The 72,089-nt window shown below is 35.2% G+C and overlaps 3 protein-coding genes across 3 annotated transcripts; 1 reads left to right on the forward strand and 2 right to left on the reverse strand.

The window, feature by feature from the left end:
- Window positions 1-8,750: 8,750 nt before the first annotated feature.
- LOC146738944 (carbohydrate sulfotransferase 8-like) lies at window positions 8,751-9,548 on the reverse strand. Its single transcript, XM_085503975.1, has one exon. The coding sequence runs from the start codon at window positions 9,546-9,548 to the stop codon at window positions 8,751-8,753; it is 798 nt and encodes a 265-aa protein (XP_085360101.1).
- A 10,487-nt stretch (window positions 9,549-20,035) lies between these two features.
- LOC144359636 (uncharacterized) lies at window positions 20,036-26,004 on the reverse strand. The gene is made up of 8 exons (XM_085503976.1): window positions 25,948-26,004; window positions 25,718-25,813; window positions 25,270-25,360; window positions 24,919-25,010; window positions 23,309-23,365; window positions 22,542-22,598; window positions 21,575-21,631; window positions 20,036-21,228 (listed from the first exon to the last, which is right to left on the reverse strand). The coding sequence occupies exons 3-8, from the start codon at window positions 25,352-25,354 to the stop codon at window positions 20,314-20,316; spliced, it is 1,263 nt and encodes a 420-aa protein (XP_085360102.1). The 5' UTR covers window positions 25,355-25,360; window positions 25,718-25,813; window positions 25,948-26,004; the 3' UTR covers window positions 20,036-20,313.
- Window positions 26,005-32,913: 6,909 nt separating this feature from the next.
- On the forward strand, window positions 32,914-34,077 carry LOC146738945 (uncharacterized). Its single transcript, XM_085503977.1, has one exon. It carries the CDS (start codon window positions 32,914-32,916, stop codon window positions 34,075-34,077), a length of 1,164 nt encoding a protein of 387 aa, XP_085360103.1.
- Window positions 34,078-72,089: the final 38,012 nt, after the last annotated feature.

The raw sequence follows: 72,089 nt of genomic DNA on the forward strand, positions 1-72,089 counted from the left end.
ATGTGAACAATGTACTGTTAACGGCGTCAACTATGTAAATATGATGTGAATTACAAGCTTTGATAACTTGTAACGCCGTTGCAAGTCTGACCTCATATATGCCATGGTTTCATATATGCCATGGCAATTATAATCACTAACGTTTCGCACATAGAGAACAAAGACAGAATTCCGGTATTATTTTAATTTTGAAATGACCGTAACTACATAATATTACATTCCAGCTGCAGCTGTTACCCTGTCTTTGTTGATCGATTCGTGCTCAGTGAATTTTTTTTAAATAACAAATGTGTGAAAGTAGAAAGATTAAAAAAAAAACTGTTTTATGAAGCCCTGGATTTTTGTATGTGTAATTTAAAGCTAGTTTATTTAACTAAATCAATATATGATATCGTTACTCCACCATTAGTGTCTATTTCACCGACAGGTACGGAGTAACGCGCAACCGGAACGTAATTTGAACAGTTCAATTTATTCATGCAAAAAATATCACTCGTCACAAATCTCTTCATTATTTCCTATTCCATACCCCGCCCTATCTCAGGGGAAAAATATGTTATGCATTGATGTGTATGTCAACTGCAATAACCAAAATCGCAATTGTTCACATTGAATATACGAAAACGTCACAAAACCCATCTCTCTACCTTAAATTCGCATAAATTTTGGTCAATTCTTAAGAATCTTACACAGCTGCAAACGTCAAAATGTACTGAACACATCTCTTGTTGTTTTAAAAATGTCCGGACCTGTTTTTCGAAGAAATTTCTAAAGAAGCGTGAAGTGCGCAGAATATCTGATGCTCGGTAAACTTCGACGGTGTCTGTGTCCAAACAACTGCACATGGCATATAGAATTGAGCCGGTTAACACCTAGCGTTGCCAGTCTGTTTATTAGTTATCTGAGTTGCGACGCAACGGCGGTTTACTTTTTGTCTCCGTTGCGACTCAACGGTGGTTTATTTTTAGCCCCGTTGCGCGGCAACGGGGGTTCACTTTTAAACAGCTTTTTCAAAAACTTATTTAAACAAGTAACCTGTAGAATGCTGTGTGGGTAATATTTTTATATTGATTTTTGTTGCATTTGCAGCAAATAGTAACCAAACAATGAGAAATCTATAGGATTGGATTTACCTCTCTGCTGGCTTCACATGCAAAGTTCAAGACAGTCTAACCGGTGATTACACAAGATTTTACCTAGACGGTCTGTGGTTACAGCTTCATGTTCCGGGTAATCACAAGAAATTGACATTACAATGCAAAATAAAAGACTGGCACCACCATGCAATTAATAGCAAGTGAAATTCCAGGGATTGAAACATAGATTTTGAAGTCACTGATGTAGGCATTGTATTACTTCAAGTTGGCATAAAGACGAGGTAGTTTATTACCAAACGCTGTAGCGTGGTATTAAGAGTTTGTTTTCAGGGGTGGGTGATACCAAGGTGGAAAATGGATGCACATATGGGGTTAATTCCTGGAATTGCAATATAGAGGGTTCAGGCTGAAATACAATATATAGTGTTTTCATGTTTCTTCTGATATTCCTTTGGTATTTTGCTGCTGTACATAATGCACGATTTGTTCAGAAATTCAGTGTGTTGTATGCATTCCAGGGTTATCCTGGAGTTATTGTGATATCGTCTGTTGCCTTTGCTTGCTCTGCTCGCGCAATCGCGAACTTGGCCTTCGGCCAACTTATTAGCCACCTCCCCTATTCCAGAATCCTAGATCCGCCCCTGGGACGAGTCACCTCCGATGGTTTCCATTTTGTATGACTTCTCGTCAGTGGGCGTGGTTTAGAGAAAATCCGGTTGGCGGGTTAACTTTTATTTTTCGCGCGTCAACCTTTTCACCTTGGCGAGTAGATGTTTTCACTTGACAAGTTGTTTGACGGCGCCTTTTTTATGACGTTTTGAACACTTAGTCAATTTGAGCAGTATTTTACCCTTTGGGTACATCCCGGTGGTACCTATGCTTGTTCCCCATTTTCAAAAATACCCCTTTTCTCTGATAATTTCTCATAAACACCCCTTATTTATACTAAATCTAAGAGAAATTTCAAGTAAAAAACACACCTTTTTTTCCAAAATCTGGGATCTTGTATTTATTTACCTCACACTATGTGTGCACATTTTAAGAGTCATAAAGAATAACTTTTCTTATCCTTCTAGACCGTGCTGTAGATGTTGCTCCACTGACAGAACATAGCGACTATCTAATGTCTGATTTTGATATTCCGTGAATGACGGGGTGACGGGGTCATGAACCCCTGGAACACAACCACAATAAACACATCGCAGGCTGTTTTCATTCACAAACTCACTGCATGTTTCACAATTTTCGCATCTGCCACGACGTACTCCACGACTGTCAAACACCATTTTCCTGGGGTGAACGATATTATCAACCCTCCCGATCACGAAGTTCACGCTGTTTAATATACTGTGGAATTCTTCTTAGTACGTACGCCGGGTCTGGGCGCCGGGTACGTACGCATTGCGTTGCCGGAGATCGTCAAACGCCACACCCCCTCCATTATTTTTTTAAAAGTACCCATTTTTTTACGATTTCACGGACCCTGGTATTCAACAAAAATAACTCCCTTTCTCCGAGAATATAGGAACGCGGATGCGTACCAGTTTTTTTCTGGAAGTGCCATGAATATACTTGCCGAGTAAAATGAAATTTGAACAACAGTACAACAGTAATGGAACTTCTAGGCAGTCACTTATTTTGACTAAAACTAATTTGAATATCACCAATGCAATAATGTTTTTGGTATTTTCACGGTCAATATGCAAATGAACATGGTATTGGCGATCCGCTTCACTACGATTGCCCTTAAAATCACCTTTGCGTGTCTGTGTGTGATTTCCAGTGTTTTCACATATAAATTCTATTGTGTTTTTTTTGGCTTGGCCGATTTCGCTCAAACTTAGCAGGTAAGTCACACATTCACCCTAGTTATTAGAAAAAATCTGAAAATAATTTCGCCCACCGTTGCCATAACAACAGTCTAAAAACTGATTTTTGGATAGCTTCTCACTAAATGTATCTCCTGTTACAAATTTAAGATACAACACCTCAGACCTAGCTAATTCTACTCAGCTTGAGTTACTAATTGTAAAAACGGAAAACAAATTCTGACTACCGTTTCCATGGCAACAACCAACAACTGATTTTTGGAATACCTTCACTCCAAATGTATCACACCCTATATTTCTATGATTGAAAAGCACGAACGTAGCTCATTCTACTCAGCTTGAATGTGGGCAACAATTTACTGTTTTTTATGTCTATTTTCATTACCGAGAAAATTGACCTCAACATTGGGGTAACTTTTCACCCAGCAACGGCTTTTAACTCCTCTGAGATTTTTTTTGGCTTGACTAATTTTGTTCATACTTGACAGGCAGGTCGCACCGTCACTAATTGGAAAAAACAATCCTACCAGTCTTGTAATGTTCAAATGATCAAGCCTTTTATTTTGGCTACGTTGTATACCGATAAGAGATCACCAGCGCCGACATTGTTACACTGCATCAAAGTAATCTCAATGCAACTTTGAATGGAACGTAAATGCTGTCTCCAATCTAGAAAATACTATCGCAAAACGGTTGGAAATAATAAATTTAATGGCAGAATACGTCCTAACAATAAAATAAAGTGACTTCTAAAAACTTCTAAATGTTTTTTGCGAACTTCGTATACGGTGCTCGGTTTTAGTTATAAACCAACGTTAGCTTTACGTTCTAGTCCTACATTGGCAACGGCCGATAACATCTAGCTTGTTTTTTGAGCGGAGGGATCGCCAACCAGCCTACCGGTTTATTTTCATTGGCAATCGAACTATTTTTAACACATTTTCGTCTGCTAATTTTATCCAGTTCAAATCGTTCAGCAACATTTTTGGCATATTAGATGTACATCACATGGATTACTACGATTGAGAGAACTTGATGTATGTTGACTGAGTTTTATAAACCCTGAAGGCCTCTATCCACCCGCAGTCAAATTAGCGATTACTATTGAGGCGCGACCATCAACATTAAAGTAATAATAATAATCTTTATTAACAAACGTATCCTTAATTGAGATATTGTTCGTGATACAATAAAGTTAAATGTTGTAAGTTAAAAATAGAAAAATAAAAAAAAATAAAGAAAAAACAAAACACAACAACAAAAACACAAAACAAAGCAAAAAACATTATTTTCATGAGGCAGATGGTAATTTAGATTTAATGTAGTTTTCTCTCATGAAGAAACCTTGGTATACGAATTTGGCTAAATTAATTAACATGTTTTTGTCTTTTCTTTTAAGTATATTTACTAGTTTTTTTTTTCTGGAAAGTGTGCTTAATTAGCTGTCATTCAAGCAACAATGCAGATTTCCCAGTGGGAGTGAAACTATTCGTCTCTGCCATTAAAAATAGGGGTGTTTTCAGCAAAAAACGAATAACCTTGAAATGCATACAACACACTGAATTACTGAACAAATCGTGCATTATGTACAGCAGCAGAATACCAAAGAAATATCAGACGAAACATGAAAACACTATATATTGTATTTCAGCCTGAACCCTCTATATTGCAATTCCAGGAATTAACCCCATATGTGCATCCATTTTCATCCTTGGTATCACCCACCCCTAAAAACAAACTCTTAATATCACGCTGAAGCGTTTGGTAATAAGCTGATACTATTCGTTTTCCTATTCTTTCTTTCTTTTAATTATTGTTTTTTTTCTATTTATTCTTTTTCGTTTTTATTTATCCTTTTGTTTGTTTATTTTTTATTTTATTTGTTTATCTATTCTTTTATTTATTCTTTTATTTATTGGTGTTTTTTGGTGCACACCATAATATTACACAACATCACTAACTATTCAGAAACTCACGCGTAACAAAAAAAGTTAACACACATCAACATCTAATAAACAATAATTTTACCCTTACTACAATTGTCCACTAAAAGTGGTCATGGCTTGAATGCAAATCACAATTATACATCACAGAAATCTATTAATGGAATATGGTAATTATTTATAATTGATCAGACACATTGAAATTATGCAAATAAGTTATATAATCATAAAATAAGTTGTATGAAAAGTTTTTTAATCCATGCTTTTATTTTATAATCTAGTAGGAAATGGCCGGACTAGCCTGTCCAGTGGCGCATATTAGATCTATGCGAACTACTGTTTTTCTCCACATTATTGTAAAATATACCCCTGCCCATTTAGTACAAATTATTATTTTAAAATAATGTATGTCATATAAAAGTTTTCACATGAATATTTACTCCAATCATCCCAAATGTAGATGATGGGTGTCTGTGATTGTATCAGTTATCTAACGACAGCAAAATATTTTCGCAGTAGTTCAAAACAAGCCATTAGTATTTATGTGTTTAATTACCAATTTCCCCACATTTTTCTGAAATGTGTCACGTGTACATTTTTAGCACCCTAAACTAAAAAGTACTTTGAGGATATGTCCACAAAAATAAATCTCGGACCTAATACAAGTACCATAGTTATCAAAATGAAACAACCCTAATATAGGGGCGTATTTATATGAAAAGCAACTGATTTGAGCTTTCTGTCATGCAAATTCGTAATGTGTACAAGCAATTGGTATCAATTTTCTTCCGAAATGAAGCAATTTTATTCAGCCGTGGCTCATGGACTAACAGGAAAAGAGTGTATGTGTGTTCATCAGCAATTACATCATTTTTTTATCTTAATATGTTTGTTTGCTTACTGGAATTTAATTTATTTAAAATATTACACAGTGCAAAACGTACTATTAATCATACTCTTCATCTCTTTGTGTTTGTCATAGTAATGTATGTTAAGCATGTTTCCTTGTATAAATATTCAATGATAAAACAAATACCCGGATTACTGTATTTCGCACATGCGCAATTGTGATTTTTTTGTGTTGTTATGAATAAAGCAGTTTTGAAAACAGTGTTTTAACAAGAACGAAATCGCCGTTTTTATTTCCGACATTTTGTACATTACTGCGCTCATTCGTGTATCTTTTGTTTTGCAAATTAGTCCAGGTTTTTTCCTTTTGACATTTTTTGTAGTATTGAAAGTTGGCAATATAATTGGATGTTGAAATATTTCTGTGGCTATGCATAAATCACTAGTGCTGTGCGCTGTCACGTGATAAATTCGTAGAAATGTATAGATGTAATGTTTCCATGACTTTTCTTCGACTTGCAATGTGATAACGTTCTCGTAATTTCTACCGACCCCTTTGTTTAGATGTGGCATCTGTCCGGTGTTTAAAAAACAACTCCGAGATGCTTTGCAAAGTGTCTAAAATGGTTTTCCTGAAACGAGTATCGAGTATTTGCGTTGAGGTAGGTTGTAATATCAACAACAACAAATCTGGAAATATTGTCAGTTATTACAAGTAAATAATCAATACACCGCTAGAACAGAAATACATTGATACGTGCCATGCATAATCGAGTACTGACTTCATTTGTGGTTCGGGCCTATTCTGGGCAGTGACGGATTAACAAACAATGCAGATTTCATTTTCCACCAGCTTGTCAACGTTTGGAAAATAATGGTTCTCTTAGTATGTTGGTTCTTTTATTTTATCTCTTGCGATCAGTTGTCCGCATGAAAATCCGCGTAAAAATATAATTGTTTTGTTGACACCCAATGTTAGCGATTCGCTTTCTCTTCGCACTAATTTGAAAACGATTTGGTTGTTGTCTGTAGATTTCACATGAAAATGTGCAAATAACTTAAAATGCTCCCACTAACGATTTAATAAAATGAAATGGGATTTCGATTTTCACCAAAAAATTAATGTCGCAATTAAAAGTATTTGTTAATATAAAAAATGTACTCCTTGTGTTACAAGTTAAATGATCAAGATTGTCGAGAATTGTTTTCATATACCGAAAATGAATGTTAAAACATGCTGCAATATATTTTGGCATGGTGAGTCATTCTATTAATCAATACTATATTTTGAAACTGGGAATTCTTTGGTAGACAGACATAAAATGTTTGCCTTCACCGTATAACGTATTGCACTCAGTTGACACTATAATGACCTGACCATTGCAATAACGTAGATACATGTGAAAGATGATCTGAACGAACTGTAATATCATTTGGAGGCCACCCAGTGTGTATATAGTTGTGTGCAGAACCAAGTCCCGGGCTAGTGGGTGTTTTGTGGCTGGTGAAATGTTCACGCAGTTTGAAATCATTGTAATTCATACAATATTACATCGGGTCCGACCATGTCACCAGTATATGCTTACATGAATTCACAATGGTGAATCATTGTTAGACGGCAGAACACACTGTAACACAACGTTGCACACCAACACAAACACCCCAATATTTCCTAGTTCAGGATGGGTGTTTATCGTAACACATATTATTGGTGTTGGAGGATGTTAACTCATCATTTTTGTTATGTATATTTATTTCATTATGCTGTCAGCCAACAATTATGTTAGTTGTTTAACGCTCGGTTGATTTTATGTGTGCATACGTTGCGCATAATAAATATAATTTATTCAAATGTATTTCTTGAATCTTTGTATGAACTGGTCTATTCAATATTCACTTGTTTTGTCTCATGCTCACATGTCACGGGGTAACACAAACGTACACAAGAGGGTGAAAGTACTTTGGAACCTTTTGACAAAGATTACGAGTGTGAATATGTTGAAGATTTTCCCCTACATGTCTATTCAAAACACTCCCTATTTGACATAACTATGGGAATGACGATGCTTAAAAGTTACCTCCCCCTGAAAGGGTTCTCGTAAAATATTCTTTTTCATTGTTCCTTTTAACTTAGATTATCATATAACAGATAAACTGAGTTCATATGAAATTAAAATCAGACCATTTGAACAGGACAATACAAACGTATGTGAGTGTCCAACTAGAGAATTCGACCACATAAGTAAATATTCAAATCGTGTTAATTAATGTGCTATGATCTGCTATTCCATAAGATATACAAGAAATACATTCACTAATTTCAAGGAAAATGTTTTACTATAAATGATGTTGCTTATGATAAACTTGAGGTGAATACAATCGCACATTATAAGGCCAAGAAATGTTTTGTTTCCCTCAGCGACCGACCGAAAAATATGAAATATCAGGTCAAGGTTTCTTTTTTCAATAGACCAAATATTAAAATATTATTATATCAGCAGTGAAAAAAGTGTTTCCTGTAAAAATTAACAATTCAGGACCGTTGTTTTATCTCCAGGCTCCCCGGGAGATAAGTTGATCTGTATTTAAATACAAAAGACTGAAAGAAACACTTTTTGATTTTTTGATATCTAGCATGCGTTAATTCCCATTTACCTCCGCTATTTACGATACCCTTAGTTTTCACAAATTCAAAAAAAAAAATCCGACCGACCGACCCAATTTACAATTTTCCGACTTGAGGGCAACATATTTTTTTTTGGCCTAATGGTTTGTAAGTCAATTACTGTCAGCACAACATGAATTTAATTTAATTTGATTTTAGAACATTTCCACTAACGGTTATGAAAGAACACACACAAAACCTTACCCCGGTAAGATAAATATACTAAAAGTTATAATATACAATATGGCTAAAGTTTTAAAGTGGTTTGTCTGTGTATGAGATAAATATGCCACAAAAGAAGCCCATGTAAACATTGTAATAAACACCGAGTACATCATAAAACAAACAGCTTGTACAAGCTACCGACCTACAATAGTTCTTGTGGAAATGAATATCCAAACAGTTCGAAGTCCATTCTATAAAATTCATATAGTTTAAGAATGTCTTCTCGTGGAACTTGCGAGAAGTATTTCAAATAAATGTTGTTTTCAGAGATGTTGGTAACATGGAAACTATATTCATGTTCCGGAAAAACGGTTGTATTAATCCCAAGTAAATGAAGAAGGTAGTTTGATTCTTCTACAATATTTTCAAAGTGACCAATAAAATCATACGATCGTTCACATACAGCACAACGTGTGTGCTGGAAATTCCAATGTGGATTCAAATTGCTTTTGAGATTTAACAAAAATTTCACAAATTCAGGGAATGACACATCAGTCCCACTGTTTTTGTCAGTCACAGAGGCATTTGCACGGTATATTGATACTATTTGCCGTGCTATTCTCTGAAAAGCCACGCTAACTGGTTCTAGAAATTTATCCCTGTATGCAGATAATATTCGTTTAAATGGATGGCGGACAAATAAAAATGAAGTGTAATTTTTCTTAGGTTCCATCAGAGAGATGGATGGATAATCAATATAATGCATTTTGTCCACGTCAAGTGCTGAATCTATGTTATCAATAACCCCTAACAGCACTAAAAGAACTCGTTTCCAACTAGTGCATCCTATTTTGGCAATTTCACAATACAGAAAATGGTATTTGTCAATGATGACTAACTTTGAGTTCTTATTCGGTTCATGATAGTATGTGGTATTCCATTTCATTTTAGCACATGTCTGCTGAATGACGTGCTTACGTCTTCTCTGGATTGCTACCATGTCACTAATCTGTGTAAAAAAGAACGAATGATTTTTCAATTAACATTCCTTTATTGAGTAGTCACAGTTGTGTTCGCCAAATCAAATATGATATATTCCAAAATCATTGTACAGGAAGTCACTCAGTTCAGATTATGGTATAGGCTACCATTCATGCTATATCAAAACATCTCTTGTAAATTAGTCATTTTATTCTGACAGCGTATATTCAGCGATAAACTGAATCACACAACACAAGGCATGATGCGAACAAGACAAGCATATCGTCTTTCAGCCACATCATCAAATGTCGGACCAAATCGTACACAACACATCACAACACAACACAGCCCTTCATTCAGTATGGGTCACATCCACCTTTACATAACTACATTGGTGTCATTGCCAAGGCACTAGGCATCTCATCTCGTAACATCACTTCACATGGAACTCACCGACTTCTGCTGAATAAAGTCCTGATGTTTTCCCTGTTTATTTTTGTGGTCACTGCATAAAAAACAAACATTCGGTAAGTATTATTGTAATGCACGCCCATAATACAACGACCAGTACCATTCTGAGTAAGATCACGACTCTTGTTTTGTAACACATGTCAAATGATCAGAAAATCTCTTCAAACCATGTCTTCAGGAATGACAATTTAAATAGGTTGATTATCTTTCAATATAAAGTTAGATATTGAACGTGAACATCTACACTGCCATGTTCGTTTATATGATATCCATCTACAATACGCCTTATTACCACAAAGTATTACCACTCTCTGTTCAAAGGTACTACCTTATTGATATATGTGAACTCAATATAGTGCAATACAGTATGTGTACAGGTTTACAGTATTATTAACACACAACAAATCTTACAGATTAGTCCGTGAATGAAACACAATTAATGAATATAGGAAGCCATATAAATTCAGTTAATATTATTGGATAAGCTATCTCTACGCTGTATCAAATTATATATTGTCACTTAATTAGTTATTTTTTTCTAGCAACATATAGTCATTAAATATTGCAATAAACTAAACTGAAAAAAAACTCCTTACACACCAGGGGGCATGGTCTTTACATGTTAAGCATATCGTCCTTCATCCACCTCATCAAATGTACAAATTATACACATCACAGCCACTCATTCAGTGTCGGCTTCATCCCCCATATCATTACTGAAGTTGCCATTGTCAAAGCACTGGGCATCCCTTCTCATAACACCACTTCATACAATGGAAAATAACTCACCGACTTCTGCTGAATATGATCCTGACGTTTTCTCTGAATTTCTAAAATATCACTATCACTATCACTAATCTATATTTCAATGACCAGTACTCTTGGTTTGTAATTCCCATTGCATTTTGTCTTCAAGAGTAGCAATTGGGTTCATAAGGCTATTTTTAATTGAAGTACACTTACATACAGTTAAGTATTAAATGTCCAGTCAAGGTTTAAAAGATTCTCAACCAACAACGATTTTCATAGATTATTCAACCGTGTAATTTTACTCAAACACATGTAAAAACATACCAAATACTGTCAAAGTTTTGTACGTCAACATAGGAGTGACAAGATTAGTTACACACGTGCAACAGTAATTAGAGAATCACATGAGCATTACATTACAGAAGCATTGTCGACACTGTAAAATGTCAAAGTGTTTAAACATGGAAAAATGTAGCAATAAGTCTCCTTCTTGGTAACTTTTCGACCAGCAAAGCGAATCAATGTGCACAACGTAAATCTAAGCCAGAGTTGACACAGATATACGGAATATGTATGAATATGAACATCAGAACAGAAGTTACTTTACCACGAACGATAATACTCAGTTTCAAGAAGCATAGGACACCAGTCAACCCAAATGCTATATCACCCGGGAAAATGAACTGCACACAAGTTATCACACAACACGAGGCATGGACATGTCAATCATATCGTCCTTCAGCTACGTCATCAAGTGTGGGTTCAACTCTACACAACTCATCACAATCACACAATTAATGTGAGCTTCATCCACTATGACATAACTACTGTGGTGTAATTGCCAAAGCACGATAAATCCCTTCTTATAACACAACTTTACACAATGAAATACACCTCACCGAAGCCTGCTGTTGTAAATTGTTCGTATTTGTTTACATAATAACAATAATATTAATTCCATACACTCAAGAAATTGTTTCCGCTGGTAGTCATAATTGCTACAATATAACTGATTAATAGTGAACCATTAAAACATGGCTTTATATGTGTAGCAATATGTTGTATGTAGATGTAGAGTCGAGTTTGGAATGTATATTTTCTTATAGTCAATATGGACCAGTGTAGATTTACCATCTTTAAATTGGTTGCGTGGTGAGTGAGTGGGTTCTCTCCTTATTGTGAATTGACATAAACTAACCAAACAAACACCAAATTCGTAATTTGTCATTGGCTATCAATCTTAGTGTCCATCATTATCATGAATTAATAAATTAACGAAAACATACTATCGTATTGCTCTTGAAACCTTTTAATTTGTTCATCACGAAGATAGGGGGACCTTGTGAATTATGCATCTGTATTGGCATTTTGTCCATAACTGTAAAACAGATAGGTAAAATGTCGTATCATTTTAAACATGAGAAAGTGGAAATAGATCAATATTCAAATTAATTAATACTGGGTGAAAGAAAAAAATCGAAGAACACTATTTACAAACAGATAACAGATGTATTGATAAATGCAATAAAAATGAGTAAGTGATGCAATGCCGATAGCCATTATTAGGCATTTCAAAACATTGTCATTTTTAATATGTTATTAGAAAGTACCAATCAAAGGTACGGTCAAATTACCTAAATATTGTACACCTATCACGGCACAAAAAAAACATATGAACTTGGTTACTGTCACACAATTTGTCAGATAACGTCTTTCCATTTTTGCCTGTAAAACAGTAACAAATCATTTGAATACAAATAAATAACAGTTATGATTGTTTGTTATTTGTTTTAAATGTCACAGGAATCATACTGTTCATACTTTGACAACGGCTTGTTCCATGACTGTCAACGAAAAGGGAGGTGAATCAAGTCTATGCATATAATTGATGTAATTTATGTGGTTTTCAGTTTCTGTCAAATATAACTCTACATCAGATTGGGAAGAATTACCATGTCACTGAATATTGTACACCTATCACGACACAAATAAAACATATGAACTTGGTTACTGTCACACAATTTGTCAGATAACTTCTTTTCATTTTTACCTGTTAAAACAGTAACAAATCATTTGAATACAAATACAAATACTGTACATACGTTGACAACAGCTGTTTTCACGACTGTCAGCTAAAGGGAAGGTGAATCAAGTCAATGCATATGATTTGATGCAATTTACGTGGTTTTCAGTGATGTCAGACAATTATAACTCTAAATTAGATGGGGAAAAATTATCATGTCACTGATTTAAATACTGGAGTTGGCTATAGTGTTGTTATTAATGACATGCTAGCAAACATTATTTAACGACTTCGGTGATAATTATATTTTGCATAATAAATATTGATATAAAATATCTACATTGTCTGTAAATGCCAATATGTAAAAAAGGAAGACGGGTATTCGCAGTAATTTTATAAATGCGATTAACAACGACCAACCACCTGGCACCATAATAATATGGACTAATTATATTGTTGAATCCTAGGTTATGGCACATGGGGAAAAATTATCATGTCACTGATTTAAACACTGGAGTTGGCTATATTGATGTTATTAATGACATGCTAGCAAACATTATTTAACGACTTCGGTGATAATTATATTTTGCATAAACTATTTAATATTTAACTATTTAAAACTATTTAATAATTTGCTTACCTGTGCTGATCTTATATTAACGTGATACGTGTTATCCTGCTGTTTAACATGCGGGACACTCAATATAGCTGACTACATGCAAATGTTAGCAGAGGGCGATATTCTTGTCTCCGTATTCTACTTTTACTCGATTATCTAAACACCTACATGTATTGTGTTGTCGCTCTGCCACTATGTGGAAAGTGAAAACGATATATTTTATCAATTTTAACTCATTTGTATGGAAATTCACTTCATGATTTGATAATTAGTAATAAACTCTGTCTATGTATTACAAATACAAAAACACATAAAATGACACAAATCCCGTCTTCTTCTATCAACAATATTTAGGTGATAATTTTGATAATTCCCATTCCGACGAAAAAAACACTTTGTAGAAAATGTGAACTAATTTGTGTGGGTAAACTTGCATAGACTGAATAGAGGCAGTTTTATACTTGTTTGGAGTTTACCCTTTGTTTTCTAGTAAGCAGACAATTGCATTCTTGCAGCTCATTTCCGGACTCATTCATAGTCAGCTTACATACGTGTTCAGTGGAGAAATTCGGGACGCTGACATGAATGTACACGGCAATTAAATATGCGTAGCATCAGATGTAGTTATTGTTTTTGTATTTTATTACGTTAAATGAAAACATGTACACACCTAGCTTTCTGAATGTTATCTCAAACATATTTTTTATTACGGATGTACTTTTTGCAACTTATATAACTGGTAGTATTTATTCAAGACATCCACATTTCTTCTCCTTAGGGCATTGATTTAACTGTTCGAGGGACAGACATTTGTATTAGAAACAGGGAAAGTGTTCGTTTACAGATATAAACCCACTGTTTTGGTCAAAGTCTAGAAAATAGAACAAGAGCGTCAATGTTTCGGACTTGTATCACATATAAAACGATTGGTTGTATTGGCAGTCAAGGAAAATCCTTCAAACGGCTACTTGGACGGTAACGAAAATTATATAATGGACTGTTTGGAGTCTCAGTTTTATTAATTATAATGACACCTGCCTATACGTATTCGAAATGGTCATTGCGCCACCATTATAACTTATCACTGAATTCATTCATTCGTATTCACCATGAGGGCGTTTATTTTTACTTTCATACGTCGCATGTCAATGTTTATTTCCTTACGTTTTTCACACGTAATCTTACAACTACATTATTAACTGAAGCCAGTGCATGATTCTTTCCTTATTATACTGTAAGCTTGATGACTCATCATATCTATCAATCACTTCACAAGTTATACATGGCTGAACGCCGGAGATTGATCTGTCCAATAATTAAATTGGCTATCTAGAACACAATTTGTTCAAGGTGCAGTGACATTTAAATTTTTCCAAAATTGTATGAAAGAGATGCTCGCCTCAAACAAACACAAACGACCGAATTTAATTTTAATTATTTTTGTTTTTTAAATGTTATGGGATAACTATGACATTACTTTAGATAGACAAGTCATATGATCCGTTTTCGAGATCCGGTGCAAGTTTAAAATGCTAGTTATGTCACTAAGCAGTCCTTGACTAAAATAGCGATCGGAATCACGTTATTGAGTTGGCAGTCATAAAAACTAGCAATACTAGAACATCAGCTTAATTAATTAGCAAGGTGATAGCAATATTGAATTGCACATGTGCAAACGACAAATCGTACAATACATCATGTATATATATAAATTAACATACGTTCAGCAATGCTCAGTGGCAATTCATGACATAATTCAGATACACCACACAAAAGTGTGTGTTTACAGATATAAACCCACAGTTTCAGCCAGAATCTAGTAAACTGCACTCGAGCTGACCCCCATGTGCAATTTACTAGATTTACTGTGGATTTATCACTTTGTTGTTTTGTTTCTCATACAAATGCCAGTCCCTCGATCAGATAAATAATGTCTTCCGTATTCAATAAATAACCTAAGCCCTAACTCTACCAGTTATTCACTTTACAAAATGTACGTAAATAATAAAAATATTTTGAAGTGACATTCCAAAAGCGATAGGTACATTTTTTAATTAATGTAATAAAATAACAACTACATTTGAATGTATGCTCCGAAACGTTTGTAGCGCCACCATCTAATTTATTATTCATTTTGAGGTTTATAAGATCACTCTCCTAGGTGGTCCAGTTCATTACAATGTTTAACCCGGAAATTTTACAATCCCATTATTAACTCGATTCATTTTCTGTGCCCTCTATATTTTGTATATGTCAATGGCTACTTGTTATCTGTGAGTATAACATCTTTTTCAGTATTATTATGTTAACAATTTACTGTTAACGTCGTCAACTATGTAAATAGGCTGTGAAATACAAGCTTTGATAACCTGTAATGCCGTTGCAAGTCTGACGTCATATATGCCATGACTTCTCCGGTGCCTGTTTTCCATTTACGCCGTCTATTCCTTGGGCAATTATAATCACTAACGTTTCGCACATAGAGAACAGAGACAGAATTCCGGTATTATTTTAATTTCAAAATGACTGTAGTAACATAATATTATATTTCAGCATCATATATTACAGCTGTTTCCCTGTCTTTGTTTATCGATTCGTGCTCAGTGTATTTTCTTTTTAAATAACAAATGTGTGAAAGTAGAAAGATTAAAACATACTGTTTTTATGAAGTCCTGTGTAAATTAAAGCTGTTTTATTCTAAGCGGGAGGGTCACCACCTGCGCACGTCCCAAGCAACACGCGCTAAAAACGGAAAGGCTTTAACTCCGCCGCTTTAACTAAACTATTTACTCGTTACTCCGCCATTAGTTTCTACTTCAGCGACACATACAGAGTAACAAGCAACCGGAACGGGATTTGAACAGTTAAATTCATTCATGTCAAAAAAAATAACACCCCTCACAAATCATTATTCCCTACTCAATACCCCGTTCTATCTCAGGGAAGAAATATTGTATGCATTGGTGTTTATGTTAACTACAATAACCAAAATCAAATTTTATCCTTTTTTTTCAGTGGGAAATGGAATGGAATTGTTTGACTGGGAAACGAACATTGTGCATCGTATTTATGTGTTTTATTCTAGTTATTTATCCTTGCATCAAAGATTTAAGTAACTTATACTTAAAACATCACCTAGTCAATACATTCCATGAAAGAACTAAACTAACTGTTGTGCATGATAATGTAACCGTGCGACATGATTCGGAAGCTGAGGACACCAGGTTGAATTCATCGTTTGGATGTATGCATTGCATGAGTATGACAATCGCATCTTCCTCTGTTGTGCATTGAGTTTATTCTTTCTTCTTGCTTTAATCGATTAATAATTAATACTAATTATACAATATGATCGATGTTGTAGTAATGAAATATGAGTCACATGAAAGTACCATTATAGCAGAAATAAAAAAAGAACATATATAGCAAACACGTATGAACCGCAAACGAATTTCCCGACTGACATTGAAGTGTCTTATTCCGGTTAACAGCAATTACACAAAAAGGCACTAGCAGCATTCATTTATTTGCAAGAGTTATATGGGGTTTTACGTTTGTAAACAGCAAATTACAAGCCTATATGTTAGTGTCGTCCACTTAAATTTATATTTTGCAGTTATTGAAAAACACCCGACAAAGGTTTATATTTCACAAAGTTCCATAATCAACATGAAAAAACAACTCAACAACTTTCAAGAATGCTGCAATGGTAAGACTTTTTTGTATTGTTCATCTTTTGTAAAATTAGCAACTGTCATGCAGTAAACTGCAAAAAGCTGTGCAGCCACTGAGTTACAACTTGATTACATTATCAATAAATCTGACCTATACTGCACCAAAGCTAAATTATTGAGAAATATGATTTCAGGCCAGTAACACACAAGACATCATCTTGACTCACTAGTAAACAATATGCAGCCGCCTGCACAGTCAATCAGCCAGTCAGTCAGTCTGTGTGTCTATTAGCAACTAAATTTTATCTCAAGTTATTTCACCTTTTGCACACCATACATACATAACTCTTAGAAGATATTATATCCATCGGTTTAATGAATTAATGTACAAATGCCAAAACAGGGGAAATAAAGTTGAAAATATTATCTCTAAATTTTATATCATGAAGTAGTAAAAATGATTGCATTTTTCATAGCACAACCATGTTACTGTTTACCCATTGAAAACCTTATCACAATCAGTTTTTCCGTCTACGATTTGTATCTACAGGTACACAAATATCAGGCTCGTAGTTGGCTATGTTACAAATCAGCACAATCAATACAACATTCGTATTTCCAAAACATTCATTCTATGTCATATCTGGTTATCTGGATATATTGTAAATCATTGAAATATGTACATAGGACGAATTATCAACATCACGACTTATCTTACAATTTCTTCTGTTTACACAGAACAGCAACATGAAAGCGATCCAGAGAAAACGCCAGGAGCTCATTCATAGGATTTGCGCAAATATGAGGAATACCACATACTATCACAGACCTAATAAGATGTCGAAATTGATCTTCAATGAACAATATCATTTACTATATTGTAGAATTGCCAAAATTGGTACCACTAGTTGGAAACTAATATTGTTAGTTCTGTCTCGGGAACTTAATAATACAAATGCAGATTATTCTTTCAGAAAACTGCATTATCGGAAATATCCAACCATTTCTTTAAGTTCAAATGATAAGCAAAACTACACTTCATTCTTATTTGTTCGCCATCCTTTCAAACGACTACTGTCTGCATATAGGGATAAATTTGAAACAACAGTTGAGCCGAGTTTTGGGAAGATAGAGCGACAGATAATATCGCAATGTCGTCCCAATGAATCAATATCTGGCAAGAACATGGTATCGAAGGTTTCTTTCCTTGAGTTTGTCAAATTTCTGTTGAATTCTAAAGTAAAATCCAATTTCAATGAGCCCTGGGATTTCCAGCACAAAGTATGTTCTCTATGTGACCGATCTTTCGATTTTATTGGTCACTTTGAAAATATGGAAAAGGAATCAAATTATCTCCTTAACTATATAGGGGCCACTGATGTATTTTTCCCGAAACACAAATACAGTTTCCATGTTACTAACAGCACTGACGAAAATATTTATTTGAAATACTTCTCACAAATCCCATCGAATGATATCATTAAACTATATGAATTATATAAAATGGACTTTGATCTGTTTGGGTATTCTTTTCCCGATGAACTATTTTAAGTAATTGGTTCGTACTAGCATTTTTTCATTAATGTGGTAATTTAATACTTGTTTTGTTTCTGATACCAACTCTTTATATTTTTTCCATAGCTTATTTGTTCTGTCCACAATCAAATGTTTCTTGTATTTTGAAGATATTTAGCATTACACATTATACTAGTGGGTACTTTGATATTTTAATAGTTATGTGGTCCTTTAGCCAATTATAAGTTGATACTTATTGGAGTTCTCGTATAATAATTCTGCGTCTTGTCATCGTGGCTTACAATATTATATTTTGAGGTACCACAGAAGGTTAATTGAAATTGACATTCCGAATGGAAGAGGTGCTTATTTTTAGTGATTTTGTTTGACCTCCAGTTTGTTTTCACAAGTATGTTATGGCTGAAATAAACACTACGTTAAATACTATGTTTGTTCCGATTACGGCCTAACAGAATATTCACATGGCCATGTTCAATGTTATTTTCAATTGTCAACATATTTTGTGTTCGATATAAAAGTTATGATAATATCCACATACAAAAAAAACGACTTTAAATTTTTTACCAGGGTAGCAAGCGTTTCACATACACTTTAATCTGGCAAGGTAGATTTACGTTTATAATATACTGTTAAAAGCGTTCTTCTCATTTTCATGGTGATTCAATTAGTTAAATTTCCCTTTAGGTGATATCACGACATATTGGTGCCAAGACCAGTATATCATTTAATTTTAATTTTTCCAAATTGCTATACTGAATGTGACGTTTGTTGGTTGGACCTGTCTGATTAGAACAGGTGTGGAAGATTATCACGAAGCAACGACAAATATAAAGCAAAAACATCCAATAATCACCTCGTGTGCGGGTTTATATGCAGTTTAATGTTACACAATAATTTAGATTGGTGGACGCCAATACCCTTATATGTATATATAAATATGTATAAGAATGCACAACAATCAACCAAACATGATCTAAGTGACACCACGGTTAGGTGGAACAAATAATATGCTTGATATACTTATCTCCAGTAATATCCTTTGCTCCTTAACGTGGCCTTCATTATGAACTGATACAGATAAGGATGATAACATCATGCACTGTACACACCATATAAATGTTGCTATTAATACAGCAAGAGGGTCAGTGAACATTCGATACTTTGCAAATATGTATATATATATATTTGTAAAATATGACTTAAATAAACTGGCCAGGAAAGTCCAGGACTAACCAGTGTGAGTGTATGAATGTTCGGTACCTGAATTTCCTGATGAATTTCATGACGCATGTTAGAACAATACTGCAACCAGCACAGATCATGAATTTAGCGTGTATTGATATCCCACTCTAATGTAGACTGTATATCTTGCTGTGACCATATACATAACAATAAACAGCGAAATAAAAAGAATGCTCTACATGAGACCCATATGTCGCACATGCGTGGGGCGACAACCACCACCCTTTAATATAACTTTTACGTAATATGCAATACAAAATATCAGAAATGTAACTACTATAATTTCTGTAATATGGATTCCTTACATATTTTGTGAATATACAAATGCCCCAGCTTGAATATTGATAATTATAATAACAATATGGCTATGGCAGCCATATGATTGTGTTCGTCCACAAAAATGTTGCAACCAGTGTGTCGAATGGGAGTCCTTTATATCTACTGTAGAATGTATAATTGTGTTTGTTATTCACATTGACATAGCAGGCGATCCATAGTAAATATATCGACAAATTTCTCCAAAAGCAGTGTTCAAATACCTTATGTTCTCAGCCGTGAAATCTTTTTTTCCCCGATAATATCGTATGTAAACATGAATAGTAAAGTGTCTATTTTGCCAGTGGTAATTATTGAGTAATACTGCCCGCCAATCTTTTGGTCCAATCAGACTACTTGGTTCAATGTGCAACATATCCACATAAGATTTTGCTAATTCATACTGTTTTACTACAGAACTACACCCCCAACATATACTGTTATATTTTCTATATGAATCGTAATAATAGTTCAAAAACCGGGAATGTTTTTCAGCAAAAATTATTCCATTGCTCAACACAGTTGGTTCCGCTAGTCCAACTACATAATCATAATGACGAAGTGGCTCTAACGGCGCCAAGACGATTACGTCTGTATCAAGATAAACACCACCCATCTCTTTTAGTATCTGTAGTCTGGCAACATCAGCAGAGTGCTCATGCCATTTCGGGTTAAGTGTTTGATTAAAGACAGCTGTCGGTTCAACTCGATTGACAACTTTTAATACTGGTATCAGCAATTTAGCTTGAATCCACAATTCATTGTCTGGTTCACAGTCAGTATGGAAGAGAATACTTTCAGCTTGCATAATTCTGTGAGCACTCAGTATACTAATCAGATTCACGAAGCGGAACTGGTGACAGGAGAACCAAATAAAATGCGCGATGTTTGGAACTACTATTTCATCATGTGGTTTCAAAAAGCCATACAGTGGTCCTTGTTTGTAAGAGTCGCCAGTTACATTGTGCCTTACAAGTGATACGTTACGGGCATTAAGGAACAAGGTGTCATTTAAAATCATGTCATGTTTAGTGATGATCTTATTCTGTCGCTGCTGAGAGTATTGAAACTGAAATTAAACAAAAGTATCAGTATTTTGTGACTTTTGTCGATACAAACTAAAATAATCCATCTCGCCAAAGCAGTAACAATGCGTTGACAATATTGTTGTGACAAATCCTTTTTACAGAGATAAGCTGGGTTGATTATCTTTCAATATAAAGTAAAATATTGAACATCAAGATCTACATTGCCATGTTCGTTTATATGATATCCATCTACAATACCCCTTATTATCACAAAGTATTACCACTCTTTGTTCAAAGGTATTAGCTTATTGATATGTGAACTCAATATGGTGCATCCCTAGGCATCTATTCTCATAACATCACTTCAGATAATGAAATAGAACTTACCGACTTCTGCTGAATAGGGCCTTGACGTTTCTTCTGAATTTCTGTCTTGTCACTGTTCTGTGTAAACAAAAATTTGAGTAGTTATACTGTAATCTATATTTCAATGACCAGTACATTTTGAGTAAGATCAAGAATGGCAATTGGGTTCATAGGGCTGTTTAAAACATTTTTCGTAGAATGTTTTCTTTAAAACGACAACAATTTTCATAGACTATTCTTTGGCTGAATCACAATTCAACCGCGTAATTTTACTCAAACACATGTATAAATAAATAAAAAGATTACTTCAATCACTGACAAATTAGTACAATTATGTTAACATCAAATTTTAATCTCAGCACATTCGGGGAAATCGTTTACGTCGTAATTCTCCTCAAATGAACAATTCAAATCCTTATCTTTAACAGAACACCACCATTCATATTTGCCCAAGACATGCCACGTTTTCCCTATAGTGTGAATATCCAATCACAACTTTAAAAACTATGATTCAGCATGACTGTGTATTAAGACAACCGACTTCAGTCATTCTTTATATTGGTGCAATCGCCGCCTATGCATTGTTCCTCATACCCGAGCATGTTAATTTGCACATAAAAAGTAACTTCAATCTTGCACATTACTAATCCATATGTGACTTGTTCACATATCTTGTTCAATTATCCCAATAATTGTCAATATTTAAGAATATGCTGATAACATCACAATTTATGCAGCAGCAGTAACAATCATACCAAAGTTGAAGAGTTGTATTGCATGACGTTCTTTAGACACAAACATTAATCATAGATACCAAAACAACAATAATTGTAGCCTATACCTAGTCTCACTCAATATCAACCTTCTATGATTTGCACACTACAACCATTGTTAGTAACAGCCTCATATAACAGTCAGTAACAGTAATTGCCAAAGCACCAAGCTTTCCTTCAGATAACATCACTTCATTCAATGTAACACAACTCACCGACGTCTGCTTAATGATGTTTTGTCGTTTTCTCTTGTTTTCTTTCTTGTCACTATTCTGTGTAAAAAATAGTCAATGATCAGTACATTTTTTGAGTAAAATCCAGACAGTCTTGGATTGTGACGAACGACAAATCACTCTGCACCCTGTCTTCAGGAGCGCCAACTGAATAGGTTTATAGGTGTATCTTTTAATTGTCATAGACTGACATACAGTTAGGTATTACATATCAGGATCTATACTGTCATCTCGTGTTTAGTCAGTGGTTAGATCATACCCATGTACGAAGCCTTATTATCACAAACTAGTAATACTCTCTGCTCTCTGACATGTGCTTACTAATATATAAGTGAACTCACCTCATGTCTAGCTTTACAGGATTGTTAACTCACAACAATTTGCATATTGTACAGGGGGTCATATAAACCTAGTTCAGATTATCTTATAAGCTATATCATACTATTTTATTTCAAAACATCTCTTGTAACTTAATTAGTTAATTTTTTGCTGATTGCATACAGTCATTTGAGATTGCGAAAAAATTAACTGCACACAAGTCATCACACAACACGAGGCATGGACCGAACATGTCAATCATATCGTCCTTCAGTTACGTCATCAAGTGTGGGTCCAACTCTACACAACACATCACAACCACACAATTAATGGGAGCTTCATCCACCATGACATAACTACTGAGGTGTAATTGCCAAAGCACGAAAAATCCCTTCTTATAACATAACTTTACACAATGAAATACACCTCACCGACTTCTGATGAATAAGATTTTGACGTTTATTCTGGATTTCTGTTTTGTGACTGTTCTGTGTAAAAACAAACAAACAAACAAACAAACAAATAGTAGAGCCGTTATACTGTTATATATGCCCATATTTTAATGACCGGTACATTTTGTGTAGTATCCAGACACCCTAGGTTTGTGACAAATGCTTGGTAAACTACTTTGCACCCTCCTTTCAAGAGTAACAATGTGAATGAGTCGATAGGACTAGCATACAGTTAGATATTAAATGTCAAGATCTATGCTGTCACGTCGCGTTTAGTTATTGGTTACACCATACCCATCTACAAAGCCTTATTGAAACACAATATTACCAATGTTATTAATATATTTGAACTCAATATAGTGCACTACAGTATGTGTCCAGATTTACAGCATTTTTAATCGACAATTATTATCAGAGAATATTCCGTGACTAACAACACTTGAACTGAGTAACGTTACTCAATGACTGTCAAAGTTCGAGTCGCCAATCAAATAAAACACAGGAGTGACGAGATTAGTTATATACATGCATCAATAATAAATTACAGAACCATTGTACAGGGAGTCATATAAACCAGACTATCGTATGAGCTATCATCCATGCTATGTCAATGCGTCTCTTATCATACACCTAATTAATTATTTTTTTTTCTGACAGCATACAGTCATTAAACGGAAAGACAGCAATTAGTCTCCTTGTGAACCAGATAAACAAATCCATGTTCGTAACATACGTGAAGTGAACACAAATAAGCGAATATTAATAAATTTGAACATAGTCGCTAAGTTGGTTCCCCACAAACAATAATACACAGTGCAACGTACATAGATGGAAAATCGATCATAATGACTTATTGTCTCTCTGGATGATATTTATAATTCAGGAACCATCCTTAATTATGGCACAGTTCTCGGTTCTCAATTGTTGAATTTGTTTCGGATATGTCGAGCCATCTTATAAACAGTTAATGACTTCTCTTAACCACCTCCTGTAACCTGGGTGAATTCACGTATCGTGTTCTAATTATGTTTCTGAACAATTTTAACCCACCATGACACACTTCTTGATTTAGGTCAAAAAACCATGCTACTGAGGTCATGTCTCAGGTAATTTGTATATTTTGACTTGTGTGCAATCTTGCACCTGCTTACACACATCATGTACAAGGTTGGATGTGGTATATTCATTATGAGGCTATTACTCTCATACGTATTCGCCCTTCCATTCAGATTTACTGATTCTCAACATAACATCTCTTATGCACTGGTCTTACGATTGCATGTTGTAAATTGTTCGTATTATTTTGCCTGACATAATAATAATAATAAGTTTACCCACTCAAGAAGTTGTCTCTCCTGGTAAACATAATTGCTTCAATATAACTGGAATGTTTGGAATGTATATTTTCTTGTAGTCAATATGGACCAGTGTAGATTTACCATCTTTAAATCGATTTCAGGGTGAGTGGGTTGCTTCTTTTCTTATTGTGAATAAACTAAACCAAACAAACACCAAATTCATAATTCGTCATTGGACATCTTTCTTATTATCCAACGTTATCGTAAATTAATAAATTAGCGAGAACATACTATAGTATTGCTCTTGAAATCTTTTGATTTGTTCATCACGAATATAGGGGGATCTTGTGAATTATGCATCTGTATTGGCATTTTGTCCATAACTGTAAAACAGATGGGTAAATTGTTGTATCATAGACATAAGAAAGTGGAAAAAAATCAATATCCAAAATAATTAATACTGAGTGAAAGAAAAAAACAACAAAAAACACTATTTCCAAACAGGTAACAGATGTATTGATAAACGCAATAAGAATGAGTAAGTAAGTGAAGCAATGCCAATAACCAATAATAGGTATTTCAAAACATTGTCATTTTTAATATGTTATTAGAAAGTACCAATCAAAGATACGGTCACATTACCGATATATTGTACACATATCACGACACAAATAAAACATATGAACTTGGTTACTGTCACACAATTTGTCAGATAACTTCTTTCCATTTTTGCCTGTAAAACAGTAACAAATCATTTGAATACAAATAAATAACAGTTATGATTTTGTTTGTTATTTTTTTTAAATGTCACAGGAATCATACTGTACATACGTTGACAACGGCTTGTTCCATGACTGTCAAGTAAAGGGGAGGTGAATCAAGTCTATGCATATAATTTGATGTAATTTATGTGGTTTTCAGTGTCATTCAAATATAACTCTACATCAGATTGGGAAGAATTATCATGTCACTGATTTAAATATTCAAGGCATATTGGAGTTACATATTGGTGTGATAATTATCTTATGATATTTTGCATAATAAATATTGATATAAAATATCTACATTGTCTGTAAATGTTTAGACCTACCAGACTTTCCTTTGTCAATATGTAAAAAGGAAGACGGGTATTCGCAATGATTTTATATATGCGATTAACGACGACCAACCACCTGGCACCACCTGACTATAATAATATGGACTGATTATATTGTTGAATCCTATGTTATGACAGTTTATTAACAATAACAAAAAGGCTATCAATTTTTAATACAGTAAAGTGATAAAAAAAAATTAAATACTACTTGATAATTTGCTTACCTGTGCTAATCTTATATTAACGTGATACGTGTCATCCTGCTGTTTAACATCCGGGACACTCAATATAGCAGAATACATACAAATGTTAGCAGAGGGCGATATTCTTTATCTCCGTATTCTACCTTCACTCGATTTTTTAAACACCTACATGTATTGTGCTATCGCTCTGTCACTATGTGGAAAAAGAAAACGATTTTTTGTATCAATTTTAACTAATTGTTATGGAAATTCACTTTATGTTTTGGCAATTAGTAATAAACTCTGTCTATGTATTACGAAAATAATACAAAAAACACATAAAATGACACAAATCCCGTCTGCTTCTATCAACAATAATTAGGTCATAATTGTTATTCCCATTCCGAAGAAAAAAAACACTTTGTAGAAACTGTGAACAAATTTGTGTGGGTAAACTGGCATAGACTGAATAGAGGCAGTTTTATACTTGTTTGGAGTTTACCCTTTGTTTTCTAGTAAGCAGACAATTGCATTCTTGCAGCTCATTTCCGGACTCATTCATGGTCAGCTTGCATACGTGATCAGTGGAGAAATTCGGGACGCTGTCATGAATGTACACGACAATTAAATATGCTAATTAGTCCATACACTTTATTTCTCTGAAAGTCTAAAACTAAAATATGATGTATGTTTGAACAATACATTTTCTGTAATTGTGTATTTTTGTTCTCGCTATGTGCATAGTTCTAATCCAGCAACCATCCATGAAACAAAGAATTTGTAATCACGTCAATCGCTTCGACCTGTAGGCAGATCTACAACAGTATACTGACTGAAGTTTGTGTAAATAATGCCAAATTCTTAGCAATGAGTATAAAGAAATTCGACATTGTTTATTATTGATTTTTGTGTACAATTTGAGAACCACTGTATTCTTCCCAGAAAATCGTCTGCATTGAATCCTGGCATAATGACACTTGGTACAATATTATTATATACCTACATTTACATACGAGTCTACTGATGACGACAAAATCAATTTGATGAAAATTGACAATCTGTTTATAATTGATTTTATATACTATTTGCGAATTACTGCATTCTTCCATGAAATAAATCTGCATTTGAATCTTAGCATATTGACACTTGATACAATATACTTACATTTACACACGAGTCTACTGACAATTTAGTATGACCGTTGTTACAGTGAAATATCCCCGTCAACTGTGCTGATTCTATCTTTCATATGGTATACAAACACTCAGTCATTTACAGGCGTGTGTATTATTGTAAAATTACAAAACCAGGAAATACATAGAAAGCTATGTATTTTTTTTCTATTCGGGGCAAACAAATTTCATCACCGTGTCAATAGGTCATTCACTGCATATGTTCGATAATATTGCTCAGCATGTAGGCTTTATTATGTTAAATAATATGTAGGTTCCATTATATTGCTTAGCGTGTGGAATTAATTATATTGTATAGCGTGTAAGTTCAATTGTATTATGGATGATGTCATTCTCTCCCGCCAGAGTATTTTTTCCGCACGGCTTCTTGGAGGCAACCATCAGTTGCCGAAAAAGGGCGTGGTTTGCGACGATTGGATGATGTATGCTCTATAATATTGCATAGCATATAGGCTCAATTCACCTTTCCACAACTGTTAATCTAATTGACTAAGTGACCAATATGAATGCAGCGCGTCCAATCCTCTGTTATTGGCGGCCATTTTGTCCGACAAGTTGCCATGTCGGAGGTTCGCCCATAGTTTGATAGATAGATAGATAGATAGATAGATAAATAAATAAATAAATAAATAAATAAATAAATAAATAAATAAATAAATAAATAAATAAATAAATAAATAAATAAATAATAGGTTTCTATCTCGAACAAGTAGAATACAAATTACTGGCACATAATTATGTAAACAATGTAAAACAGGCAAGGTTACTATCGTGGTCAAATAAGTACAGTCTAGGACAAGGCAAGTTTAATGTCATCAACAATTGAAAATAACGTTGAAAAAGACAATCTTGGACAGGAAACAACGTTTGCTTGTTATATTCTGTTGGGCCGTAATTGAAACATACATGGTATTTAACGTGTTTATTACATCCATAACACAGTTGTGAAAAAAGAACACGCATCCACGTAGCCGGAAATTCAGGGCGATGCATTTGAGATGTTACCACTTGTACTGGGACACTGACTGTTCATAAATGTGCATTTATTTCATATTTAATCGATCTTCAAATATTCTATTTCCAGGCCACAAAATCAGGGTTTTCATTTGCATACCAGTAAGATAGTTTCACAACTACGATTCTTAACGGTATTCAATACAAGACACTCGCATGCCCTCTCCTTTTTGTCTGACGTTTGGCGGCGCAGTTTTATTTTGCAAGAAGTAGGAAAGCCGAAAACAGTCGACTGCGGCAAGAAGGGGCGAAGGTAGAATACGAAAACTTTGTTCAATTTTACTCGAAGATGATTTTAAATATTCTACAATTGTACATTTCAGGGCAACAGAAACCCAAAACATAAATGTGTGTAGAATTAAATGTATTTCACTCGATCGATGTGATTTTGTTGTCCGGTGATACACCGTGCTCCGTCTGAATAGATGACTTGTTACTGTATATGACCTCTGTATATTTTGACTGGGTTGTGATTAACAAATATCTGTCACTGTCACTCTAATGACACTATTGTTTTGTTTCTCCGTCCAGACTGATTCTGAACTACTATGATAGGCTGCTCTCGAACAACTGCTTGTGACTCTTCATTGTGTAATACTGATTCTCTGTGACTGCCTCAACGGGTATTTATACAGTCGCTTGCCGAGAAAACTGTATAACATCATCTTAATATTTTAGACAGATCCGTACTGAGTACGTCATAGTGTGGACAAGAACATTCTGGTATACTATCACACATTATTTCTAGAATTTCTGCATTTCTAGAATACATTAAGTAATACCAGTGCTCATTGAAATTGGATTCGGTTTTGTAATTCAACAGAAATCTGACAAATTCAAGAAAAAAAAAACTGATCCATATATGCAGATAGTAGTCGTTTTAAAAAATGGCGAACACATAAAAACGAAGTGTAATTTAGCTTATAATTAAGGAAATCGATGGATATTTACGATCATTCAGTTGTCTGGAAAAAAAATTTGCATTTGTATTATTAAGATGCCATGATAGAACTAATAGTATTAGTTTCCAACAAGTGGTAGCGGGTTTAGGAATTCTATAGTAAATGCTATCTTTCATTGATGATCAACTTCGACATCTTATTAGATTCGTGATAGTATGTGGTATTCCTCATATTTGTGCAAATCCTATTAGTAAGCTCGTGACGTTTTCACTTGATTTCTTCCATGTCGCTGTACTATGTGAACAGAAGATGTTGTACATCAATTGATGTTGATAATTATATCAATGCACACATGATTTACAATATAACAATTGTCTTGATATATCCAGACAGCCATATATATGGAATGCATGATTTGGATATGGTAATGTTGCAAGGTCAGCTAAAGAAATATAAACATATATAAAGTGGTTGCATACACCTTGGCTCCCAGTGAGTCAAAATTATGTCTTTTGTGTTCCTGAGCTGGAATCCAATTTCTCAATTTTTGGATTTGATGAACATTCGATCAAATTTAGTGGTAATCTTATCAAGTGCATGTTGCACATGATTTACAAAACATGCAAATAAAGCTTGTTAGCATTACACCACTCTGTAAAGTTATTGAATTGTTTGTCACGCTGAAATTAGAACTTTGTAAATTATAGACCTTCTTCGGGTATTTGTCCATAGCTGCACATGAAAAAACAGACATGGCCAAGTCATTTGGTGTTTACAAACATAAAGAAATATCGTGCGAATACATGAATGTCGGTAGTTTTATTTCGTGTAATCGTTGTTAAAGGTAATCTTGACGCAGTCGACTTCAATGTCAGCCGGGAAAATAGTAAATAGTTTGCTATATCTTTTCGTTTTTTTATTTATGCTATAGTTTCATGACAGACATGTCATGTCATTAGGAATACAACTTCCGATAACGTTTGAGCACAGATAAATCCAATATCCAAATCAGCACACCCTCTCTACTTCAGCAGTGAAATTAACCTGCTTTAAATAAAACAATCAAAAATAGCTTTAGTAAAGCAGACACATAATTTGGTCCTCGTTATGCGATTTTAAATTATGGCGCTTGTCAACTGCAAATAAACAGTCATTTTGAAAATGAAAATACAGCCGGATTCATATTCGCCAAGTGCAATATGATAATGATTATAATTTCCTAATAAAGATTGCACCAGAAATAGACGAGCTGAATTGAACACAAATTGGGCAAAACATAATATGAATAAGTCGTCATACTCACGGAAAATCAGTAACTAATAATATATCTATATATCTGTTCTATTTTTTATAGAAGAACCTTCCCAAATAAAAGAAATTCTAACATTTAAAAACATAAGAGGTAATCACTAAACCATATACTTTCGCACTCAAGCAAAAGAACAAACATGTTGGTGAACTAGCCTTGCACTGTGAGTGTTTTATTGTTTGCAATCTGTAAAATAAAAGTTTTTTTCACAAATAAAAAAATAAAAAAACAGAACTGCAGACCTCAATTCTTTATATTTTTGAGAGGGCCAGCAAAGTTTCCACATACAAAAATACACATAATATTTCTATTTAATTTATTTTATTTCATAATATTATCACTAAATTCTTTAAAATAAACCTTTTACAAATTAATGTGTTGGACACTATATAATCTTAATATTTTACAATACATATCTTTATATTTAAATCTGTTTCAAGACATTTGAAAAAATATTTTAGAAGCATATATAACAACACAACAACTAGATTTGGTGTCACAGTTTGCTCCCAATTCATATTGGAATATTGCCAGCAATAATTAATAAAGCTTGTTCAGAATACCATTTATTTCCGGCATCATACTCAGTGGCTAGTTCTCAGGATCTACAACAGTAAATAAATAAACAGAAATCATTTTGATGCCATGTTTTTAGACGACATCGCACAGATATTCAACACCACCATATCGAGTTTGGATCTGGACCATACCATTTCAAGCTGCAGGGTGTCTAAACAATGACTCAACAAACAATAAACACATCTTCCACCCACCACACAAATTTTAGCCATAATTGAACAACCAAGAAAGCAACAAATATTAGGCTGCATCCTGAATACAACGAGATAGCGCATTACAACCAGTCATTACAAACATGAAATCGTCCACCCCTCACAGTACACCCTACAGCATTAATGGTTCCTATACTCATTTGCATATATGTACAACAAGCTTAGCCAATAGATGCACCTGACTCATCAAACTTTTGACCAACAACTCATTCTAAATATTGTTGAGTGAGGGCGCTATTTACTAATGAAAGGAATCTTTTAAAAGTATTAAACATATATATATATATATATAATAAAAGGTTATTACAAATCATTAGTAACCCTAACCCTAACATTAGGTAACCCTTAATTATTTGTATATAATAAAAGATACATATATAAACAAACGGAAAAAAAATATTTGTATATAGCGAACGTGTAATGACAATTATTTATATACAATTAGAGTATACCGTTTTCAATGATTTGCAAATTATATTTCAATATTTATTGTATACAAATTAGTAATTCAAGCATATAAATATTAGATACACAAAACATGTTTTCCAAGAATATTTATAGAATTATGTGTTGTCCATGTTTTGGAGGGGTGACACCAACTGAGATGTACCGCGCGAAAATGTTAGACTCGCGTTCATAGGCAGACCACAATTTACATATGTATCTCATGGATAAACGCTTGTTTGTAAACAATAACATGCCATGGCCATCTGACGACACCCCCGCTTTAAGCATTATACTGTCACACATATGACGTATTGCGTAGTGATACCAGGTCCAATGTCATTCTTATTCGGATACAAAAAAACACCAAGGTGAAAGTAAATCAAGGTTTAATTAATTATTATCATGTAATGACATAGACTGAGATAAAACAGTCATGACTTTACAATTCACGTGTAATCACGGATCACTCTTATGAAATTGATTAGAAGTTCAGTCGCCACTTTGCTTCACTAGAACATATATTTTCAATTCTAGATCAGATGCATCCTCAAACTCATCAAAAGTTATTATTACTTTGAACTGATATAATTATTCTGGTAAATTTAACTTTGTAAATTTCTGACCATTATACTGTCAAGAATTTGCCAGGAGAAGATTCTCAAACAGCGGGGAACCATAGAGCTTGTACAACATTTTGGTTTTCATACGCGATTTCTGAAACATTGCCTTTATTAAGTTAACCAAAGAATTTTACTTGAATTCTTTATATATGAATGGATGCATTGACTATAGTGTGTATCCAATCAAATGGTATATAACAATAATTGATGATACGTCCGCCAATATATCGATTTGAATTATGTTGCTCATTAATCGTAGATTTTTTTATCGTTTTTTACTATCATATATATATAAACATATGCCTTGTAGCTGTAGCTATACAAAAGATATTTACGCTGTATGGGCATAGTCGCTTGTGGTCCGTCACTGAAATGAACTCGAAACATATTATTAGTAGACACATAGCAAACAACTAATCGAAAGTGGCATCATACCCCAACCGACCAGCCAACAAAACAAGGGTTCATTTACCAAATAATGGTGACATTAGATGAAAATTATGTTTCTGTGTGCATGGAAGTGCATTTCGAAATTCATATCAAAGGAAAATACATGTTGGTTGAAACACTATATCGATCTCATATGATATACTGCCATCAATGGTAATAAATAATGACATTAAAATCTAACTTTCGTGCAAACCCACCAGATCAAACAACGCATCAGCTGCGACTGAGTTGTCAGAACATTTGTCCGGCTGAAAGTGAAGAATTATTAACGATCCAGTCATTATGCTGCTCAAATCAAGGGTGCCACTTTATCTTGTAATATTCCTTTGTACTGTGATATATCTAGTTGCAAAATTACAACCACTTCCTTCACTTAGCCATATCGTCAAGACCATTGGACCTGTGAAGTCATCCTTTATAAAATCTGACTTAGCACAGAGACCAGCTTATCATTACAGTGTTCAACAGACCAGTGCGACTGCACAATGGAAGTCAAATCTCCACAGTAATAATAACATCGTCGAACCAGGATCAAACATCAAGATATCCCATAACAAAGGTAATTTACATAGAAGCACACCAGTAGTTATGATGCCACACTATATTCATCCAATGTTCGATCGGCTGAAAAATGACGATGGTGCAAAGTTGCTGCAAATTTGTTTGAATATCTTAAAGCAATACAAAGCCGTCACCCTCCAATTTTTAACTACTGGATATCTTGAAATGACAAAAAGTTGGATTTGTAACATAGATTGTTTTGACGTTATATCTCGAGTGCTGTTTATCACTACTGGATCTAATGTGTATGAGGATCTCAAGAAGTTTAACGTGACGAATGTGATTTTACTTCGGTTTAAGACACTGCAATCTTTCTCCTATGGTCAAGTTGGTTATTGGAAATACATGGTTTATCGTACAGGTATTGTGTATTTCCTATTACAAAATAACATACCCGTTTTTATAACCGAGTCTGATGCTGTATGGTTTCATGATGCGCACCCTGCTGCGGTAGACAAATACCACAATGTTGATATAGTGGCCGTGATGAACACAGATAATGGTACAACCCTTTGTGGTGGAATGGTTTATTTGAATTGTACATCGGTTGTGAAGCAAATTTGGAACAAGACTTTTGAAGGGATGGAACATATTATAATGGGACATGATGACGACAATGAATCGATGAGAAACGGGAAAAACGACCAAGCTAACTTTAATACTGCTGTAAGAGGAACTAAACATGTAAATATTGAAATTCTGCCACGTTCTGCATTCGGTGGCTGGTCTCCTACTCACCCAGGACCTGACAGAATTGTATCACATAATAATTATGTAATAGGGAATATACATAAAATAAAACGAGCAAAGAATGCGGGATTCTGGTTCATCACTAATGATGGTTTGTCATGTCTTAATGATACATGTTTAAAATTGGGACTATAAGTAGTGGCAGCTATCACCGACAATTAAATAAGTCCTGGCTTATGCTAGTCTAGTGGTATCATTAATTTATTGAAGTTTATCAACTCACAATATAATATGGAATACATATTATTTCTGACATTCGTTGATTATTTCATTATGAATTGCGATAAGCAATTTCAAGCGTCATGGCAAGAAGTTATGCATTTGCCATGTGCCCAAGCGTCATGGGAGCATGAATCAGAGGCGTGGGTGGAACATGCAGCTTTAGACTAGAACCGATTTGCCTCTCTGTTTTGATTCTGTCAGATGGTGCTTTTTATCAAAACATTATGTCTCATATTTATCTATTATTGAATAAAAATGACTTGGTAGTGTACAAATGCAGTAATAAACGAGTATGAATGATTAAATAATACACCTAAAAATTACCTTACCGAGTTGATCAAAGAGACACCGTTCAAATAATGTCGTTTAAATAAACTTGTTCACACAAGTTCAGGTCCACACGGGTTGTATAATGGCGCTGTCTTTTATTTGAGTTATTACAATTTATTATCAACCATATCAATAAATAGTTTTAAGTAAACATTTAATCACTGGAAATAAAAACAAGCCGGTAGGCTGGTTGGCGATGGGCGCCGCTCAAAAACAAGCAAGATGCGTTGACGGTTGCCATGCTAGGACATAATAAGCATGCTCATTTGAACACTGTTATTACAAGACTGGTAGTAGGTAATACGTTTAGGGCGAAAGTATTCAAAAATCAGTTTTCGGTGGTGGGCCAGGATTTTTTTCCAATTAGTGACGGTACGACCTGCCTGTCAAGTATGAGCAAAATCAGTCAAGCCAATAAAATCAAAGAGGAAAAGCCGTTGCCCCAAATTTGAGGTCAAATATCTCGGTAATGTAAATAGACAACACAAAAACAAATGGTAAATTGGTGCCCACACTGAAGCTGAGTAGAATGAGCTATGTCCGAGGTTTGTTATTCCAAATTTGTAAGAGGAGATATATTTGGTACGAGGCTATCCAAAAATCCAAAAGTTTTTTGTCTGTTGCTATGGCAACGATGGACCAGATTTTTGTTTCCGAGTTTAGCTACTAACTAGAATGAAGGTGTGATCTGCCTGCCAAGTTTGAGAGAAATTGGCCAAGCCAAAAAAATCACAGGAGAATTAATACATCAAAACCCTGGAAATCACACACACAAATGTGATTTTAAGGACAATCCTAGCGGAGCGGGTCGAAATATAGAATTACAACTGTACAGTAATTACTAGTGCACTGTGAAAAGCATTCACAGCAGGGTGAATATCATCTTCAAAATAATATGAATATAAAAGTATGCACTCAGACAGTACGCCATCGCATTGATCTCTGCTGTGCGTCGGTCGATAAATTGTGTATACTTTCGGTATCCTCGTAATAACCTTATTATTATACCCTAATGATACTTCATGGGAATGCCGAAATCCCAAAAGTCCGGCAAAGCCCTGGTGGCAGCCATGTTTGTTTCTATTATTAATGGACGATTATGCGCGTAATCATTCTATATTTGAAAATTAGAAAGTAAAAATAACTGGAATCAAAAAGTGCGAAACTAGTAAATAAACATAAGTGACCTAGTCTACAAAAATTGTGTATTGTGATAAACGATTTGTTTTACTGCACACACTGTGACGTTTAACATAAAGGCTGTACATGTCAGCACTGATATTTCCCACTAACATCACAAATGCTGAATGATATTGTCTTGTGATATTTTATCAGATTTTATTGTAAAATGCAACTTCTTTAAAATAATTCATCGCTTCATGGAATGTCAAATGTACGTTAGGGACAATGTATATTGCTCAGAAATTACTATTATTAAAAGTGAAAACTGCTACATACCCAACAGTGTAATCCCAGAGACCTTCACTTCGACCCACAATATTATTATCATCTGATTTTTTATTCATCTTTTTTATCATAATTTTCAACAACAGATATTAAACAGATGTTTTTGTTTTATGCCTACCCCAATATATATTCAACATTTGTCCAATTACATAAACAAATATGACAAAATAAAATACAATATTGAGCAGGTATAGGTGCTGGGAAATTGAACATGAATGTTGTAGAAATGTGTTTTACTGAAGAAGTTTCAAATATGATTTGTTTTATAATATACAAATGTGAACAGTGTGGAACAAATTGTGTCAAGAGAGAAATTCTTTTAGGTAGCAACAGGGGTAAATGTGTTAGAAAATATGTTCTATTCAGAATACGACCTATACATCAACTGAAAGCTTAAATATGTGCATATCTTGTTTTAACGTTTGTCTAAAAGATTACCTGATTGCCAATATAGCTATTGTTCTTTTACTTTATCTATATATTTATTATACATCCTGACATGGATATATTGGTTTGACTATTTGATTAAAAATGGCCAAAAGGCAGCCGGTTTTGTTCTAAAAATCACCAAAAACCAAGAATTTCTGGCATTCCAGAATTTGATCTTGGTACTTATGGATGGATTTTGTTCAAACTTGGTACATACGTTGGGCATTATGGGACCTTGATGCATACCGATTTATTTTTCAGATTTAATTTAAAATGGCCGACTTGCGACCATTATAATTAATGCCTTTCTAGTGCCATATCTCTGCCATGCATCGACTGATTATCATCCATTTTCTTCAGATCGGATTTAAAATGGCTGTTCAAGAGCAATATTTCTCAATATGGTCAAGTACTCTTTTGACGATCAGATACAAGATGTCAATCATTTTAATGTTAAAAGATCATCATAATCAAGCATCATTTGATAACTAACGGAGCCATGCATGTTTTCTATTGTGTAATATGCAATAAGGAGTGATAACATATAGTGCATTTTGTCACACAAACTGTGGGACTGTGAGAAGGATGTTTGACCATTGTTCTATCGGAATGGCCGTATTGAAATATATGATAATTGAGGCGTTATCCTGGCATTCAAGTTCAGTAATCTACGTGCACACATTGCAGAGAAAAGACCTCAAAATGTAACAACTGAAATCAGTTGCATTGTCGGAGACGTGATTAGTGTCAGGAACGATTTGAAAATAGCATTTCCTCCTAGAAATAATTTAGGAAGATAAATACTAATGTACTAAAGATATAAATGGGCCGAAATATAGAACATTAATTTAATTGGTGTACAAGCTTTAAAAAAGAATTATTAAAAAATAAAGTTTGGCAAGCCATTTTGAGACTGATGTTCACATGGAGAAGGGTAATAAACTGTTTGTGCTTGAGTATATGCGTGTATGTGTGTGTGTGTGTGTGCGTAATAATTTTCACATCAAATCTATCCAATAAAACCACCATTCTCATGAGAGATAATAAATAAATTGCTTTTTTATCTTTGAAACAACAATCTTCTTCTTCTTCTTCTTCTTCTTCTTCTTGACTTTTTAAAACAATCATTTATTCATCAATAACTTAGTTACATATTTACATGTAGTACATTATTTCAAAATTTCATAAAATCGAACAACGTGACTGTACAATATTGAAAAATTATAATAAATGTTACAATAAACTAGTTTAGATTCCACTAAAAAGTACATTTATTAAAATGTTACAGTCTCATTAAAAAGTTATATTGATTTATATTAAAAAGTTCATGTAATTTCTTCCGCGATTATCAGTTGTCCGTTGGTGACAGAAGCAATGGTATCGTTCGTACCCCAGAGACTTCTAAATACATCTATGCTGGACCTTGCGTAGTAGAGGTATTCTCCAGTGATCCTTGACCGCAATCTTGCTTTGTAGAGCCGAGTCACATCCGTAGGTGTATCTTCGTTAAGTGCATTCTGACGAGTCATATGAATGGCTAGTTTAGCAGATGTCATAATGTAATTCATTATGTATTCGACTTTTCGTCCATAGTTTTTTCCAAGCTGGGGTGGCCCAAGAATGAACCACCAGTAGGGCAAAACAAACTCATAGCCAACTAGTTTTTGACATATTTTCTGGACTAGCTCAAATAGAGGTAGCAGACGAGGACATTGTAGAAAAATATGTAAAAGATCGTCTTTGTCATGACATGTCATGTCTTCTTCTTCTTCTTCTTTCTTCTATGGAGAGAGGACGTGCTTTACTGGAGCTCCAGGATATTGGTTCATTTTAAGCCAGGGAAGTGCTTCTATTGTCTAATTTTACCACCACTATTATCGTGGTACTTTCTATATCATTTCTACTTGGTTTTTGTTTTCTAATACCAGCGGATTGCTGAGATTTTTGTTTGATTTTATTTTTGTGTTGGTTTGTGTGGGGCTGGCAAGATGGCCGCCCCACTGGTCGACCACCTGGTATGAAACTCACACGGAAACATGCTGTGAGGTGTTATAGTTATTCTGATTTCTCTGTTGAGCAATATGTTATTGCCATGGGAGAGCTGGTTGGAGATGACAACATTGTTGCTGCCTCGAGGATGAACCACTATGTGATTATTTAAACGTCATGAGATTTTTAACTTTTTAAAAATAAATCACAAAGTTGACTTGTTCTTTTTGCAAGAAACGCACTCTGTTCCCATTGATGAAGCCAGATGGCAAGTTGTATGGCGCGCACCAATGTATTTTTCTCACGGTAGTACTACATCTGGCGGTGTTGCTATTTTAACACATCCAAACAAAGAAATACATGTACACTCAGCACATAGCATTGTCAATGGGCGTCTGCTTCATTTGAATATCACTGTTAATGGATTGTCTTACCATCTGCTCAATGTTTATTCTCCTACAAATGGTGTTGACCGTCTTGCTTTTTTTCAAAAGTTAAAGAAATGTATTGGTGACCTTGGTAACTCTCAGCCTATTATTATGGCTGGGGACTTCAACTGTACATTAAACTCAGATCTAGATCGCTTAAATGCGAGGGAACCACACCCTGAATCGGCGCAACTGCTTAATAATATATTGAGTCGGTACACACTTGTTGACTCCTGGCAACGTTTCCATGGCAATGCACGTGACTTCACGTGGACAAGAGGCAACAGCCGCTCAAGACTAGACACTTTCTACATAAATAAACTATTGTCATCAAAAGTCACATGTGTGTCCATTGATCCTTCCTTTCAATACTCTGATCATAAAATTGTCAAACTTGTCTTGTCTCAAAGACAGGTTAAGAATCACAGTCCACTATGGTTTTTAAATACAAGTCTCCTTGATGATACAGCGTATTGTGACACTATTTGTGGTTTTTGGTCCATGTGGCGGGATAAAAAGATACATTTTTCCAGTATTCAAATGTGGTGGGATATTGGGAAAAATAAAATTAAGGAACTAACCAAACAATATACATGCAATAGTTCATTGAACTTCAAACGGGAAAAAGAAAAACTTGCGTATGAACTTAAAAATCTTGAGACACGTCTCAATGAAAATCCTAGTGCGGATTTACATGCAACATCTAAACAAAAGAAAGACATTTTAACAGAATACATGAAAAACGAGGCACGTGGTGCAACAATTAGATCACGTCACCATCTTTTAAATGAATCAGATGACACCTGTAGCTTCGTTTTCAATCTTGAAAAAAGTAGAGGCTCTCATAAAACAATCACACACTTACGTAATCATGACAATAATTTAACAGGAGATACTAATGAAATGTGTCATTTAACGAGGCGGTTTTATTCCGATCTGTTTTCACCATGTTCTGTCTCGCCTGAAGCACAGGCTGAGATTTTGGCAGATTTGCCACAGCTTGATACTGATACTGCATCAATGTGTGATGGTTTAATAACATTTGAGGAGTTGTCTACTGCTGTCACACTTGTGTCAAATGGTCGAACTCCTGGCATTGACGGACTGCCAGCAGAGTTCTATAAAACATTCTGGTCTGTCCTAGGTAAAGACTTCTATGAAGTATTCTCAGATTCCATCACTGAGGGCGTGCTACCATTATCATGTCGCCGAGCTGTTATAGCTCTTCTTCCTAAAAAAGGTGACAATACACTGCTTAAAAACTGGAGACCAATCAGCCTTCTCTGTGCCGATTATAAATCCTCACAAAAACACTGTCAATACGTCACAAAAATGCCCTTGGACAAATAATCCATGTTGATCAAAGCTATACAATACCACACAGACAGATATTTGATAACATACGTTTCATTCACAACACTGTCACGTACTCTAATAACTCTAATACTCCACTTGGAATAGTGGCTCTCGATCAGGAGAAAGCGTTTGACAGAGTAAATCGCAACTACTTGTTTAACGCTCTAACTGCCTTTGGCTTTGGAGAGAAATTCATCTCCTACATCAAATTAATATATACAGATACACAAAGCATAATTCGCATAAATAACTCCCTCGCAGCTCCCGTCGCATTTCTTCGTGGAATCAGGCAAGGTTGCGCCCTCTCTGGTCAACCTTTTACAAGAGCGATTGAACCGCTTTTAAACAAGGTTAGAACAAGTAACATTCGTGGGGTTATTATCCCAAAATCAAACAAACAAAAGTGTAAACTTTCTGCGTATGCAGATGATGTTAATTTTTTCATTACACAGTGGCTAGATGTATATGAAAGAGCTAGTAATGCACGTATAAACTATGGAAAATCAAAAGGCTTATGGGTCGGGTCATGGAAAGGTCGAATAGACTCTCCCATGAACATTCAATGGAACAGCGAGGGGCTCAAAATCCTTGGTACTTATATTGGTAACACAACACAGTATAACAAAAAGAACTGGGATGAGGCCATAGTAAAGGTGACATCAAAACTTGAATGGTGGAACCGCTACGCCCGAGCCATTTCCTATCATGGACGTGTCATTATAATTAATCAATTAGCAGCAACTAAGATTTTCCATCGTCTGTATTGTCTTAGTCCACCAAAGAATTTTATCAAAGACATTGAGAAGCTTTTCCTTGATTTCTTTTGGCAAGGTCGCCACTGGAAACCAGCAGAACTACTGTACACTCCACTGAAACTTGGTGGTCAAGGTCTAGTTCACCTCTCCAGCCGCATAAAAGCATTCCGCCTACAATACATTCAAAGATATATATACTTGAACTCTGGTCACTCATGCTTTCACTTTACAAACTACTTTCTGCAACAAACTAATAGCTTCAAATATAACCAACACTTGTTTGTCACAAATCTGCTATCATTCTCTTTGTATGATAGCCATAGTTTTTACAGTGAACTTCTCAGAATATGGTCATCAATTCAAACACTCAGAAAAGATCGTCCATCGTCTGTATCAGCTGTTCTAAATGAACCCCTTTTTAATAATAATTTAATTGTACACTCTGTGCGTAAAGAGCCTTTCGTTTTTACACACTTTGTAGAGGGCGGTATAACCACTATTGGTGACCTGATTCATCTAACTGAAAGGCGCTGGTATAATAGAACTGAAATAAAACAAATGGTGCCAATATATTCCATGCGTGTACTTGAGAAGGCACTTTACATCCTACAACAATCGCTTCCACAGGATTTTGTAGGAATAATCAACAGCTTTTTCACAGAACAGCACTCTGACTTAAATACAGTCAACAATTACTCATTAGAGCTGTTCTATGAACATGGTGACACCCTACTTAACTGTCCCCTTTATAAACAGGAAAAGGGTGAAATATACAGTTTCCTTGTCAACTCTCAAATGCATGAAAAACATCCTGAGCATTTAGACACAGTGAGGCGGGATCTTCTGTCCCTACCTGATAACATCACACCTGTTTTCAAGAATTGCTATCTCTCCCCAACGCCAAAAATAGAGGGTGATCTCCAATGGCGTATCCTGCATGGTGCCTATGCTACTGGCGAATTTTTAAGATCTTGCAACTATCGTCCCAACTCTGACTGTGTCTTCTGTCATGACAAAGACGATCTTTTACATATTTTTCTACAATGTCCTCGTCTGCTACCTCTATTTGAGCTAGTCCAGAAAATATGTCAAAAACTAGTTGGCTATGAGTTTGTTTTGCCCTACTGGTGGTTCATTCTTGGGCCACTCCAGCTTGGAAAAAACTATGGACGAAAAGTCGAATACATAATGAATTACATTATGACATCTGCTAAACTAGCCATTCATATGACTCGTCAGAATGCACTTAACGAAGATACACCTACGGATGTGACTCGGCTCTACAAAGCAAGATTGCGGTCAAGGATCACTGGAGAATACCTCTACTACGCAAGGTCCAGCATAGATGTATTTAGAAGTCTCTGGGGTACGAACGATGCCATTGCTTCTGTCACCAACGGACAACTGATAATCGCGGAAGAAATTACATGAACTTTTTAATATAAATCAATATAACTTTTTAATGAGACTGTAACATTTTAATAAATATACTTTTTAGTGGAATCTAAACTAGTTTATTGTAACATTTATTATAATTTTTCAATATTGTACAGTCACATTGTTCGATTTTATGTAATTTTGAAATAATGTACTACATGTAAATATGTAACTAAGTTATTGATGAATAAATGATTGTTTTAAAAATCAAAATCTTCTTCTTCTTCTTCTTCTTCTTCTTCTTTGTCATATTTCTAGAGTTTATTATATTTTGTGTGGGTTACGAGTGTTTCAAAATTAGCTCTATTTTCGTATTAATCTAATACTGAAATAATATGTACTTTGGCCAAAATGATTATATTCATGATCCTTGCAGCGTTGTAGTCGTGGAAGATCATACTGTTGAATTCGTACACTTTTTAGGATCCATATATTGTGACGTGGAATTGTATCGCTGCAACAATTAACCTAATTTAGTGAATCATTATATAATTTACTCCAAAAAACACCTAACCTTTCACCTGAATTCAAATTTAGTTTATTTATAAAAATATATTATTTTGTCGCGTGTAGATTGGTAGGTGTTTCTATTTAGAATAAAATAGAAACTGGGTTATAGGAACAATGAATAGCACAGTTTTTCTATCATTTTTTTTTCTGCTGTGTTGCGTGTGCCAGATGTGTCTTATAGTAAATGTGAAGTCATTGGGATAGATTGTTTTGTCACAACAGGAAGGTAGTTTGTACATATAACATAATAATTGACTACGACAATTAATGACTATGACTCATCTGACGTCTTTTTAGTTTGTAGTGTTACATTATTGATTTATATATTGGTACTTATCATCTGAAAAAAGTGACACTGAATGATGCTTCACAATATTGTCTGTCAGCTGGTGATGATACTATTATTACTGAATACATTAAATCAAGCGTGACATTATTGCTTACATCAATGCAATTCGTGGTATAATAAGGAATATTTGTAATGATTTATCTCCGACGTTTTATTGCGTCAAAAAGTGTGTTACAGACGCTATCAGAGATTGTATTACTTTATAGTCAAACAATCACACAATCATTTTGATGAAGCTTAGGAGTTGTATTGGAAACAATGTCACTACATGTTAAAGAATGGCCAGTACGATGCTCCCAGAGAGATTGGTGAACCTCATTCTTGTACAAGGTGGAAACATACAAAAAAAATAATCCTTTATTGGACAAGCAAAAATGAATTAACTGACATAAATATATTCGCAACATACGAAAGGTGATGGAATACGCCTCAAAATCCCTGCTGTTAATGGAAAAATATTAAATTCAAAAGATTTTAACATTTCATCTTTTTATATTGGCAGCTGCCTATTAGAATTAACTCTCAACTTAGACGGAAATGTCGAAAATCATGCAAATAAACCCTCGGTCGGTAGGCTTGATTTTATTGCTCCGTATATACGTTCAATTGTAATGTATAGCGTGTAGATTCGGTTATAATGCATAGCATGTAGGCTCAATCAGTATGACATCATGGTTACAAAAGGAAAAGCCAACACGAACGATATCGTGCTAGATGGAGATCCATGATAAACAAGTGAACGCTATGCATCATGGCCCAGAATGAATTAATCTTGGAGTGGGTACCGTGACTCGACCTTCAGTGGATCATATTGGGACAAGTACCCCTCACTATTTATGGCAACCTTGGTTTGTGTATGTGTATGTGAAGAAATATGTTAATGAGTAATAGGAAAGTGTAATGACAAGACGGATTGTATTTATTTGGATACTTGGTAGATAAGCTTGATATATTTTAGGGGAATCGACAAGTTGCAGAGACGGATAAAACAAACCATTCAGTCCACTTGATCGGCGTTGATAGAAAGGTCACTGAAAAGGTAATGAGCCTGGATCGCAACCGAACGCTCACATCCTGGGTGGAGTTATTGAGTGCGCTGTGGGCACTGGTAGGCTGTGCCTTGTCTGGTGTACATCATACGTACAAAGATTTTGAGCAGTTCTATCACCGAGTCGAACTTCAGAGATGAGGCGGGTTGCCGTATTGTGATGTTGCTAAGATACAGATAGAAAGAAAAATGCTTCCAAAGTCAATAATTTCATGCGGCAAACGTGTAGTCGTCCAATTCTTCATATCAACTGCCCACTACTAAGGGAAGACTATAAAACCACGGTGAAAACCAAGCGTGTGACTGAAAATGTCTTTGTTGTGGACTATCTAGTCATATTGCGAGCAATTGTTGTAAATGTACAACAGATAGAAGAAAACGGGAAAGATGCTGTGATCATTATACCAAGAAAATACACTGAAGCCTGTACGTATGGACTTTTTTTGCTTATATTGCATTTACCAAGATTTTTAATGGCAATTTACTTCGAAGAATTTTTGACTCTCTTAAAATGTACAGTTTTGGCTAATTTTTAATAAAATGGTTTGAAGCTTAATTTTGTTACACAGAATGCACAGTTTAAATAATGAAAATACGACAGGATACTTTACAATTGAATGTGTATCAGACAAAGGGCAGTACTTATACTTACACTGGAAATATTTGTTGTTGATATGATTGATCCAAAAATTAAATGGTTTAAAAAATACAGTCACAAGTAAGTACAGATATGAAAGGGTTGCATTCGCTAACGATCTCACGTCTTGACTGCATAATATAAATTCCGTTTCCGAACTTAAAATTTTGCTAAATGTCTTTAAAAGGCTCTTACTTAGTATTATTAACCTGCATGGGTGAAACCAAATGCATGTATCTGGGTCGCAGAAAAGATAAAATATACGCTATTTTACACAGAGAACACGGTCTCGTGAACTTGCTATGTGAAATAACCGGGATGCGACATCAGCAAAGTATATATAGCAAATGACGAAGTTACAACAAAACATGACATTGATTGCACAGTCGGAAAGCATCTATATAATTGACGCTCAAAGGCGGAAAATGCATTTTTCGTCTGTTAATAGAAAATCTTGAATTTAGTATACTTGTCGCTAATTCGCCAATAGAAACAATATCGATCATACAATTGACTTTCTCGTCAACTGTTTTAGGGCCTAGAACTTAGGCCAAGAACAACACGTTTATTACAGATGGCAGCCGGGTAACTACCAGGTACACAGGTTAAAACATGTTTGTGTTTAAATATCTTGAAATGACATTCCTAATGCAAGGGAGGTACCAATTTTCTCTATTATTATTTTATTTTATTATAACTACACTCTACATTTATATGCAGTGACAATATTCACAACACCACAAGGAGTCTTTACAATTCAATTTATTATTCATAATGAGGGTGTTCAAAATCACTTTCCTAGGTGGCTCAACAAGCATGCAGACAACGTGTATTACCTTACGTATATCACCTGTTATGTTGACAATAATATTGACTCCAATCAGTTCGTGTGCTTTCTCTATCTCTATTATTGGTTGCTCACTTTATGTGAGTATAACGACACTTTATATGTAACAATCACTTCATAATGTGCTGCTCATTTTTTCAACTTATTTCAATTAATCAGTAATGTCGTTGCAATGTTTGAAAATCGGAAAACGAACCATCTGGCAAATAAATTGCATTTGTAACTGGAACAGTTTTACTAACAATCATCTGCTAATTAAAGCGTTCATGACCAATACAGAATCACACATTGAACAGAGACAGCAATGTTAATCTTTTCATAACCAGTCTTTTTTTCTTACTTTTCTACTTGCAGAGAAAAATGGAATGGAATGCTCTAACAACACGCGCCGTGTTTATGTGTGTTGTTTTAGTCATTTACCTGGGCGTTATTTAAGTAACAACTACTTCAATACTCAACTACTCATTTCATTTCATGGAAGAATCAAACAAACTGTTGTGCATGGTAATTCCACTGTACTACGTAACTAGTGCTTTCGGAAATTGAAGACACTGTCTTGAAACATCTGCGTGTTGTCTAACAAACGAGACTTTTTGGTCACGGAAATTCCATCTTTATATTATGTAAAAATGAGGAAGATATAGCAAACCCTTACAAGACTCAACTGACATTTGAAATGTTTAATTATGTCAATTGTGATTCATGGTAACATCAATTACACACAAAAGACACTAGCAAAGATCATGTATTCGTACGAGTTTTATAGTAGTGAAAAGAACATTACATGCCCTTGTTTGTGTCGTTCACATTCAAATATGTTTTGCAACTATGGACAAGAAAGCCCATGATTCAAATTCGAAGAATGATGTAATGGTATGCCTTTATTTGTATGTTTTGCTAATCTTATGCAACATCAGGAACTGTCATTTAGTAAACTACAAAAAAGGTGTACAGTCAATGAGTTATGTTCAACACGTGCTCATCACAGAAAAGCAGCATGATTATATTACCAATAATTCTGATCTAAAGTTCACCCAAGCCAATGTGTTGAGAACAATTATTTTAACAATAACTATTCTAATGATAGTGTTCAATATTCCTAAAATCGGATCGGAACCTGCAAATATGAACAGGGTGATGTGCACACCACATTTTTATATTTAAACAAAATTAGTTGACTGTTATTCGTTTGCATTGTTAAGGTGTCCATGCTATTTTTTATATATGGAAATATATTGATCACTTTTTGTCTATGCACGTGCAGTCATACTGCATTACAATCTACAACCAGCTGATACATAGATGCCTCCTGTAAGCAAATACAAATAATTTGGACTGTGCTTTGTGTTGAACACAGTGACTGACTACCAGTTTATGCTGCAATTTATATTTATTGCTTTAAAAAACAGGTTTTTCCTTTGCAAATCTTCATTTAATATATTCATCATCTGCAATAATTTGTTTAAAGTTAACTGACATGTCAATATCTTCAAACAAAATGTTGCTGGCAATACAATGTTCCACATACAGAACTATCCTATGCATTCAATAGCTGAGTGTATGGATATGAACATATGATGTCATTAACATTAAGTGACTTAACTTTCACTATATTCTGTTAGAATAGAACGACAGATAATATTCCAATATAGTCCCAACGGTTCAATGTTTGAGAAAAATATGGCACCAAACATTTTGTTCCTTGAATTTGTCAGATTTCTGTTGAAATGCAAACCCAAATCCAATTTGAATGAGCACTGGAATTTCCAGCACAAAGTATGTTCTCTATGTGACCGATCGTTTGATTTGATTGGTCACTTTGAAAATATCGAAAAAGAATCAAATTATCTTATTAACTATATAAGGGCCACTGATGTTTTTTCCCGGAAAACAAATACAGATTCCATGTTACTAACAGCACTGACGAAAATATATTTATTTGTAATACTTACAAATTCCATCAGATGAAATCCTTAAACTATATAAATTATATAAAATTGACATTGATCTGTTTGAAAATTCCTTTTCAGATGAACTATTTTAAGTAATTAGTTCGTTTGAGAAATTACATCATGGGGCATATTCACTGAAAATATATTATATTGTCTATTTCACATATTTAACATTTTAAGCATTGTACATTATATCATTATAGTTGATTGTACATGTATTTGTTTTGCGGACATTTAGCCAATTGAAAAGTTGATTATGGTAACTAGTGTGTATTGTTTAATATCAGTTCTGTATTGCTGGTACAGTTACCTTTCATGTTGAAACGCATGTCTGGTGAAAAGGCGTCTACGAATGTTGAAATTGGGGCAATTCACACTGGAACAGTTGTTATTGTGCCAGTGCGTAGATGGAGTTGTGTGTATATCTAGAAGGGGAAAAATAGAAAGAAACTGCACACTTGGTACAGATATTCTTCATGCCACTCATAGGGCACAAAGAAAATTTGGAGATGCATAAACAAGGTTTGTTTAATTTTTTTTGAAATATATGAGAAATATAGATGGAGACACTAAATTTGACATAAATGTGAATGTAATTAACATGCTATATCAACATTTGAGGAGCAAAAGCTAGAGTTCATGGCATGTGTTTGGGCTGAATAATAAAACTACACGGGGGAACTTGCAGTCTGTGATTTCATAGAGTTTTTGAGTTCAAGGATTGATGTCATAATATGAGTCTATGTTTGTTGAGAATTAACTACTAGTCATGGGAAAAGTAGCTAGGTAATTCAAAGATATCCACTTCTTTTAAACTTGGAACACATGTTTCACATATAATCCTATACATATTAATCCTAATGTCACATGACAATGTGTATCACACCTAAACTGTGAGACTCAGTGTTATATATGAACACACAACACAACATAAATTCATTATATTCAGGGTAACTCACAATATACAAATGAGTGTTGCAAGATATTATATAGACCACCTCTCACACAGATGCGATGAACACGTACAAATAAATTATATTAAATTATAAAGAATTCTCACATAGCAATACATGTAGGGAAATCAGGGATGTCTGTTGATGTTCACGTCATGTAAGTAGTTTTTTCAGCGATACGCCGTCGTCGTGACTGTAGGCGCTGATTGGCAGCGTCGCAAACACACACCCTCACTGGAGTTTTCCCTACCTCAAAGTAGCAAATGACAGTCACATAGAATATCAGCCAAATGTAACATCACCCTATGCTTTTTAATATTTTTATACACACTGGGTGTTGTTCTAAACATCAGTGGCTTGCTATCAGTCCATGGTCGTAGGTACCATTCAATTAGTGGCTATATTATACGTATATATATATATATATATATATATATATATAATATTATACGTATGCACATAAATTTGAATCATGATCAGATTCAAAATGGACAAATGGCAGCCATTTTTGTACTGAAAAAATCATCAAAATCATCAAAATTTCTCGGCTGTTTTGTTTTGTTGTTCAAACTTGCCATATACAGTGGACATTGTTGGTCCTTGATGCACGTCATTTTGACTTTTAATATTCAAAATGGCAAATTGACGGCAATTTATCGATTAATTACTACACAAGTAATGGACAGGTAAACAAATTTGTAGCATTTGGAAAACAAATGCTGTAAATCAAGGCCGATGAAATTTTGATGGCGACACAGAGTGTTTCTGTGATATTCAAGAACAACATTTTCTTTGGAAATGTCAGGTAACGTAATATAACAAGAATAATAAGAGGTTAAGCTATAATGATTTTTTTCACAACTGTTACAATACAATTCGTTAAAATTAAACGCCATCTAGAGCTGGGATATCTGGTGATGTTTGTGTGTTTGCAATGCCATGTTACCGGGTGTTTTTAATCTGTCAACGATTAACCATTGTAATTCAAAAAGGCGTAGACTAGCGCGACACAGTTAGCATGGTAATCTCCTGACGAGATGATAGTATTTTTATAAATTAATGACTTCACGAAACATATGATTTTTTCCCCTCAACACACCGAGGCTGCATATGGAATGCCATATATAATCAATTTGTAACGGACAGGGCATACTTCATTTGTAAAAGGAGCATATTTCATTTAGTGTGAAAAATTCTCTCGATGCTCATGTTGAATGTCTCAAAGTATTAACAATCTTGGTAATTGTGTGACATATCTACGAGGAGCATAGTTAGTTGGCATAAATAAGTCTTGCTGATCCGATAAAACAATACATTTGTGCTACAGCTCTTTTTATCTTCTTATATTTTGAGTTGTTTCTGGCACCTATAAATATAACTAAAATCCTAGAATAAATACTATGTACTACTATAGGCAAAGTGCATCAAATTTTAGAGACTCTTATTTTTTTTTAGAATGATGACATTGCGTTTAGTTTGATTTACAGAATAAACATATATAAACATAGATATACTAAACAATAAGTTAAAATACTAAACAAGTGATGGTGACGGGGATAGCTCACACAAGTAGGATAGCAACTTAGTGGACTTGGTATTCTCTTATTTTTCCTTCGCTAGTTTTGCCGGTAACCGTTGCAGAAAACCTTTTGAAATATGAATATTCTGTAGATTTGATAGAGCAATAACTTGTGGTTATATTTTACAAGTAATTGGTATATTTGTAACGGCTCTAGGATAAAACTGTTTTCAGCTATAAAGTAAATTTTGTTAAATATTGTTTCACTTCAAACACAGTTGATTTATATTTGACAACATTTTTGATGTCGAGAGATTATACTATGTTCTCACTATATGTTCAGGAGCTGCGTCTCAGTCTACATAGTCCAGTAGTCCAACCCTGAAAAGTTATCCGAGGCAGCATGCACACAATTTTTTTTAAAAACATTTTTTTTGCATTCGTGAAGAATACTCCCCGTTTCGCTAGTGCACCATTCCCATATACAATCAACCATTCTAATAAAATATGAATGCAATATCCATAGTTGTTTTTATGACCGACATTCAAACTTGTTGATTTGTAATCAGAAATAACCAGATTATTTCTACTGGGACTAGATTCAAAGATTGACTAGATAACTAGATTGGCAGTTGCACAAGGACTAATTTCCAAAAGAAAAGATAGCATAGTTCTCCAAAATGTAAGAAGTATTCTCCGCACATACTCGTGTCATGTGACCATTTACTGTTATTATGTTTTGCATTCCTCGAAAGTGTCACAGAAACATATACAATTAAATAATGGATATCTGGGTTTGAATGAGTCGGACAACATTTTCTGTAAGGCTTCTGCGATTGGTCTACAAAAAACATAAATATATTACACGATCAGCAAGTCGATAAAGATTTCCATGTCACGAAAGCCAATCTCAATAACTATAGCTACGCCAAGTAAACACATCGATGACGAAATTTAATGTGAATATAGAATTATTCGTTTCAATTTAGTGTAAACCTTTCAAATCTGCTTACTTGTTATGTTACGTTACCCTAGCTCTTTGATCTTAGAATAGTGAAAATTGACGTTACTCATCATTTATATCTGTGTGACCCTGAACTTGTACCTTTTCCATATTTCTTCTTTATTCCTTTTATTTATCCTTTAAGGAACAATCTTGCTCCTTTTTAAACAATATTCAATATATGACCCTTTGCAAAATGACTTGGTGCATTTAATACCAGCAGATTGGGTGAGCGCCCTCTAGAGGTACAGACTTCTTCTCAATATGGCATCATCCAATGAATGTGAATGTGTTTTCATATGCATATTAAATCTGAATATATTTACTTTACAACTTCGCCATATACAGCTATATCTGATCAATTTGATTCTGCTTTTGTTTAGAGAATACTCAAATGCAATTTTGAGGGTCGGATGTCAATGCCGAAACTATGACATTATATGACTATTATATAAATGCACATTTGCAGTGCTGGTCGAGTACTGAATGCTGTCCCATGCATAACCTTATTATAGGTGAGTATTTTTATTGCTCTTTTTTTTAACATGCAGTGGCTCCCCACACTTGCTCAGAGGCAAACAATGAAGGTATCTTCTACAGTGCACACGATTGAAAAAATATGGAACACGCTTTTGTTTTTCAAGATTTTGAAAGAATAAATCCAACATATTGGAATAGAAATGACATCATCAGACCACACAACTCTCAACACTACATACTATAAATTACACAACATCACCAACTATTCAGAAACTCGTGGATACAAAAAAAGTTAACACACATTCTCAAATAAACAATAATTTACTCTTTACAACAATTGTCCAATAAAAATGGTCATGGCTCGAATGCAATTACAATGATACATTACAAAGGTCTATCTAACCATAACAAAGATTATGTCTCAAAATATCATCGTAGTAATTCAGAATATGTGATTAATAAGTATGTTAGTGCGATTTTGGATTAATGCTCATTACCAATTTGTTACTTCTGTGGGCGAAGCACACAATGGGAGTCTTTGCAGTTGGTGTGTCTGTATATGTTTGTGTGTGTGTGTGTGTGGGGGGGGGTGTGTGTGTGTGTGTGTGGGGGGGGGTGTATGTGTGTGTGTGTGTGTGCGTGTGTGTGTATGTGTGTGTATGTGTGTCCGTCTGTTCCACTGATATCTCAAGAACCGTACATTGATTTTTGATGAAACTTGGTGCAAAGATGCTATGGGCCAATGCGCAGATTTGATTAGGTTTTAGTAAAAATCTATGCATATTAATTACCTAATTTTCATGGCTGTTCCACTGATATCTAAAAAAACATTCATTGGATTTTGATGAAACTTGGCACATAGATGCTCCAAACTAATGCGCAGATTTAATTAGTTTTGGGTAAAAATAAGCTTTCACACTGATATCAATAGTACTAATTATTCCACTTCAATGTAACTTGATACATAAATGCACTAGAACAATGTACATATTTGATTAGTTTGGGGTTGAAATCTGTTCATACTAATTCCCTAATTAGCATAATAATTCATAATTTTTTATTCTAGTCACAATTCAATTTAAACTAGGTACAGTCTGTTACATTGTGCAGACCTTATTAGTTTTACACTCCAATTTGTAACTAATTAACTATAATTAGTTTTCAGCAATTTTGAATTAACGTTTTTACTGTGTCTCCAATACTCTCAGCACACGGGAGTTCTTCCTAAGCTTTCTTTGATATTTATTTGTTTTTGTTTTATTCGTTCTTTCCATAGTTCATGTTTTAATTATGTGTGTGAATGACCTACCCAGATATGTTAAGCCATGGTTCCTAATACATCAAAATATTAAGATATATGCTACAGAATACGAGAGTTGTATAGGAACTGCTCTAGAAACATGATGACGATTTTTTGACATAATTCCAATTTCTGTAGAAATTTGCTACGTGTCCACTGTACGAATTATTGAAATTTTAAAAACTCCTATTATATTTTGTTGCGAGTACGCCCTCTGTATTTGATTCTTCACTGCTCTCCACTCAAACTGACTGTTGGTGAGGTTTGAATATCAGAAAACAGACGGATGTCAAAATAATTTGAGGAGTTTACGAAAGTTAGTGGAAGGCCCTTAACGCCGTAGTGCTCAAGTTTAAGAAAATATATTGTGATTTATAGCATCAATTGCTTTTTAGGTTTGATAAATTATACTATCTACTTCCACATTGTCAGCAAAGCTAGAGACCATCCGGGGCAAGTTTTGTGGTTTGTTTCTTGCGAAATCTGTATTTGAACGAACATGTTTATATTCTAAATAGTTTATAAATTGTTTATTAATGACTGATTAAAAAAGTTACTAAACACGGGTAGAGTGGCAATTCGATGTTAGTTACTAATATGGTCTATAAAACCCACTTTGTAATTTGTAACGACCTTCTAGATCATCGAGGATGCTACCTTGGTCGGTGAACGGTTGATGAGATGAGTTAACGATGAAACATTGATATCAGCTAAGTGCAGATCAAGTTGTGAATTCATTTGATCAATCCAAGAGCAGTTGTTATTCATAATTTGAAAACGAGATGAAAAGGGAAAGATTTAAAATCAATATTTCCAAACCCCATATGCAAATGGAGTATGAGAGCAAGCAAAATAGTCCTTTCATGAGTACCGTAATTGTACTTTTAGGCAGTCACTTATTTTGACTAAAACTAATTTGCAGGTCACCCATGCAATAATGTTTTCGATATTTTCACGGTCGATACTCAAATGAACATGGTATTTCCATTGGCAACCAAACTATTTTTATTATGTAAACAAATTTTCGTCTGCTATTTTTATCCGGTTCAAATCGTTCAGCAACTATTTTGCCATATTAGGTGTACATCACATGGAATACTACGATTGGGAGAACTTGATGTATGTTGCAATTTTTTTTACAACCTGGAAACTGAGCTTTATAAGATCCACCCGCAGTAAAAAAAGCGATTGCTATGGGGCCGCAGCCATCAACATCGAGGTACTAGGAGATTTCTGCTGGCGACGTTGCGACGTTACTCAGTTCCAAATAAAGATTACAAACGCCAAATGAGCAACATTTTAACCGGTAACCAAGACGCAACACCGCAAATGAAGTTGTAGCGTGCAACTCAACGACGACCGCTGTCGACGAAAGTCATCCCGTCTAGTCAGTAAAGTGTCGCAGTTGCTCGGCATGTTTGCCAATGCACAATTCTGGGGAGGAACTAGCAATTTTAACTTCAACATAAACATGTGTATCACAGTCGTCCAGTTCAGGTTCTAGTTCTGTCTCGGGCCCCAACTAAACGTCCACGAGTTATTTATTCGGACAGTGACTCAGGTTAGATTTCATGTTCACACAGACATTGACACGCGTTCTACACTGACACGCGTTGCTAGGGCATAAGACAGTCTTGGAACATGTTAATGGTCTCAGTTTGTTGCATGTTCTTTCTTTAATATGAAATAATAAAATATGGAACATACGTAAGGCCACACCGACGTAATTTTATGGATGACATCTGCGCGCGCATTAGTTTTCGCCTGTTTTAAAAAAAAAATCTCCGAAGACGAGTCTCCACAGATCGGTTTTCTGTCCGGAACTTGCTGACTCATATTGTCGCAAAGCGCCGACTTGTCGTAAAACTCGTTTTGGACTACCTCAAAACCAAACTCCGCACAATTAGATGCGCGTTACGTAAAGCGCAATGACCTATGGGAAGTAGATTGTCTCAAAACATGCCTACTTTGTCATAAATGATCCAACATGGCGACCACACCACCAAAATACGTGAGCATAAAAGTTCACAGGTAGAACGGAGGGATTGTTGTAGACTGGCACGCGATTGACGTTGGCCAGGGAGATGTGACGTTTACATAGCTATACGAGAGATCGGTAGCGGCAAGCGAGTTTCGCCCAGACAACTTTAAGGACATATTGTCTAGAGCTGTCCCGCGTTTCTTCTGCAGCGATGAGAGAAATTGGAGAGAAGTGGAGGTGTATGGTGGCCAAAAAGTCGGTCTGGCGACAAGTCAGTTTGGTTGCTTTGTTCGCATTGAAGTCGACAAAACTGCAATAAAAGCAGCGGAAGCTCCTCGGCCGAAGTCTCCTTTCGGGGTGAAGAAAAGTTTCTTATTTTTTTTTTTCATTTTCTGATAATTTGCTTGCACACACAGTCAGGAATAATTTGATCGTAAGACAAATTTTCATCAAAATACATGTACATAATTTTCTGCATCCAAATTTTTGTTGACTCTCTGTTGGTGTTTTTTTTTCAATATCGAGCCTCTTATAATTTGTTACCTAGTTGAAGTAGTTCTAGGGCATTAGTGTCTACACTTAGTCTATCTGAAGTGTCACTTTAAAAGCTGTAATTTGAATGTCAAAAAAGTTAATTTCCAGGTTGCTGTTGACAAAGTTTTTGCTCATTTTTAATTATTTTTTTTCAATACAACACAGTAAGTTTGTCTTTATTATTGAGTTGATGTGTATGCCTTTGGCAAAGCTAACATCTGCCTTATCCTCTTGCCTTTTCAAAATCAAAGGTGATGATACCTGTGACAGTACAAGATGTGTACATCAACATGTGCCTCCTACAAATAAAGACTTGTTTTTTGGTGCACTGTGATTCAATTCGTAATAACAGCTCCGTAGTCGTGTGGTTTTAGCAGCATTTTTTTTTTGGCAGGATTTTTTTTCGCCCTCTCGCATTAGTTTTGGGGTTTTCAGAGGATGTCATCCAAAACATTAAATCCGTGTGGCCTAATAATAATAGAACCCCACACCCTACCCGTGGCTTTCGTTGCGTATGCTCCCAATTCATACTGGAATATTGCCAGCAATAATTAATAAAGCTTGTTCGGAATACCAATTATTCCCGACATCATATTCAATGGCTAGTTCTCAGGATCTAAAACAGTAAATAAATAAACAGAAATCATTCTGATGCCATGTTTTTAGACGACACCGCCATATCGCACAGATATTCAACACCGCAATATCGAATTTGGATTTGGACCATGCCATTTCAAGCTGCAGGGTGTCTAAACAATGACTCAACAAAAATAAACATATCTTCCACCCACCACACAGACTGTATTCTGAATACAACGAGATAGCGCATTACAACCAGTCATTACAAACATGAAATCGTCCACCCCTCACAGTACACCCTACAGCATTAATGGTTCCTATACTCATTTGCATATATGTACAAGCTTAGCCGATAGATGCACCTGACTCATCAAACTTTTGACCAACAACTCATTCTAAATATTGTTGAGTGAGGGCGCTATTTACTAATGAAAGGAATCTTTTAAAAGATATATATATATATATAATAAAAGGTTATTACAAATCATTAGTAACCCTAACCCTAACATTAGATAACCCTTAATTATTTGTATATAATAAAAGATACATATATAAACAAACGGAAAAAAAATATTTGTATATAGCGAACGTGTAATGACAATTATTTATATACAATTAGAGTATATTGTTTTCAATGATTTGCAAATTATATTTCAATATTTATTGTATACAAATTAGTAATTCAAGCATATAAATATTAGATACACAAAACATGTTTTCCAAGAATATTTATAGAATTATGTGTTGTCCATGTTTTGGAGGGGTGACACCAACTGAGATGTACCGCGCGAAAATGTTAGACTCGCGTTCATAGGCAGACCACAATTTACATATGTATCTCATGAATAAACGCTTGTTTGTAAACAATAACATGCCATGGCCATCTGACGACACCCCCGCTTTAAGCATTATACTGTCACACATATGACGTATTGCGTAGTGATACCAGGTCCACTGTCATTCTTATTCGGATACAAAAAAACACCAAGGTGAAAGTAAATCAAGGTTTAATTAATTATTATCATGTAATGACAAAGACTGAGATTTACAATTCACGTGTAATCACGATCACTCTTATGAAATTGATTAGAAGTTCAGTCGCCACTTTGCTTCACTAGAACATATATTTTCAATTCTAGATCAGATGCATCCCCAAACTCATCAAAAGTTATTATTACTTTGAACTGATATAATTATTCTGGTAAATTTAACTTTGGAAATTTCTGACCATTATACTGTCAAGAATTTGCCAGGAGAAGATTCTCAAACAGCGGGGAACCATAGAGCTTGTACAACATTTTGGTTTTCATACGCGATTTCTGAAACATTGCCTTTATTAAGTTAACCAAAGAATTTTACTTGAATTCTTTATATATGAATGGATGCATTGACTATAGTGTGTATCCAATCAAATGGTATATAACAATAATTGACGATACGTCCGCCAATATATCGATTTGAATTATGTTGCTCATTAATCGTAGATTTTTTTATCGTTTTTTACTATCATATATATATATAAACATATGTCTTGTAGCTGTAGCTATACAAAAGATATTTACGCTGTATGGGCATAGTCGCTTGTGGTCCGTCACTGAAATGAACTCGAAACATATTATTAGTAGACACATAGCAAACAACTAATCGAAAGTGGCATCATACCCCAACCGACCAGCCAACAAAACAAGGGTTCATTTACCAAAAAATGGTGACATTTGATGAAAATTATGTTTCTGTGTGCATGGAAGTGCATTTCGAAATTCATATCAAAGGAAAATACATGTTGGTTGAAACACTATATCGATCTCATATGATATACTGCCATCAATGGTAATAAATAATGACATTAAAAACTAACTTTCGTGCAAACCCACCAGATCAAACGACGCATCAGCTGCGACTGAGTTGTCAGAACATTTGTCCGGCTGAAAGTAAAGAATTATTAACGATCCATTCATTATGCTGCTCAAGTCAAGGGTGCCACTTTATCTTGTAATATTCCTTTGTACTGTGATATATCTAGTTGCAAAGTTACAACCACTTCCTTCACTTAGCCATATCGTCAAGACCATTGGACCTGTGAAGTCATCCTTCATAAAATCTGACATAGCACAGAGACCAGCTTATCATTACAGTGTTCAACAGACCAGTGCGACTGCACAATGGAAGTCAAATCTCCACAGTAATAATAACATCGTCGAACCAGAATCAAACATCAAGATATCCCATAACAAAGGTAATTTACATAGAAGCACACCAGTAGTTATGATGCCACACTATATTCATCCAATGTTCGATCGGCTGAAAAATGGCGATGGTGCAAAGTTGCTGCAAATTTGTTTGAATATCTTAAAGCAATACAAAGCCGTCACCCTCCAATTTTTAACTACTGGATATCTTGAAATGACAAAAAGTTGGATTTGTAACATAGATTGTTTTGACGTTATATCTCGAGTGCTGTTTATCACTACTGAATCTAATGTGTATGAGGATCTCAAGAAGTTTAACGTGACGAATGTGATTTTACTTCGGTTTAAGACGCTGCAATCTTTCTCCTATGGTCAAGTTGGTTATTGGAAATACATGGTTTATCGTACAGGTATTGTGTATTTCCTATTACAAAATAACATACCCGTTTTTATAACCGAGTCTGATGCTGTATGGTTTCATGATGCGCACCCTGCTGCGGTAGACAAATACCACAATGTTGATATAGTGGCCGTGATGAACACAGATAATGGTACAACACTTTGTGGTGGAATGGTTTATTTGAATTGTACATCGGTTGTGAAGCAAATTTGGAACAAGACTTTTGAAGGGATGGAACATATTATAATGGGACATGATGACGACAATGAATCGATGAGAAACGGGAAAAACGACCAAGCTAACTTTAATACTGCTGTAAGAGGAACTAAACATGTAAATATTGAAATTCTGCCACGTTCTGCATTCGGTGGCTGGTCTCCTACTCACCCAGGACCTGACAGAATTGTATCACATAATAATTATGTAATAGGGAATATACATAAAATAAAACGAGCAAAGAATGCGGGATTCTGGTTCATCACTAATGATGGTTTGTCATGTCTTAATGATACATGTTTAAAATTGGGACTATAAGTAGTGGCAGCTATCACCGACAATTAAATAAGTCCTGGCTTATGCTAGTCTAGTGGTATCATTAATTTATTGAAGTTTATCAACTCACAATATAATATAGAATAAATATTATTTCTGACATTCGTTGATTATTTCATTATGAATTGCGATAAGCAATTTCAAGCGTCATGGCCAGAAGTTATGCATTTGTCATGTGCCCAAGCGTCATGGGAGCATGAATCAGAGGCGTGGGTGGAACATGCAGTTTTAGACTAGAACCGATTTGCCTCTCTGTTTTGATTCTGTCAGATGGTGCTTTTTATCAAAACATTATGTCTCATATTTATCTATTATTGAATAAAAATTACTTGGTAGTGTACAAATGCAGTAATAAACGAGTATGAATGATTAAATAATACACCTAAAAATTACCGTACCGAGTTGATCAAAGAGACACCGTTCAAATAATGTCGTTTAAATAAACTCGTTCACACAAGTTCAGGTCCACACGGGTTGTATAATGGCGCTGTCTTTTATTTGAGTTATTACAATTTAGTATCAACCATATCAATAAATAGTTTTAAGTAAACATTTAATCACTGGAAATAAAAACAAGCCGGTAGGCTGGTTGGCGATGGGCACCGCTCAAAAACAAGCAAGATGCGTTGACGGTTGCCATGCTAGGACATAATACGCATGATCATTTGAACACTGTTATTACAAGACTGGTAGGAGGTAATACGTTTAGGACGAAAGTATTCAAAAATCAGTTTTCGGTGGTGGGCCAGGATTTTTTTCCAATTAGTGACGGTACGACCTGCCTGTCAAGTATGAGCAAAATCAGTCAAGCCAATAAAATCACAGAGGAGTTAAAAAGCCGTTGCCCCAAATTTGAGGTCAAATATCTCGGTAATGTAAATAGACAACACAAAAACAAACGGTAAATTTGTGCCCACAGTGAAGCTGAGTAGAATGAGCTATGTCCGAGGTTTTTTATTCCAAATTTGTAAGAGGAAATATATTTGGTACGACGCTATCCAAAAATCCAAAAGTTTTTTGTCTGTTGCTATGGCAACGATGGACCAGATTTTTGTTTCCGAGTTTAGCTACTAACTAGAATGAAGGTGTGATCTGCCTGCCAAGTTTGAGCGAAATTGGCCAAGCCAAAAAAATCACAGGAGAATTAATACATCAAAACCCTGGAAATCACACACACAAAAGTGATTTTAAGGGCAATCCTAGCGGAGCGGATCGAAATATAGAATTACAACTGTACAGTAATTACAGCATTCACAGCAGGGTGAATATCATCTTCAAAATAATATGAATATAAAAGTATGCACTCAGACAGTACGTCATCGCATTGATCTCTGCTGTGCGTCGGTCGATAAATTGTGCATACTTTCGGTATCCTCGTAATAACCTTGTTATTATACACCTAATGATACTTCATGGGAATGCCGAAATCCCAAAAGTCCGGCAAAGCCCTGGTGGCAGCCATGTTTGTTTCTATTATTAATGGACGATTATGCGCGTAATCAATCTATATTTGAAAATTAGAAAGTAAAAATAACTGGAATCAAAAAGTGCGAAACTAGTAAATAAACATAAGTGACCTAGTCTACAAAAATTGTATATTGTGATAAACGATTTGTTTTACTGTACACACTGTGACGTTTAACATAAAGGCTGTACATGTCAGCACTGATATTTCCCAGTAACATCACAAATGCTGAATGATATTGTCTTGTGATATTTTATCAGATTTTATTGTAAAATGCAACTTCTTTAAAATAATTCATCGCTTTATGGAATGTCAAATGTACGTTAGGTACAATGTATATTGCTCAGAAATTACTATTATTTTAAGTGAAAACTGCTACATACTCAACAGTGTAATCCCAGATCAAGACTAAAATACTAGAGGTGGAGAATCGTACTTCCTAGTTGACTTGTGTACAGTAACAATTACATTATTTAGAACAGAATAAATCTTTTGTCAAAGTTTGAAATCAAAATGTCTGAGTGTCTGAGACGTTCCAAAAAAGGCAAGTTTAGTGAGGATCTGGTGAGACCTTCACTTCGACCCACAATATTATTATCATCTGATTTTTTATTCATCTTTTTATCATAATTTTCAACAACAGATATTAAACAGATGTTTTTGTTTTATGCCTACCTCAATATATATTCAACATTTGTCGAATTACATAAACAAATATGACAAAATAAAATACAATATTGAGCAGGTATAGGTGCTGGGAAATTAAACATGAATGTTGTAGAAATGTGTTTTACTGAAGAAGTTTCAAATATGATTTTTTTTATAATATACAAATGTGAACAGTGTGGAACAAATTGTGTCAAAGGAGAAATTCTTTTAGGTAGCAACAGGGGTAAACGTGTTAGAAAATATGTTCTATTCAGAATACGACCTATACATCAACTGAAAGCTTAAATATGTGCATATCCTGTCATAACGTTTGTCTAAAAGATTACCTGATTGCCAATATAGCTATTGTTCTTTTACTTTATCTATATATTTATTATACAACCTGACATAGATATATTGGTTTGATTATTTGATTAAAAATAGCCAAAAGACAGCCAGTTTTGTTCTAAAAATCACCAAAAACCAAGCATTTCTGGCATTCCAGAATTTGATCTTGGTGTTTATGGATGGATTTTGTTCTAACTTGGTAGATACTTTGGGCATTATGGGACCTTGATGCATACCGTTTTATTTTTCAGATTTAATTTAAAATGGCCGACTTGCGACCATTATAATTAATGCTTTTCTAGTGCCATATCTCTGCCATGCATCGACTGATTATCATCCATTTTCTTCAGATCGGATTTAAAATGGCTGTTCAAGAGCAATTTTTCTCAATATGGTCAAGTACTCTTTTGACGATCAGATACAAGATGTCAATCATTTTAATGTTAAAAGATCATCATAATCAAGCATCATTTGATAACTAACGGCGCCATGCATGTTTTCTATTGTGTAATATGCAATAAGGAGTGATCATAACATACAGTGCATTTTGTCACACAAACTATGGGACTGTGAGAAGGATGTTTGACCATTGTTCTATCGGAATTGCCGTATTGAAATATATGATAATTGAGGCGTTATCCTGGCATTCAAGTTCAGTAATCTACGTGCACACAATGCAGAGAAAATACCTCGAAATGTAACAACTGAAATTACATTAGTTGCATTGTCGGTGACGTGATTAATGTCAGGAACGATTTGAAAATAGCATTTCCTCCTAGAAATAATTTAGGAAGATAAATACTAATGAACTAAAGATATAAATGGACCAAAATATAGAACATTAATTTAATTGGTGTACAAGCTTTAAAAAACAATTATTAAAAAATAAAGTTTGGCAGGCCATTTTGAGACTGATGTTCACATGGAGAAGGGTAATAAACTGTTTGTGCTTGTGTATATGCGTGTATGTGTGAGTGTGCGTCATATTTTCCGCATCAAATCTATCCAATAAAACCACCATTCTCATGAGAGATAATAAATAAATTGCTTTTTCCTCTTTGAAACAACAAAAGGTTTTGCATGTGGTACAAACGTTTTGCATGTGGTACGCAAAACTAGTAAGTTACAAATTTAATGTAAGAGTCGTGTGATGTTTTATTAAGTAATTTCACTGGTGGTAATTTCATTTTGTACAATGGACCTGATCTGGAATAGACAATAATAACAACAGTCAGATAGAGAACTATACAAGCTATGGTTATCAATTATTCAGTGTGAACAAATGTTATTATGATAGAATAACAAATTAGGTTGTTTTTTTTTAATGAAAAACAAAACAAAATCAAAAACACATTTTTGACTCCCGTGTGCGAAGCACAAATAGGAGTCTTTGCAGTTACCCTGTCTGTATGTATGTATGTATGTATGTATGTTGTTTCCTCAAGACGTGCCTACATCGAGCTCCGCAAAAACTGCTATTTTTACCTTGGTTCAAGCTAAGTGCTCACTAGTTTTGATTTAATATTCTTTGTAAATAGTTTATAGTACTACTTGGTGTCTTCTTGGCCGTTTTTGGCATAAATCTGCCGTGTTTCTGTTGGTTTTTAGTTTTTGTGTTTTGTGTCACTCGCCAGGGGCTTGCCAAGATGGCCGCCGCCTTGGCGAGTGCACGTGTTAATCCCTTTGTTGGGTTGACACGTAAGCATGGTGTCAAGTGTGTGTCACTTGTCGGAGTTAAAATTGAGACCTATGTTGAAAGTTTTTCTGGATTGGTTGGCCCTGAAAATGTAGTGGCTGCCTCTCGTGCGAATGGTAGCGTTGTTGTGTTTTTTAACTCGCTTGACTGTGCGGAGTCTGTTTGTGTAACTGGGTGCAGCATTGAGAACCAGTTCCTTACTGTTCAACCACTGGTTAAACCTGCCACAAAAGTCGTGTTATCTGGTGTTCCTCCTTTCATACCAGACTACTTGTTGCAAGAGCAATTGTCAAGGTATGGAAAAGTAGTCAGTAAGGTCAATATAATTCCACTTGGCTGTAAAAACCCGAGCTTGAGGCATGTGAAAAGTTTTCGCAGGCAGGTATATATGTTATGTGATCACGATAAACTTGAAGGTGTGATAAATGTCATGTTTGAAGAACGAATGTACCGTATTTATTTGTCCACGGGCGAAATCGTTTGTTACAAATGTCATAGAAAAGGTCATACTCAGCGCAACTGCAGTGAAAATATAATAACCGTGTCTGCACACACTGCTACCATCAACAATGCACCAAGCTGTGTATCACCCGATGAAAATAATCAAACTGAAAACTCACAATCTGTTGATCAAAACAATGCACCAAGCAGTATATCACCCGATGAAAATAATCAAACTGAAAATTCACAATCTGACGATCAAAATAATCAAACTGAAAATTCGCAATCTGCCGATCAAAATAATCAAACTGAAAATTCGCAAACTGAAACTCAAAATGATAATAATAGTACGGATTTCAACTTAAACCAAACCGATGATACTACCACAAATGAAATGCAAACTGATAATGCTATTGATAACGAAAAGAATTTAAACGATACTGTTGAAAAAGAATTAAATGATACTGATGGTGGCACGCTTACTGGTAAATGTTATTTAAATGAATGTACTGTAACTGAGGTTCAAACTGATGGCACGCGTGCTGGTAATTGTAATGTTAATGAGTCAAATAAGGTTAATGAAAGCGATGATGATTTTTCACGCACGTCAGATATTGTAATAGATGAGGAGAGGGTACGAACCCCTCACTCTCAGCCACCTCCTTCAGGAGACTTTACATTCTCTCTTTCCCCTCCTCAGGATTTCGTCAGGTTTTCTGTATCTGACAATTTGCCGGGTTCGGGAGATGGTGACGTATTTGATAAAGGGCGAATCGAGTCACCTGGTGATAGAGACGATAATGAGTCAATCATGTCAGATATGTCTGACTTGTCTGCAGTCAGCTGTATGGAAGAAACGACTTCTGAAACAAAAGAGAAAAAAATATCAAGTGTAGCACTGGCACGTTTTGTAAAGGACACGTTTAACTCCAGAAAACTTGTAGAGCAAGCAACTGCCTTTTGTCCGGACCTTGGATTACTTGCGCGATCTTTAAACAAATATCGTAAAAACCCCAGCTTCTCCGCTTCCGAAAAGATACGGCTACAGCGCATGACTAGTCGTATCTGGAATCATGTAAAACAGACCGAGGGTACTAGTGCACGCGATGTAATAAATGAACCCTCTTGTTTAAAGCAGGAGATAATGTATAAGCGGCGAGGTATTTCCTCGCAATCCGATATTGATTCAATTGACTGAATTATTTGTTTTAATTATGTCTCACAATAAGGTTTATAATTCACACTCCGTGAATAAGCGTCACTTGCTTGGTTACTGCTCTAGTACAGAATGTGTTTCTCACTCTGGTCAGGTTGTGTCATTATCATCTGAACTCACACCCAATATGCGATGTGATGTCACGAAGAGGCAAACAATAAAAGAAAGAAATATATTCTTTGTTCTCTACATTGTGGTATGTCATTTGTTTAACTTATTTTTAATGTCCAGCGGTTTACGGTTTTGTCCGTCACCGCGTTTTTACATCCAATTTATCAGCTATCTTAATGAACTCAGACTTTCATTTTCCACACGCACCTGCAACTCGCGTGATCGCGATAGGCTTTGTCTGGTGCTGCTTACCTTTGTTTTGTCTACACGTTTGTATTGTCTTAAAGTATGGACTCACGCTATCATTTGATTTTGAGTTGCCTGCTACTATTGATTGCTTCTTTTAGCCATGTCATGTCAGATTTTTCTACTCTTACCTGGAATGTTCGAGGATGTCGTGACACCTTGAAAAGATACCAAATTTTCGAATTTTTAAAAATCAATCATCAGAGTGACTTTTATTTTTTACAAGAGACGCATAGTGTTTCATCAGACGAAGCAGTATGGCAACTTGTCTGGAGAGCCCCCATTCTATTTTCGCACGGAGATTCACACTCCGCCGGTATCGCAATTTTGTTGAATCCTAATAAAAAGTATGATGTTTTACATGTCAATAATGCCATCCCTGGACGGCTATTGCATGCCCACATTAATATAAATGGTTCTCCTGTACATCTTATCAACATTTATGCTCCAACAGACGGTACTGAAAGAGCAGAGTTCTTTCAAAGGCTTAAAAATGTATTAAATGGCTTAAATGATGATCCCGTAATCTTAGGCGGGGATTTCAATTGTACGATCAATCCCGATATGGATAGATGCGATAGTCGGGAGCTTCACTTGCCTTCATCTAGGCTATTACAATCAATTGTACGTCGCTTTAAACTTGTTGACGCGTGGCGCTTTCATAACAGTACGACGAGACAATACACATGGTCCAGAAATACTAGTAAATCGCGAATTGATACATTTTACATATCAAAGTCAAGTACATCGCGCATTATTTCTACAACAATTGAACCACACGGCAATATATCTGATCATTCTTTGGTAAAATTACGTTTATCCTTCAAACACTTAAGTAACCGTAATCCGGTGTGGTGTTTTAACTTAAACCTCCTCCAGGACGAGGATTATTGTGGCATTGTGCGAATAACAAATCTCCGGGTATTGATGGATTGCCCGGGGAATTCTATAAACATTTTTGGTCAACTATGGGTAATGATTTGCATCAGGTGTTTTTAGCTTCCGTCGAGGATGGTGAACTCCCGGTTTCATGCAGAAGAGCCATCATCACTCTTTTACCCAAAAAAGGAAACAATGGGTTGCTAAAAAATTGGCGTCCAGTAAGTTTACTGTGCGCTGATTATAAAATACTCACAAAAGCACTTTCTCTTCGTCTAAAACCTGTTCTTGGTGGTATAGTACATGTTGACCAGAGTTATTCAATACCTGGAAGACAAATATATGATAATATCAACTTGGTTCGTGACGTCATCACATATGCAAACGAAAATAACATCACTCTTGGCATCGTCTCTCTTGATCAAGAGAAGGCGTTTGACAGAGTGCATCATGGGTACTTATTAAACACGCTTGAAGCCTTTGGGTTCGGTCAACAGTTCATTAAATACATTAGTCTCATATACACTCACACACAGAGTATTGTCCGTGTTAATAACTCTTTGTTGCCCGGTATAGTTCAAGCGTGGCATCCGTCAAGGATGCTCACTGTCCGGACAATTATATTCAATAGCAATTGAGCCGTTGTTGCACAAAATTCGAACCCGTAGTGGTATTCATGGTATGCGAGTCGATGGTTCGCAAGAAAAAAATACGAACCTCACTGCATATGCTGACGACGTCAGTTTTTTTCTAACACATAACTCTGATTTTTCAAAGTTACAGGAATGGCTCTCTATATACGAGGGCGCTAGTAACTCCCGCATAAACTTTTCCAAGTCAAAGGGATTATGGGTAGGTGCATGGAAAGGTAGAGAAGATTCTCCTTTAAACATCGAATGGAGAAATGACGGTCTCAAGATCCTTGGTACATTTATTGGTAACACTCCGGGGTACATGGATAATAACTGGTCGGGTATTATAGATGACGTAGAAACAAAACTGGGACATTGGTCAAAGTATGCACCTGCCATGTCCTATAGAGGGCGTACTCTTGTTATTAACAGTCTTGTTGCTTCCAAGTTCATTCATAGGTTGGTGTGTCACTGTCCGCCTAAACATATTATTGTTTCTGTCCAAAAATTGTTTCTCGACTTCCTTTGGCAGGGTCGGCACTGGCTACCTGCAGAAGTGGTCTACCTACCTCCCAGCGAGGGTGGACAGGGCTTGATTCACCTGCCATCACGGATTGAGTCTTTCCGTCTGCAGTATATCCAGCGATACTTGTACTTTAACAATAGTCATCCTTGCTTTCTCTTTACTGACTATTTTCTCAAGAAATTTCATAACCTGAAATATAATAAACAGTTATTTATCATTGATTTGCCACAAGGTATGTTACACCTGCCTACATTTTATCAAGATTTACTGAAAACTTGGTCCTCTATCACTTTTATTCGTAAAGATTTACCATCTAACTTTCAAAGTGTATGCAACGAGCCTTTGTTCTATAACAAATCTATACTGCATCCGATTCAAAATGTACCACTCAAACTCACACACTTTATTGAATCTGGTATCACAAAAATCGGTGACCTTTTACACAATAACATCTGGAGGTCTGTTGAATCCATGCATGTGAATGTAGGTATTTATTCTAAACGCTTGCTTTCCATCGCTCTTGACGTTATATATAGTGCAATACCGATAGCTTTTAAAGACACAATAAATCGCGGGTATATTCAAGATGCAGAATTAGTCACGCCCAAGTATTCTCTTGAGCTCTTGCATCGAGACGATGAGAATGATATTCTACTTAACTGTCCTCTGTACAAACTAGAGAAAGGCAGAATTTATAAGTTCTTGGTCCTGTCTAAAAAACTCGACAAGGACCCTTCTCTGCCTGGAACACTTTGGTGTGATTTACTGTCTCTCCATGGAGAAAGACCTAATTTCAGAGATTGCTATATTTCTCCTCTAAGAAAAAAAGACGGGGACCTGCAGTGGAGGCTCCTCTACGGTGCGTACCCTACTGGTGGTTTTTTGTCGAAATCGGGCTTGCGGGACAATGACCTCTGCCCTTTCTGTAATGAGAAAGACGATCTTGTCCATATATTTTTAGAGTGTGCAAGGCTGGAACAACTCTTACAAATGGTAAAAAATATGTTGTCAAATTTATTTGATCATGAACAAATCTCCTTAGCCCATTTTGTACTTGGTCCGCCAAGGCGAAAAGCTATAACAAAGGAACATGGTCTATTATGTTTTATATTGGCAACACTCAAAGCAGCCATTCATGTTACCCGTGTCAAAAAAATGAAAGACCTACCTGAAACTGATGTCGTACAGTGCTTCAAGCATAGACTGAAAGGAAGAATAAGAGCTGAATATAAGTACCATCTCCTTTGTCACTCGCTCAAAGTATTCATCGCCCAGTGGTGCACCAACGATGTCCTAGCTACCATTGATCAAGACGAACTTATAATATCGCCAATTTTGACTTAAATGGACAATAATTTTCAGCTGGTTTTTTAGAATTTTTTAATATATGTAATAAACAATGAGATTGTTTTCATAATAAAATCAGACATTTGATTTGTTCTCGAAATCGTTTTTCTGTATATATTCGATTATAATTCTACTCACCGTTTGTATATTTTGCTATATTTACTCGAATGACTTATGTTTACCTGTACTGTTAATTTATACCTCGTTTTTTTATATCGATATTTTGTACACGTTATATTCGATTGTGTTTTATACTTACTGATATATGATTTCGTTTGTATTTAAACTAGACAATGTTATTAGATTTTTTTTAACCGAGAATAAAATATTCAAATGTATGTATGTATGTATGTATGTTGTTTCCTCAAGACGTGCCTACATCGAGCTCCACAAAAACTGCTATTTTTTACCTTGGTTCAAGATAAGTGCTCACTAGTTTTGATTTAATATCCTTTGTAAATAGTTTATAGTACTACTTGGTGTCTTCTTGGCCGTTTTTGGCATAAATCTGCCGTGTTTCTGTTGGTTTTTAGTTTTTGTGTTTTGTGTCACTCGCCAGGGGCTTGCCAAGATGGCCGCCCTCTTGGCGAGTGCACGTGTCAATCCCTTTGTTGGGTTGACACGTAAGCATGGTGTCAAGTGTGTGTCACTTGACGGAGTTAAAATTGAGACCTATGTTGAAAGTTTTTCTGGATTGGTTGACCCTGAAAATGTAGTGGCTGCCACTCGTGCGAATGGTAGCGATGTTGTGTTTTTTTACTCGCTTGATTGTGCGGAGTCTGTTTGTGTAACTGGGTGCAGCATTGAGAACCAGTTCCTTACTGTTCAACCACTGGTTAAACCTGCCACAAAAGTCGTGTTATCTGGTGTTCCTCCTTTCATACCAGACTACTTGTTGCAAGAGCAATTGTCAAGGTATGAAAAAGTAGTCAGTAAGGTCAATATAATTCCACTTGGCTGTAAAAACCCGAGCTTGAGGCATGTGACAAGTTTTCGCAGGCAGGTATATATGTTATGTGATCACGATAAACTTGAAGGTGTGATAAATGTCATGTTTGAAGAACGAATGTACCGTGTTTATTTGTCCACGGGCGAAATCGTTTGTTACAAATGTCATAGAAAAGGTCATACGCAACTGCAGTGAAAATATAATAACCGTGTCTGCACACACTGATACCATCAACAATGCACCAAGCTGTGTATCACCCGATCAAAATAATCAAACTGAAAACTCGCAATCTGTTGATCAAAACAATGCACCAAGCAGTGTATCACCCAATGAAAATAATCAAACTGAAAATTCACAATCTGACGATCAAAATAATCAAACTGAAAATTCGCAATCTGCCGATCAAAATAATCAAACTGAAAATTCACAATCTGACGATCAAAATAATCAAACTGAAAATTCGCAAACTGAAACTCAAAATGATAATAATAGTACGGATTTCAACTTATACCAAACCGATGATACTACCACAAATGAAATGCAAACTGATAATGCTATTGATAACGAAAACAATTTATACGATACTGTTGAAAAAGAATTAAATGATACTGATGGTGGCACGCTTACTGGTAATTGTTATTTAAATGAATGTACTGTAACTGAGGTTCAAACTGATGGCACGCGTGCTGGTAATTGTAATGTTAATGAGTCAAATAATGTTAATGAAAGCGATGATGATTTTTCACGCACGTCATATATTGTAATAGATGAGGAGAGGGTACGAACCCCTCACTCTCAGCCACCTCCTTCAGGAGACTTTACATTCTCTCTTTCCCCTCCTCAGGATTTCGTCAGGTTTTCTGTATCTCACAATTTGCCGGGTTCGGGAGATGGTGACGTATTTGATAAAGGGCGAATCGAGAACCTGGTGATAGAGACGATAATGAGTCAATCATGTCAGATATATCTGACTTGTCTGCAGTCAGCTGTATGGAAGAAACGACTTCTGAAACAAAAGAGAAAAAAATATCAAGTGTAGCACTGGCATGTTTTGTAAAGGACACGTTTAACTCCAGAAAACTTATAGAGCAAGCAACTGTCTTTTGTCCGGACCTTGGATTACTTGCGCGATCTTTAAACAAATATCGTAAAAACCCCAGCTTCTCCGCTTCCGAAAAGATATGGCTACAGCGCATGACTAGTCGTATCTGGAATCATGTAAAACAGACCGAGGGTACTAGTGCACGCGATGTTTAAAGCAGGAGATAATGTATAAGCGGCGAGGTATTTCCTCGCAATCTGATATTGATTCAATTGACTGAATTATTTGTTTTAATTATGTCTCACAATAAGGTTTATAATTCACACTCCGTGAATAAGCGTCTCTTGCTTGGTTACTGCTCTAGTACAGAATGTGTTTCTCACTCTGGTCAGGTTGTGTCATTATCATCTGAACTCACACCCAATATGCGATGTGATGTCACGAAGAGGCAAACAATAAAAGAAATAAATATATTCTTTGTTCTCTACATTGTGGAACGTCATTTGTTTAACTTATTTTTAATGTCCAGCGGTTTACGGTTTTGTCCGTCACCGCGTTTTTACATCCAATTTATCAGCTATCTTAATGAACTCAGACTTTAATTTTCCACACGCACCTGCAACTCGCGTGATCGCGATCGGCTTTGTCTGGTGCTGCTTACCTTTGATTTGTCTACACGTTTGTATTGTCTTAAAGTATGGACTCACGCTATCATTTGATTTTGAGTCGCCTGCTACTATTGATTGCTTCTTTTAGCCAAGTCATGTCAGATTTGTCTACTCTTACCTGGAATGTTCGAGGATGTCGTGACACCTTGAAAAGATACCAAATTTTCGAATTTTTAAAAATCAATCATCAGAGTGACTTTTATTTTTTACAAGAAACGCATAGTATTTCATCAGACGAAGCAGTGTGGCAACTTGTCTGGAGAGACCGATTCTATTTTCGCACGGAGATTCACACTCCGCCGGTATCGCAATTTTGTTGAATCCTAATAAAAAGTATGATGTTTTACATGTCAATAATGCCATCCCTGGACAGCTATTGCATGCCCACATTAATGTAAATGGTTCTCCTGTACATCTTATCAACATTTATGCTCCAACAGACGGTACTGAAAGAGCAGAGTTCTTTCAAAGGCTTAAAAATATATTAAATGGCTTAAATGATGATCCCGTAATCTTAGGCGGGGATTTCAATTGTACGATCAATCCCGATATGGATAGATACGATAGTCGGGAGCTTCACTTGCCTTCATCTAGGCTATTACAATCAATTGTACGTCGCTTTAAACTTGTTGACGCGTGGCGCTTTCATAACAGTACAACTAGACAATACACATGGTCCAGAAATAC

This window comes from Saccoglossus kowalevskii, chromosome 9 (assembly GCF_978046115.1).
Source record: "Saccoglossus kowalevskii chromosome 9, keSacKowa6.1, whole genome shotgun sequence".
Classification (NCBI taxonomy): domain Eukaryota; kingdom Metazoa; phylum Hemichordata; class Enteropneusta; family Harrimaniidae; genus Saccoglossus; species Saccoglossus kowalevskii.

Bases quoted from the DNA above. Each gene is read 5' to 3' on its own strand.
- LOC146738944 (XM_085503975.1), bottom strand. From the start codon at position 9,548: ATGGTAGCAATCCAGAGAAGACGTAAGCACGTCATTCAGCAGACATGT.
- LOC144359636 (XM_085503976.1), bottom strand. From the start codon at position 25,354: ATGGAAAGAAGTTATCTGACAAATTGTGTGACAGTAACCAAGTTCATA. The intron at 23,366-24,918 runs GTATGTTCTCGC...GTTTTTACACAG, and splicing joins ATTTCAAGAGCAATACTATA to AACAGTCACAAAACAGAAAT. The intron at 21,229-21,574 runs GTAAGTTCTATT...GTTTAATTTCAG, and splicing joins GCCCTATTCAGCAGAAGTCG to TTTCAATACTCTCAGCAGCG.
- LOC146738945 (XM_085503977.1), top strand. From the start codon at position 32,914: ATGCTGCTCAAATCAAGGGTGCCACTTTATCTTGTAATATTCCTTTGT.